The 67,579-nt window shown below is 37.9% G+C and overlaps 4 protein-coding genes across 5 annotated transcripts; all 4 read left to right on the forward strand.

The window, feature by feature from the left end:
• Positions 1–4,762: 4,762 nt before the first annotated feature.
• On the forward strand, positions 4,763–10,005 carry LOC118800287 (tripartite motif-containing protein 29-like). Its single transcript, XM_036560495.1, has 7 exons — positions 4,763–4,778; positions 5,117–5,292; positions 5,417–5,506; positions 8,990–9,223; positions 9,309–9,442; positions 9,597–9,623; positions 9,869–10,005. The coding sequence occupies exons 1-7, from the start codon at positions 4,763–4,765 to the stop codon at positions 9,888–9,890; spliced, it is 699 nt and encodes a 232-aa protein (XP_036416388.1). The 3' UTR covers positions 9,891–10,005.
• Positions 10,006–14,932: 4,927 nt separating this feature from the next.
• Positions 14,933–35,012, forward strand: LOC118800288 (zinc finger protein RFP-like). Its single transcript, XM_036560496.1, has 8 exons — positions 14,933–15,572; positions 17,309–17,397; positions 18,922–19,478; positions 19,604–19,699; positions 32,755–32,988; positions 33,085–33,229; positions 33,365–33,391; positions 33,635–35,012. The coding sequence occupies exons 2-8, from the start codon at positions 17,319–17,321 to the stop codon at positions 34,183–34,185; spliced, it is 1,689 nt and encodes a 562-aa protein (XP_036416389.1). The 5' UTR covers positions 14,933–15,572; positions 17,309–17,318; the 3' UTR covers positions 34,186–35,012.
• A 2,244-nt stretch (positions 35,013–37,256) lies between these two features.
• Positions 37,257–48,090, forward strand: LOC118800290 (E3 ubiquitin-protein ligase TRIM39-like). The gene is made up of 8 exons (XM_036560500.1): positions 37,257–37,350; positions 39,290–39,378; positions 40,237–40,793; positions 40,920–41,015; positions 46,163–46,396; positions 46,487–46,625; positions 46,776–46,802; positions 47,048–48,090. The coding sequence occupies exons 2-8, from the start codon at positions 39,312–39,314 to the stop codon at positions 47,599–47,601; spliced, it is 1,674 nt and encodes a 557-aa protein (XP_036416393.1). The 5' UTR covers positions 37,257–37,350; positions 39,290–39,311; the 3' UTR covers positions 47,602–48,090.
• On the forward strand, positions 37,272–60,737 carry LOC118800289 (E3 ubiquitin-protein ligase TRIM39-like). 2 transcript variants are annotated; one of them, XM_036560499.1, is made up of 8 exons: positions 37,272–37,350; positions 51,112–51,202; positions 54,660–55,216; positions 55,338–55,433; positions 58,031–58,264; positions 58,361–58,505; positions 58,668–58,694; positions 58,938–60,737. In XM_036560499.1, the coding sequence occupies exons 2-8, from the start codon at positions 51,136–51,138 to the stop codon at positions 59,483–59,485; spliced, it is 1,674 nt and encodes a 557-aa protein (XP_036416392.1). In that variant the 5' UTR covers positions 37,272–37,350; positions 51,112–51,135; the 3' UTR covers positions 59,486–60,737. The 2 variants fall into 2 exon arrangements, with proteins under 2 accessions (XP_036416392.1, XP_036416390.1); XM_036560497.1 differs by lacking the exon at positions 37,272–37,350 and adding an exon at positions 49,729–50,322.
• Positions 60,738–67,579: the final 6,842 nt, after the last annotated feature.

The raw sequence follows: 67,579 nt of genomic DNA on the forward strand, positions 1-67,579 counted from the left end.
ATCTACATCTCCAGTGCGACACAGCTGCAAACCTACTCACATCTGTGGCATCTTCTAACGTAGTTCTCCTTACGACCACAAATCTCAATACCCCTCCCACTGTTTCTGCTGCCATGTCGCAACATCTGTTCAACTCAACTTCATCACTCTACATGCCATGCTGAGGCACAACAGCAAATTCTGCTGCGTGCTCTGACTCTACAACAGTCGCTGCTTCTGTAAACATCAACAGCTGCGCTGTCTACCAGCACTTCTTCTGCTGACGTCAACAACAGCTGCCTCTCCACCAGCTACTGAAACAGTGTAGCAACCTCTGTTCAAACTTCACATCAGCATCTCGCAATGCAGGGTACTCAACAGCCAATTCTCGCTGCTGCCTCTGACACAACAACAGTCTGAACGTTCTACAGCTCCACCAGCTCTGCCAATGCAGCAACCTCTGTCAACTTCCGCAGCTGCTCAAGACAGAATCTACAGCAGTCGCAAGCACTAGCTGCAAATCCTACCACATCTGGGCATCTACACGAGCACTTCTCCTGCTACTGACACAACAACACAGCTGCTTCTACCAACTGCTGCAACCTCACTTCTGCTGCATGTAGCAACATCTGTCAAACTTCACTTCAGCTTCTACAAGCCAGTGCTGGTCACACAGCAAATTCTGCTGCTGCCTCTGAACTCTACAACGAGTCAGCTGCTTCTACATCACGAGCTGCTGGGGCCTCTACTAACTTAGCACCATCTGCTGACTCACAACAGCTGCCTCCACCAGCGCGACGACTGTAGCAACCTCAGTTCAACTTCACATCGAGCATCTACAGCCAGTGCAGGTACACACAGTGCATTCTCGCTGCTAGCCTCTGACTCTACAACGGCTGCTTCTACTCCCCAGCTCTGCCATGCAGCAACCTTCTGTTCAAAAACACTTCAGCAGCTGCATCAACAGAATCGAGCAGCCGTGCAGCACAGCTGCAAATCCTGCCCATCTGCCCGCTGCAAACCTCTGACCTCACGGCATCCTGCTTCACCACAACACAGCTGGTCACTGGGGCGTCTACCAGCACTTCTGCTGACACACAACAGCTACTCATGCTTCAGCCGGCAACCACTCGGAGGTACACAACTGTGGATTCTCGGCCACAACTGCAACTGTCACACCAGTTCGGTAGCTGCATCTTCCACAGCGCACTGCACACACGTCTGCTTCTACAAGCCCTGCCTGCTGTGACAGCATCATCACCCCTCACCAGGACAATCACACATCACTCAGCTGCTTCCACTGTAGCTTCATATGTGTCTGCTAGTCGTCCGACTGAGCCGTCAACCAATGGACAGTACTCACATACAGTGAGTGTGGATAGTCGGCCTCGAATTACTGTAACTACTGTATCTGCCCTTCTACCACTGACTGGCTGCTGCAGATCAACCTCGTCCAACACAGCTAACAATCAGATAGACTTCAGCTCAAACCAAGTGCTACAACACTGACCACTGCAAATCGTCTCCAGCTGTGTGTCCACCACGACCCCACCTCTTCACTACACTACAGCAGCCACTTCAGCAACTTCTGCTGCAATCTCTATCTACCGGAATGTCTACAACCACTGTGACCACAGCCAAACACAACACACCAGCACTGCTGCTACCTCACGGACACATCCGTTCCACTGCTGCTAGTACCACATCCACTGTAGCTCATGTAACCCAGCAAACTCGAGTGAATGAGCTGGCAGCATCAGGACTATTAATGGGCTGTGTGTCTCACTATCACTATTGTTTCTCACATCTACTGAGCAATAGTGCTGCAGTTATACGCACACACAAAATCAGGAACATGAGTAAAGTTATCACAGTCAGGATCCGGCAATGATGATGTCCATAGTCTGTTGTTGTAGTGATCTGATTGTTCTGCACGTTGTTTGCCCTGAAGTTCTTATGCATAGCACTGGAGTGAGTACACCTATTTCTAGCACGTCCTACAGTATAAATGTATGTATTTTATGATGTTTACTGTACACAATGTTTTAACGATGTACTTACTCTTCATAAGCGAATCTGAATATTCATATTTTATTTATTGATTGTAGCAGGCACAGCTGCTGTGTAACTCAAACTCAGCTTCATATTTTATTTATTTATCTTCAAATTCGTGTTTAATGTGTAAATACATATGTCTTTGAACTGAACAGTATTCTACAACTTTTGTTGGACATTTTAATAAATTATATAATCCCTGTACATTTTATTAAACATGTACACAGACTAGAGTTATACACTTTAAGCACATTTATAAACAACACGAATAAAATCATTAAGATATTACAGTACATGCAGAAAGTCATGTTTCATTTCTTTCTTAAATTCACTTGAACTCTTAGATGGCCGAGCTGATAGTGGCCACAAAGTGTTTATTACACACCGGTCCTCTTACCTAAGCATAGCTCTGCAAGTTTGCACTGAGCTTCCTGTAGTTACTGAATATCAGGTTACGTGTATAAGCCTGGATTTTAAGAGGTTAAACACTGAGATGTATATTTATACAAGGTATCACAATAATGCACTGACTGCAACACTGTGACGAGTGCAGTGTGTCCCACAGGGCTCTGTTTCAGGGCCCTTACTTTTATTCTCTTATTTGCAGCCCCTGGAAATAAATGGTAGCCTTTCACTTTTTGTTCATGATAGTCAGTTAGATGTGATCCGCCCAGTCAGATTGAGTGACAACAGTTACCCATATATATGACTCCTGGATGACCAACAGCTGTCTCCTCCTATCTGAACTCTAATAAGCAAAGGTTTACTTTTGAGTCCAAAGTCTGCTGGAAATATGGTTGCAGATTTGATCCGTGGACATAGTGGTTTCCTAGGTGCAGGCCCAAGCTAGAGCTAGAGGCTTTGGTGTAATACTGGGATGCTGTTTAAATAGTCATTTCAGTCTCATATCAGTAAAAACTCCAGACTGTATTTAATACGTGAGAATCATCCTTCCAAATATAGCCACCAGGTGCCATCGCCTACAAGATCCTGAGAAATCAGTTCATGGCTTTCGTAGCTACTACATTAGACTGCTGTAACGTGCTACTGCTGGTCATGCCTGCTGACTCTAATTCAGAATGCAGCACTGTGTGTGTTACCAGGAAAGAAAGTTTGAGCATATTATTCAGTCTTATTCTGCTTACACTGACTTCTGGTTCTGATTGATTACAATTGTTTGCTTATAAGGTTTAAAGCTCTCAATGGTGGAGATTGGAAAATAACACCCTTGTTGGAGCATCACAGCCCATCCACACCACTTCACTCAGCTGAGACAAGCCTACTGTAAACCTGTACAGTGAAGAAAACTGCACTGACTTACTTGATTGAAATTTGTTCAATGGATCCATGTGAATTTTTCATCATCTCAATGTTTTATTTGAGTTTTACTCACTTTGGTAAGATGATTTGTGTCATATATTTTAGCGTCACATACTGTTTACTCATATTCCTGTTTAAAGAACATGAGATTGTGTACCTAAAATGAAAAATGCTGTATAGATCAATTTATATTTATTATTATTTTGATATATTAAAACAATACAAAATAACTGAAATCATTAAATGATGTGTTCTGTATTTTTTAAACAGACAGATCATTTCCCATGAAAGATCCTGCATAATTCCTACTGTATCCAACACGCCCACTTCCAAAATGCTGAAATTCCTGCTGGCTGGATCTCAGTGTTCCAAAATCGAGAGTTGGACCTAAAAACTAAACGTCATCCAGAATTAAGTTCCAATAGAATGAAAATTCAAAATTTGTCCTATTTTAAAAGTGGAAATCAAGACAACCAACTTGACAAAATACTGTAATAAGCACTTTCAGTAGCTTATTTATCATTTAATAACTTAAATATGTTCACAGAATTTTGGAAATATTGAATAGAGCATCGAAACGAACATCATTTGGTGAATAATTTGTAAAATTTATTCCACACTGTAAATGCTATTATTGTGTATAACATAAATATTTTAATATGGCAATGAAAACATACTTTGTGACATTATACTATCAAGGGAGGTATCTTTTTTAAATTTCTAAACAAAAATAAAAGATAGCAAAGATGGGTTGAATGTCAATAGAAATAGTCAAAAATCATGTCAACATTTAGAGCTCCTCTCTATCACAACACACAGTGATTAATTAACACATGATTCAGGCCACAGATCAGTGATGCTCATTTTAATGTGACCTCAAAGAAATGGGACAAAATCACATTTATGAAGTTTTCTGCTTTTAAACATTATAAGAGGTGAAATATATATAGTTAATTTTAAGGTATAAGGTTAATTAATATATATTATATTAATATAAGTTATATACTCATAAAAATAATACAAATACTTAAAAACTCTTTGAAATTAGCCCTGAGAAATTTGTTTCTGACAAAGATATTTTAGCACAACATCAAACTGATGCTGGGACTCTTTGTGTGAAGAAATCCTGAAGAAGAATTTCATCCAGACTGCACTAAAGCTGCTCATGCACAGTGATACAGTGAGACAGAGGTTCACTATGTTCAGAAATAAACATATGAAATGAGCTGTGTTTACAAACCGACGAAGTTTATGACACACAAGACAACGAAAATAGCTGTTATGATGTCTTGGTGTGAGTGATGGAACAGCTCTTTTGTTCTGAGCTGGTCACTCCAGAACCTGAGAGATTGTGCGTAAGTGAGAGTCTCACAGCAGTTGCGCAACACTTGTTGCGCAGTGATGAGCCATGAGAGGAAAAACAGGTGAGTTCTAATCAGAGCTCTCATGTATATAAGAAGGCCATTTCAGAACCTGACAGTGATAAAATCTAGCAGGAGGTGGAACATCAGCCACTCTGACGCAGCAGGAGCTCCACACACTGACCTTCTGTCTGAAGACCAACAATCACAGACGACAGTCAGAGAGGCTCATCACATTTGATTGGAGTTTCATATTGACCTTCTCGTGGTTTAAATTCTGACGATTAACTGAAATTAATTTACATGACTCACAATAGACAATATTTTGATTTGTTTCTTTTAATAAAAGAGTGGACAAAGTTGAATCTCAGTTGTGGCAAACAACGTGTTTTTCATTTAAGAACACAAGCTGATAAGCCCATTAAAGAACCTGGAGGACTACATATGCCAGAAGCACAGGAGACCCCTGGAGTTGTTCTGTAGAGATGACCAGATGTTTGCGTGTATGATCTGCACTGTGACTGACCACAAGAAGCACAACACTGTTCCTGTAGAGGAGGGGATTGGAGAAATGAAGGTGGGAGAAATGCTGATTAGGTTCATCCTTAAACATTCATTTAAAAATGAAACAAAACATTTGATAAGAAAACCAAACTATTCACTGAAATATGAAAGTAAAAATTATTTCTTCTCATTTGCAGCTGGAGAAGACACAGACAGAGGTGCAGCAGATGATCCAAGACAGACTGAAGAAGATCAAAGACATCAAACACTCAGTAGAGCTCAGAAAAGTGAGTGAACCATGACATATTGTGATTTCCTCATTCTGCAGAATTTTTGGCCAAAACTAATAGTTTGCATTGTAGCACTAGTATAAACTATTAGTTTCAGCCATTTAACGCCCCCTAAAATACACCTTGCTGACTGGACATCTTATTAAGCACATCTCCTTCTTATCTACACTCGTCCATTTTATCAGGTCCACAACATAGGTGCACTTTATATAACAGTTACAGACTGTGGTCCATCTGTTTCTTTGCATACTTTGTTACTTCACTATGTTCATCAATGGCCAGGACCCCCACAGGACCACCACAGAGCAGGTATTATTTGGGTGATGCATCATTCTCAGCACTGCAGTGACACTGACTGGTGGTGGTGTGATGTGCTGGTATGAGTGGATCAGTTTTTTAACACCTCAGTCTCACTGCTGGACTGAGAATAGTGTAGCAAATCAAAAATAGTGTAGTAGTAGCAAATGTAGTACACTAAACCTTGTTCAAACTTAGTATATCCTTGTTAGCTATAGTAGAATAATAGTTGGAATGATGGTTATATTATGAGCTTCAATGAATATATAGGCTCAAATGTACATGCTTATGTTTGTGATGGTAACACATATTGAGGTGTGTTAAATTCCTCAAACTCAAAATAGCTTCAGACTTGGTGTAAACACCTGTCAGATGTTATAGTATTGAATAGAAATGGAATGAGGGATATGTTATGAGTATTATCACAGATATAACCCAGGTGTAAATACATGTGTTCATAATTATAATATACACTGAAGTGTCCAAAAGAATAAATTCCCACCATAAACCTGGTTTAGACTTGGTGTCTGGCTGTCTTACCAAGACCTAAAAGCATAGAATAGTTTCAAATTGACTATTTTCACATTTTGTACAATACAATCAATTTAAAATGAGAAATGTATTATGTTTTAAGGCTCAGTTTTGTATGCATTTATTTTTTAATTAGAGTATACATTGGAGTGTATTAAATTGCCAAAATTATACCTTGATCACAGTTCGTGTTGACATGTCAGACATTGTGGAATAAAATCAAGCTGGAATGAGGGATGTTTTGTGAGCTGTAACATAAACCCAAATGTGTATGGATTTGTTCTTGGTTACAGTCTCAGCATTTCCACAATAGCTCTGTTTCAAACTTGGATACCTGTCACATGTAAACAATCAACTTACTTGACTTTGTGAACACTTCTTAGATAAGTAAATTACAGTCATCATCAAAAAGTAGTTGCACCTAGAAGGAATCAGCCAACAGGAATGAAACGTGATGAGTAGGTTTGACATTGTGAGACATGCGAATAATTCAAGTTTCAGGCTCAGCCGCACATGTGACGTAAGCAAGAACAGGGCTTATCGCTGTACCTGACTGCCTATATAAGGTCGTCACACACTGGCGACATGAAGGATCAGGGAGATCTACATGAACCACGGAGAGGGCAAATCGACCCAACAGCCATGATTGTGGACACTGAGCGAGAAGTGATGCCCCATGAGTCATCCTGTTAGTACCAGTACCATTAGCGGATGGCTGCATGACGCAGGACTACATGCGTCTTAAGCGCTTGCCTTGAAGACACAGACCCCTCATTTTTCCCAACACCTGCTGCTTGTTGTGTTAGTTTGTCTCTGGTTTTACCTGTTTATTCTGAACCATGTTCTAAGTGTGCCTCGTTAGTTCTTCTGACTTTCAACTGCCATCAGGCAAATTTGGGAACAAAAAACTGAACATGCTACTAATTAAAAAAAGCCATTTAGAAGCCAACTCTTTGAGCTGAGCCTGTCACTACCCGATCTGCGCCCTTTGCCTGATTTGCACACCGCTGTCATGCATTTTGCATCAGTGCATTTGCACTGCTCAATCTGCACCATGCATGCCTATTAGTGGATTAGCTAGGATTGTTTAATGCTAAAACCACAATATAAGCAGTCTCATTCTGTTTCCTAGTTTAATACTACTTTTTATTAAGTTTCTTTCTATGGGTAAACACAGGTTAGAACACAGGGAGATGAAAGGGGTACAGACAAAACCTGCTCAATGTTCTTAATGTTCCTAACCTGCTAATGTTCTCCTCAATGTGAGGAGAACTGCAACTCTGTATGTCTTTAGGACTTGTCAAAGGCTAGAGGGCGCTCCAGAGCGAGTCTAAAATGAATGGTCTCCTATGGAGCTTTGTCAAAAATGATAGTTTGTAAAAGCTTAAACATTTTAATATAGAAAAATGCCCTCATTTTCTGAACACAGAACAACATAACATATTTTAGCACTGCTGTTATATTTTCAAACACTTTTATATTCAAGTTATAGGACTTTATAAAAGTGCTTTATGTACATTCATGACGTCAATGAGCACGAACTTCTTTACTCAGCCAGTGAGCTGATCCGCTCACCAACCAATCAGCACTCAGTATCAGTAATGCTAGCATCCTATGGCCTAAAATATGTTTGCTGTAGGAAAACAGATAGATATGGATGAATATTCCTTGTTTTTTAATGGAATACATTCTTCTACTTTCCAAAATTTAAAAAAAGGTACTGCACAAATGATTAGCTGTTTAGCTCCATTCACCTCCATTCATTGAGGACTCAGGGGCACTTTAGCATTTTGCATTCATGTTTTTGGCATAACAGGAGCAATAGGGAGTGGCCAGGCTCCCCTGAAACCTTTGATCTGACTCATTGAACCCACATCACTATGCAACCCTAATACTGTTAAAATACACTTTATGGTCCAAAGTTTGCAGACACCTGCTCATCCGATGTTTCTTCCAAAATCAAAAGTAAAAAGGAGTTTGTCCCCCTCAGCTTCAGTAACTGTCTCTACTTTTTGGGGAAGGCATTCAGCAGTGGGAGCACTAGTAAGATCAGGTATTGATTTTGGATGATTAGTTCTGGATCACAAACGCCACTCCAGGCTCTTAGGCTCATGTGTGGCTGCTCCAGAGCATTGGCTAGTCACACAAATGTTATTCACCCCTGGACAAAGGTTAATGAAAACAACTGGGAAAGGTAAACTGTAAAGGCAAGCTAGAGAAAGAGAGAGATGGAGAAAACCTTAATTAAGTGTTAAAGAGGGATGTAATAAAAATAGAAGTCTACTTGAACAAGATGCAGAGAAGTGCATGAATTATGTGATTTGCTGAATTTCAGAGGGAGGAACTGCAGGACCAAAGTACAGAAGTGGCAAGCTCAGAGACTGTGAGACCTTTGCTCAGCTAACCACCAAAGCCAGTTCATTCAGTGTACTTGTAAACTCTACAGATGGCCATCTTAATGTTAAAGTGATATCACACTCTTAAGTCTGGGTAATTAACTAGCTACCTAACTAGCAGCTACTCCAGTTCTCAACCAAGCTGCAGCTTCTTTTACATTCACGCTCATGTATTTAGGAGAGATAAAGCAGTGCTACTTGTTGTTGCTGTAATAGTGGGCATTCACTGTTATTTCTTTCATTTATCTTCCATAAGAGAAACACAGAGAAAGAGAAAGCAGACAGTGCTGAACTCTTCACTGCTCTGATCTGCTACATTGAGAGAAGCCAGGCTGAGCTGCTTGAGGTGATGGAGGAGAAGCAGAAAGCAGCAGAGAGGCTGGCTGAAGACCTCATTAAAGAGCTGGAGCAGGAAATCACTGAGCTAAAGAGGAGAGACACTGTGCTGGAGCAGCTCTCCCACACCGAGGACCACCTCCACCTCCTACAGGTCAGTGTCCCTCTATAATGACAATGCATCACACAACAACACTGCCCATGCTGAGCGATTTCTCCTCTCTCCTGCTGGACTGTAGATTTACCCATCACTGTGCAGACCTCCACACACCAAGAACTGGACTGACATCAGTATTGACACTCATCTGAGTGTAGAGACTGTGAGGAACGTCTCAACTTCAGAAGAGTCTGGAGGAAAAAATCATAGAATCAGGTGAGAAATGTTGATATTGTAGCAAAATAAATTATTTGTCAAATGTTGTATGAAAGACAAAATATCAATTGCAATTTATTAAAGTCCAAGATTAGATTTAAACTAACTTTTTAAAAAGCGTAAATGTTTATTTTCTTGTAATTAATCTCAACAGAACTGAAGATGATTCAGCAGTATGCAGGTACAGTGCAGCTTCTGGATTTTTTTGCCTCTCTTTATTTTAAATGCTTTTATATTTTATTATTTTAAAATCAGCATAACACCACTGTTTCCCAAACCATATAATATTCTATTACTCATATTTCACTGTAAAATTTAGTTTATTTTTCCACAAACCCTTTTCAAAGTTTACTCAGTGTAATTGACTGGATGATGAATTGATTTATTATCTGTATATTCATATCACACACTGTGTGTTTCTCTCAGTGGATGTGACTCTGGATGCTGATACAGCTCATCCTGATCTCCTCCTGTCTGATGATGGAAAACAAGTGAGAGACGGAGACACAGAACAGAATCTTTCTTACAATCCAAAGAGATTTAATGGATGTACCTGTGTCCTGGGAAAAGAGGGATTCTCCTCAGGGAGATTTTACTATGAGGTGCAGGTCAGGCGAAAGACTGAGTGGGATTTAGGAGTGGCCAGAGAGTCCATTAACAGGAAGGGAAAGATTAAATTGAGCCCACAGAATGGACTCTGGACTGTGATTCTGAGGAATGAGAATGAGTACTTGGCTTCTGCTGGTCCCCCAGTCCTCCTCTCCCTGAGAGAGAGGCCCCAAAAGGTGGGGGTGTTTGCTGATTATGAGGAGGGTCTGGTCTCCTTTTATGATGTGGAGTCCAGATCTCATATCTACTCTTTCACTGGTCAGTCTTTCACTGAGAAACTCTATCCATTTTTCAGTCCATGTGATAATGATGGAGGTAAAAACTCCACTGATCATCTCACCCGTATCAAAGACTGAATAAACTTTCAATCGTAACTACAAAAGGAACACTACAACAAAACAGATTTAATGTTTTCTGATGCATTATGGGAGAAAGGTGTATAATTAGGCATACCATTTATTTACAGCACTGATACTGTATAAAATAACAGTATTTTTACAATTATTATATTACTGAATACATTTAATTACTGTATTTTTCGTTACCCTGTATTTTCAGCGTACAATCTGACAACCCACAATTTTGCTACATTATCTAGTACAGTATATAATGATATATGCAAACAGCACAATTTCTGATAGCAGACGCTTGAACATTCATTCATAGTGTTACATATACTGTCACAGTGTTTGGGGTGGGTGATGTTGGACTGTATTCTGGCTCAACATAGTCTGGCTTTATATTGTCTTCCACAGGCAGGGCTGTGTGGGCCCTGTCCTTTTCTATTTTTATTTTTTATTTTTTTGCAGTTCTTTCAAAACGGCTCTCTTTTTGGTTCTGTTAGAATCTGCGCTGCTGCATTTTGTATGAGTTGTAGAGGATGAATTGTTTTCTTAGGGAGTCCAATAAAAAGAGCAACTCTGTAACAAATACATGAACAAGTTTCTCTGCGTCACTCTTTCAAATGATAAAAAGGCCAAACTTTCAAATGATAAAAAGCTACTTTTTATTTACATTCAGAACAAAACAGAGCTCATAATCTATGATTACGTCCAGGTTTAATGCTTCTCACAAAACAGCTTTCTTTGATTTTTGGTACCAAGAATCAGTATTTCAGTTTTTTCCTGATTTAGTTGTAGAAAATTTTGTGACATCCACTGAGAAATAGATACACAGCTGGTAAGCCTGTCAGTTGATTCTTGATTCTCAGATGGAACTGAAATGTATAAAGCAGGTCAAAATTTATATCATGTGTCCTAATGACATCACCTAGAGGTAACATACAAAAAGAAAAGCAACAGCCCTAAAACTAAACCTTGTGGGGCAAAAATGTCAATGCTACTATGGTTTGAATGAAGACCTGTTTAAAACTTCACAAATAATTTCTTTGATATTAGACAAGGATTTATTTGTTTGAAGACTTTTTTTCTAAAACTATTCTTTTAAAAAAGGGAGGTTTGAAACAGGTCTAAAATTATTAAGTATGGAAGGAACACTGCTACTCTTTTTAGTAGAGGCAGTTTTAAAAGCACTGCTGTTTACAGAGAACAGTTAAAAATAGTTGAAACATAATTTTGAATACAATCGAAATGCATTTTTTCCCCTTTCAACTAATAAATCCATCCACTGTGGATGGTGTTTGGACAGCAGAAGAATACATGGGAAACTGTTCCTTTAGATGACTTAATAAACATCATGAAATTGTGATGAAGTGGTGAGAGGTGGTTATAAACAGGGATGGTGCCAGCTATAGGCAGAATAAGCAGTTGCTTAGGGCCTCATCATTGGCAATCCTAGACTTCATTGCTCTGAAAACAAGTATGAATTTTCTTATTCAATAAGTTGGTTGTCTGTCACTGGTCCTACAACCAAGCAATGTTACTAATTCAAGATGGACTCTACTCTCTTATTGCATGAAGAGATCTTATAGGCCCATGTAAAGCAAGTGTACCCTAAGGCTCCGCCCCCTCCCCTTTAACAAGAGTGCAAATGTTACTGCTAGCTATGATGCCATCTACAAAGCAGTGACGAATGAAGAGTCGCATAATGATAAACAAAGCACGCTTGAACAAAAAGAGCTGCATGTGATGCAGGAATGCTGTGATTTAATTGCTGTGCAATGTTTTGCATCAGCTGCCTCAGTAATAGTGCTTTTCTTTTAATCATGTTGAATCATCACTTTACACCCTTTAATGACTTGCACTTGTAAAATATTCACACAACATACTTGTCAGTTTGTAAACATGTGTTTGTGAAATCCTGTTGATATGAGTTTTCACTTTCAACGATCCACACAAAACCTACTCAAGAACCTATTTAAGAGATAAACGCATGTGAGTGAGTTTCAGGCCAGGTCACTGAGGTGTTTAGTATCTAAAAATGAGGAAAGCTTAACATTAGCGCTGACAGTTAGTGTAAGAAATGATCAATACCTCACAGGTAGTTTGCTTTTAATAGCTTATCTTTGTGTTTTAGGCGTGTGTGATTTAACACACTGCTGTATGATGTGAACGTAAGTCTGCTTCATGTTTCTTTTCTCACCAGATTGGTTTGTCACATGGTAATCTGTTCCATGTTTTACACACAGCAAGGCAATATGCAGCACAGTTCACAGAGACACTGTGTGAGTGCTATGAGAAAAGTTACTTTAAAAAGTGTCTTCTCAGAAATATATGTGTGTTCTTGGTCTGTATGGTTGGATGTGAGTTCAGGAGAGAACATTACAATTACCAGTAACCAACCCTATTTTTTGTGATATATTTTCATATATAGCTTCACCTGGATGGCCTCCAAAGTAAATTTTTGGTTGAAGGAGAAATTACAAAATGCTTATAAATATTCTTAGTTGACTATTTCCTTCATTTATAGTGATTATCAGTAATGATTACATCACATAAAAATGTTGGAGCAAGTATTTTTGACTGCTAATGTATTTTTACATTACACAAAAGTTTATTTTCTCCCCTTGAAAACAGTTGCTCCTGACTCCAGTGGTCTCCTGTCTGAAGATCAGTTCCTGTGTTCTTTCTGTCTGGATGTGTTCACTGATCCAGTCTCCACTCCATGTGGACACAACTTCTGCATGAAATGTAATGTTAATTGACATATATTTACATGTTGGTTAACTTGAAAATGAAAAAGCAAAGTGGGAAATTAATAGTAAATCACCAGCAGATGGCAGGATATTTGTGCAGATGTTTGGAAAAAGAAATGGCCAAAAGAGGTTTGCATTTACATTTTATTGTTTTAATTATATCTTTTTTGGCTGGATTTCCTTCCATAAGAGGAGAGATACATGGAGGGTGTTTAATACACACACACACACACACACACACACACATTTTCTAAGCCGCTTATCCATCTGGGTCACAGGGTAAGGCAAAATAGAGCCCTCAAAATATTTTTTAGATTATCCAGGATCACCATGAAACCTTGAAATTACAGTATTATAGGTCTTTAAAAAAGATTTTAAAAATCAAAGGTCAGATAAAGTCTGAAAATGTCATTTTTTATTATGAGAGGTACTGAATTCTAAGACGATGCCTGTATTATAATAATATACCAACCACAAATATTCAGCTGACAGACTGACCACTGACAAACAGCCAGAGCTGAATGGATAAAATCAAACATACAGAAGAAACATAGTGTATAATATTGTGCAATAAACGTGTACACTCACCTTCATTCCAGGGACAGGAATCAAGCACAGGTGTCTCTGTCCTTATATAGGAGCTGGATGATGTCACAGCTATCCTCTAGAGGGGGAGCAAAGCTGGAGTAAGACCTGTAGAGAGAAAAGAGAGTTAAAGCTATAGCTAACGGTGAATGTGAATATACTTACTGCTATAGAAACGAGAAATTGCCATGTAAACATTGTTGATGTTACATATGCATATTGTATTGGCTGATGGTAAGTCAGTGGTGTATTGTCACCTGCCATAAACTGTATTGGTGTGTTCCAGCCTCGATTGGGGCGGGGCTTAGACTATAAAGTGAGAATATTGGGGATACTTGTGGGAGTGAAGAAGTAGGCTCAAGGAAGACATAGTGTGTAGTCTGTATGGCCTTGTGGCCTCCAGACATATTTAGACACTGCAGATTGATGTTTAAGCTGTGAGAACAAGTGACAGCCGCACATTATCTGAGGGGTTAATGGAGTCACCTTAGGAACCAGTTTTGTTCTTAAACCTTCAACACAGTTATAAATATGTAAACATCTTTTCTGGATGATTGACACTTAATAAATGACTGAGAGCTCTTGAACTTGTGTGTGCGACATTGAAGGGGAACCCAAAGCTTCTTTTCTGCTCGTAGCCTCACACTACTGGAGACACCGTGTCCCACTGCATATGGTGATGACGGCGCACCACAACGCATTAAATCATTCAGTGGTTTTTGTGATTAATGCACCTGCAGTTCAGACACTATTTTTCCTCTTTAGAGCTCCCTGTATATAAACTCCTACTGGCTATTTCAGAACACCTTAAACCACTGAAGCTCATAGTAAAATGTTCCTGTAAGTAACAGCTCACATGTTGCAGGCAGAAGCAGTGAGGTGCTGGTCTTAAACGGTGAGTTAGACCCACACTGAATGATACATTTCTAATAACCTCGACTGTGGGACCGGCTGCGGCCACCAGAGGGAGACAGAGAGCCCTTGGTTGCTCAGGGGAAGACGATGCCAAGTCCGGCTTTTAGTCTTTTACTGTCAAGCTGTTTATCCAGGGTAAGAATAAAGACTAATCAATTTGTTATTAAAAACAAACAAACAAAAATCTTTCTCCATTATCCTCTCACTGGGACCCGCAACAGCTCCCCTTCCTTAAATGGGCCCTTCCCCTTCATTTTTGTATTAACATGCATGTGATATTAGAAACAAGGACATTAATATTAACGACAACTGCTTTCCTTCCTTTCTCATTTCCTTCCTTTCCTGCTTTTGTCACTTCCTCTCCTCAGCCCTGATCGTGTGGTGTGATCGCTCCATGGAAAGTTTCATCCAAGTGGGCTGGGTTTGCGCCCCCTGACACGGCGAGTTTAAGTTTTCTCTTCTCTTTATATTTTTAGCTTCTAGTTTCTCTTCTTCGATGTTCCTACAGCCTTCTGATGTTTTTTACCTTCGTCTTCTCCTTTTTTCCTGTGCCTCTAGTTCGCTCTGCATGTGTGACTGTCCACCATCAGTTCTGGCGCAGTTGGTAATTCTTGTCATTCTTGTGTGATGAACGAGGTTTTAATCCGGATACAGAACCCGTTACAGTATAAGAAGGAGTTTTACTTCTAAACCGTCCAGCTAAACTGCCCAGTCTGTGTTACACTGAGAACGATATCGCCATCATCTCACTGCAGTCCAGAACTTCCTAAGAAAAAGTGAAACTGAAAAACTCTGGAAGTTCACATCGAATAACAGCCTTCTTCTTCACAATAAGTGCTGATCTGAACTGCTGGATATTCAGAAACTCTGAGAAGAGTTCAAACACAGACAGTTCTGACTCTTCAAGAAAAAGACAGAAAAATAAAGGTATGTACTTCAGTGAAAGATTCATAGATCAGACGTTTAGTCAGTGTGAGCTTCATCACGGTGAACTACATGAGTAAACAAAGTCAGATAAAGACGTTTAACACTGAGAAAGTGATCAGATCAACAGCTGGAATACTGATGTTGAATATAATGTGATTATTGTCTCAAACAAGAGGAATAATATTTAATGTTCTCTGATGGAGCTTGAAGCTGAGCTGTAAAACAGGTTGAAAGGTTGTTGTGTTAACTGGTTAAAGCAGAGTGGAGCAAAAACCCTCATTCAGACAGAGCAGACAGTGAGAAACTGAATGATATCACTGAGCTGAGAGCTGTGATGATGGTCAGTATAAAGAGGAAAAGAGCTTTTACAGTCTGCAGATACAGACGGGAGTGGTGCCACACCCCCAGGGGTGGGGCAAAACATATTGTTAAAAAAAGCGTCTGGCTGAGTGAAATGCAATTAGGCCACTGACTAAAACTATCTTTCAATATAAACCTATTCAGAGGTGAGTAGTAACTAGTTACATTTACTCAAGTACATATACTGAAATATTAAATACTGAAGGATATTTACTCTCCTGAATATTTTCAAATCATGTTACTTTTACTCCTACTAAAGTGAGTAAAGGGATTTTTTAGTCATTCGTAATTAGTTACTAATTCAATTTTTTGTGTTTAATTTCAGTTTGTTTTGTTGGTGGCAATATTTGTACTGCTTTGTGATTGGTTACATCTCTGACTTTGGAGCTTTAAAATTTAGACCAAAAAATTCCAAAAACAGAAGAACGAGCTGCACGATCTTCAGTTCCTCTGATGGTAAATGCTGGACATGTAGATACTAAGAAGATCCACTGCAGTACTCAGTAACTCAGTACTTAAGTAGATTTTTAACCTGCTGCTTTCGAGTATCTACTCTTGTTGTTTTGGGGAAGGTACTTCTACGTGTCATTATTTTATACAAGTATCAATACTTTTACAGCTTCAGTAGCTGCAGCCCTTGATAGCAGAATTCATTAACCAGTATCTCTGAAGAACATCAGGCTGTTTTCATACCCAGTTCATTCTCTAAAGACCCACCACAGTTTTTTGTGATATTATATCTCTTTCAGTTAGTTTGGATGGTGAACTGCAGCGGCTAAAGTGGACTAAATTACACACGTGTGTGTTTGTTTATGAAGCAGAAGCCTCTGTTTCTCTCACCACCATGATAACAGAAACAAACGCATATCATTATTTTACTGCTTCTCTCTCGTTATTTACTGCAGCTGGCAGTGCATGAACGATTTTAGCGTCTGTAAAGTGTAACATGTTAAAGTAGCGGGTTGTGCAGGCGGTACAAAGAAAACGTGCAGTGGTAAAACGTGTTGAATTCCCACATGAATTGGCGCAGTTCCGTTGTGTGGTGCTGCCTGAATGCGGGTGGAGTATTGCTCGTCAAAACTGAACTAAAGAAAAAGCTGGACAGTCTGCACCATCCAGGGCAGGTCTGAAAGCTCCTCCCAGCTGAAATGGAGATTCTGATTGAAATTTTTAGAAAGTGCCATATTTACGTTTATTACCAGCAGATGATGTGCTACCTTAGTTTCGCTTAGAAAATCAACAAAACATGTCATTTGACCAGAGGTAATCACATTTTAGCATATGACTATATAACACTGGTTTGAGTGAGTTTAAGGCAGCAGGCAGGTGTGTTGTGTTAAATGTGTGAGCTGAGTGATGTGATTTCTTACTGACAGGTGTTAAAGGATGAGGAAGAAAATGGCTGAATCTTCATCACAACAACCAAGAGAAGAAAGAAGGAGCAGCACAGAGGAATCAGTTCACTGTAAGTTAAAACTGAAATATCTCTTTTCAAATCAAGATGACCTTGACTTTGATCTTATCTGTATCAGTGCAGTAAAATAAAAGTAAAACCAGGTTATTCATTGCAGAATGAAATACTTTTCACATTCTCAGTGTCATGTTGAGGGCTAGGTGTGTCAGTCAGACAGCACAGATTATGGCTTATATAAAGTTTATATTACACTGGCAGTCCAAAATAATTACTCAGAATCACAAACACTGAGTTACAGGGTTATTAGATATTTGATCTTGTACCTTTAAGGTTCACCTACCTTATATATCCACTGTGTGTGTAATTACAGACTGCTGTCCATTCTCAACCCCGTTAATTATTAGTCAAATTATGACCACAGGACTAGTTTGACTAGATATTATTTGGGTGGTGGGCAGTTTTGAACAGAGCATTGAAATGGTGATGGTATCTGGCATAGAAACTGCTACTGTGTATTTCTACCTTGATGGAGTACAGTTAGAGACTTTAGCCCATCTGTTGATGCATCTCTATTGTCAGTCATCCCCCAGCTCTTCATCAGTGTTCAGGTTCCACAGGGCTGCTCTTGGCTAAATATTTTTGGGTGCTGGACCACTTTCACTCTAACAGTGACAGTTTGTGTGTAAACAGGCAGTATGATTTTCAAAGGCACTGCTTTTGACTGTTGAAGCAAAACTCATTTAATATGCGTTGAATTTCAGTTGTGGAGTAATGGAGAGAATCTGGTTTTAATTAGTGCTTTGCTTAAGCTGAAAGACAGAAGGGGAAACTAGAGAGGGTTCTTAGCATACAGACCAGACACCAGACCACGTTCTACCTCACCTTCACTTTCAAGTTAAACTGTCATGTTTCAGTGGTTGAGAGAACACGACACAAAACAGAATATGTTGTGTTGAATTATGAGAGAAACACAAAATTTGCATTAGAAAAAAGTTTTATTTAGACAGCTCCTTTACATCAGTTACATTCAACAATGGTATATTACAGAATTATTACAGTATGAGCTTCTTTTAGGAGCTTCAGTATATCTTTATAATCAGTCTTTTTCTCTGAAAAAGTGGGTGAGTCTTTCCCCTTTGTTGTTTTCTTCTTCTTTTTTGTTTTTGTTTTTTTTCTGGCATTATTTGAAACATAATTTGTGTTTTTTGACATCTTCTTCTGAATTACATACAAAATTAACAACTCTTCTTACAGACTGGCTGGGCTACGAAACTGGTCTGTGGTGGTCCAGTGGTGGTCCTTTCCTAACCACTGCATCCAGGCACTGTGGATGGTGTGTGGATAGCAGTGAAGAATATGTAGAAAGCTTTTTCATTAAGAGAATTAATATTACAAAAGTTAAAAAAAGTGTTGTGGGGCAAAATGTTAATAAACAGTCTCAGCGGTCTGTTTCAGTTTTAGTGTTTATCTGTATTCATTACATTACAAAAATGTTTCAGCAATTCTTTTTGACTGTATTTATACATTAAATTGTTGAATGAATATACGTTTCTCATATTTTCCACTCATCCACAGTTGCTCCTGAACCCAGTGGTCTCCTGTCTGAAGATCAGTTCCTGTGTTCTTTCTGTCTGAATGTGTTCACTGATCCAGTCTCCACTCCATGTGGACACAACTTCTGCATGAAATGTATTAAAACATGCTGGGGTGACAGTGAGCAGTGTCACTGTCCATTCTGTAAAGAGAAATTCGTCAAAAGACCAGAACTCAAGGTCAATACAGCATTCAGAGAGGTTGTAGATCACTTCAAGAAGAAATGTGATCTGGATAAACCTGAGGTTCTTTGTGATGCCTGCATTGGAGTGAAGAAGAAAGCCCTGAAATCCTGTGTGGATTGTCGTCTCACTCTTTGTAAATCTCATTTAGAATCTCATAATAATATGCTGAAACTTAAGGAACACAAGCTGATAAGCCCATTAAAGAACCTGGAGGACTACATATGCCAGAAGCACAGGAGACCCCTGGAGTTGTTCTGTAGAGATGACCAGATGTTTGCGTGTATGATCTGCACTATGACTGACCACAAGAAGCACAACATTGTTCCTGTAGAGGAGGGGATTGAAGAAATGAAGGTGGGAGAAATGCTGATTGACTTCGACCTTAGACATCCGTTTAAAAATAAAAGAAAATGTTTGTTAAGAAAACCAAACAATTCACTGAAATATGAAAGTAAAAATCACATCTTCTCTGTTTGCAGTCACAACTGAAGAAGACACAGACAGAGGTGCAGCAGATGATCCAAGACAGACTGAAGAAGATCAAAGACATCAAACACTTAGTAGAGCTCAGAAAAGTGAGTGAGACATGACATGTTGTGATTTCCTCATTCTGCAGATTTGATTTAATTTTGTAGAATCTATTAGTTTGACATAACTCAATCTCAGGGATGGACTGGCCATCAGGAGCACTGGAACAATTCTTGATGGGCCGCTATGTGTTTGGGCTGCTGATGGAGTAAGAAAAGTAACAAACTTCATTAAAGTATTCACCCATCACATGTGCTGCATTGTCGTTTCTAATGTAGCCTGCATAAAATGAATGGAAATTACCTGGGTCAAACACTCTGGCCAAGCTATCCACACTTATATCACATGTACTGAAGTTTTAAAAGTACTAGCGCATTGCAAATGCATTCTACTCCATGGCCCCAGCTTCTAGACAAATTTTGTTTACAACAAACTAATATAGCAAAAATAATACGCTTTGAGTTCCGACATGGATTTATTTTACTTAATCTAAAAAGTGTTCACATGGTGTTTTAAATATTTTGGGTTTTGTGTTAAAATACACTGCAAAATGTCTTTTTCAGAGTAAATACATTTTTCACGTGTGACAGGTGTCCACACCAAGTTTGAAGCAGATCTAACAAGGAAATGTTTTGATAGTGTAAGGTAGCCACTTGATTTGATACTGTAATTTTGAATAAATGCATACATATTTGGGTCTGTATTACAGCTTATAAATCATCCCTCATTCCAACTTGATTATTTTCTATGATATCTGACAAATATCAACACCAAGTTTGAACTAATGCTATAATGCAAATTATTAGTTTCAGCCATTTAATGCATCCTGACTGGACACCTTATTAAGCACATCTCCTTCTATCCACACTCATTGTCCATTCAGGCCCATTTACAGTATAGGTGCACTTTATATTACAGTTACAGACTGTAGTCCACCTCTTTCTCTGCATAGAGAAAGCCCCTTTTTACCCTGTTCTTCAGTGGTCTGGATCCCCACGCGACCACCACAGAACAGGTATTATTTGGTGGTGGATCATTCTCAGCACTGCAGTGACACTGACGAGGTGGTAGTGTGTTATTGTGTTTTGTACTCTGACTTTACATCTACAAGGTGGACCAACAAAGTAGCTGTATCTAATAGAGTGGACAGTAAGTGGACACAGTGTTTTAAAAATTCCAGCAGCACCACTGTGTCTAATCCACTCAAACCAGTCCAACACACACTAACGCCACTGCCATGTCAGAGTCACTGCAGTGCTGAGAATGATCCACCACTCAAATAATACCTGCTCTGTGCTGGTCCTGTGGGGGTCACACAGCAACCCACAACACACATAATTCCCTTGCTGGTGGAGGCAAAACTAAAAGTTTTCACTGTAGATTTGCTTCAAACTTGAGTGAGCACAGATATTGTATAGAATCGAGTGGGAATGAGTTATATAAGTTGAAGTACACTAAACCTTGTTGGAGTGTATCCTTGTCAGATATAGTAGAATAATAGTTTTAATGATGGTTATATTATGAGCTTTAATAAATATATACACTCTAATGTACATGCTTATGTTTGTAATTGCAACATATATTGAGCTGTGTTAACAGTTACATCCATGTTAGAAATGAAACCATATTAATATTATTACTATTTTAATTTGTTACAAATATTTTAGCAGGAAGCTGCAAAAGTTGAAAGCTCATATTTGCGAGACATGTTTTAATTAATTATTTCATTAATTATTTATTTTTTGTAAATTACAACATGTAGTTCTGACCCCTCATTTTTCCAAACACCTGCTGCTACTGAAGAAAAAAAAAACATTTCGGAGCCGACTCTGAGCTGAGCCACTACCCAATTTGCGTCCTCTGCCCGATTTGCACCATGCGTGCACACCACCAGTCTCCCACATGGACACTGCATTTTATTTTACGATGCTGCGCAATCTGCACCACACATGCCTAGCTTTTTGCAAAATTGTATTAGCGGAATAGCTAGGATTAGCTAGGATTGTTTAATGCTAAAACCACAATATAAGCAGTGTCATTCTGTTTCCTAGTTTAATACTACCTTAAGTTTCTTTCTATGGGTGAACACAGATTAGAGCACAGGGAGATTAAAGGGGTACACACAAAACCTGCTCCATGTTAGTATTATTTTTGTTTAACATGAGAGGATGTCTGCTGCTGAATGGCTTCCTACTCCCTATATTGTCCTGCATAGGTCATGAAACTATGGATTCAACACCGAAATAGTGCACTAGACATGCTAGACAGGATGTTGTCATGTTGTCATTCATGACTGAATATAAATGGATTTTAATTTAGACGTATAATGGTTAGACTTATAATGGCTTTAATTTAGACTGTTGGGGTGTAGAAGCTGTTATATAATGATCTATGCAGTGCACATTACATAAGGAGTAAGAAGCAGTTTGAGATTGAATGTATATTTTTCTCAACTTTGTACATGCTGTTGTTAAGTAGCACCCATACAGGCTAAGAATGCTATCACACACAAGGCAAAACCGCTCAGGTAGATAATCACACCTTAAAGCTCTGTTTTCACTGATAAACAAGTAGGATTGCAGGCCAACTGAGCAGAGTGCAAAATAAACATGTAATTATTACTAAAGAATATGGCCATTTTGTTAGGGCTCAATTACAATTTTAAACTACTGAAAAATGCTTACACACGTGGTACAGATCAGGTAGTGCTGGTAAAAGTGATCATCTTTATGTATGCCTGACAGTGGTGCTCATGTGTGGCAGAGGTACTTCACTGATGTACTTAAGTAAGTTTTTGAGGTACCTAGACTTTACTTCAGTATTTCTGTCACTTTATCCTTTGTGCATTTACTCACTACACTAAAAAATCTTTACTTTTTACTTACTGCATTAAAAAACTTTACTTTTTACTCACTAAATTAAAAAACTTTACTTTTTACTCACTACATTAAAAACTTTACTTTTTACTCACTGAATAAAAAAAAAAACATTACTTTTTACTCACTACATTTTAAAAAACTTTATTTTTTGCTCACTACATTTGAAAAACTTTACCTTTTACTCACTACATTTAAAAAACTCATATTTTTACTCACTACATTTAAAAAACTTAACTTTTTACTCACTACATTTAAAAAAAACTTTACTTTTTACTCACTACATTTAAAAAACTTTACTTTTTACTCACTGCATAAAAAAACTTTACTTTTTACTCACTACATTTAAAAAAAAAACTACTTTTTACTCACTACATTTAAAAAACTTCACTTTTTACTCACTACATTAAAAAAAAAACTACTTTTTACTCAATACATTTAAAAAACTTAACTTTTTACTCACTACATTTAAAAAAAACATTACTTTTTGCTCACTACATTTAAAAACTTTACTCTTTACTCACTACATTTAAAAAAAAACTTTACTTTTTACTCACCACATTTGAAAAAAAACTTTTTACTAACTACATTTAAAAAAACATTACTTTTTACTCACTACATTTAAAAACTTTACTCTTTACTCACTACATTTAAAAAAAAACTTTACTTTTTACTCACTACATTAAAAAAAACTTTTTACTCACTACATTTAAAAAAAACATTACTTTTTACTCAGTACATTTAAAAAACTTCACTTTTTACTCACTATATTAAAAAAAACTTTACTTTTTACTCACTACATTTAAAAAACTTCACTTTTTACTCACTACATTTGAAAAAACTTTACTTTTTACTCACTACATTTAAAAAAACTTTACTTTTTACTCACTACATTTAAAAAACTTCACTTTTTACTCACTACATTTAAAAAACTTCACTTTTTACTCACTACATTTAAAAAACACTTTACTTTTTACTCACTACATTTAAAACAACTTTACTTTTTACTCACTACATTTAAAAAAAAATACTTTTTAATGACTACATTTAAAAAAACATTACTTCTTACTCACTACATTTAAAAAACTCAACTTTTTACTCACTACATTTGAAAAAACTACTTTTTACTCACTACATTTAAAAAACAACTTTTTACTCACTTCATTTAAAAAAACTTCACTTTTTACTCACTACATTTAAAAAACATTACTTTTTACTCACTACATTTAAAACAACTTTACTTTTTACTCAATACATTTAAAAAACATTACTTTTTGCTCACTACATTTGAAAAACTTTACCTTTTACTCACTACATTTAAAAAACTTCACTTTTTACTCACTACATTTAAAAAAACATTACTTTTTACTCACTACATTTAAAAACTTTACTCTTTACTCACTACATTTAAAAAAAAACTTTACTTTTTACTCACTACATTTAAAAAAAACATTACTTTTTACTCACTACATTTTAAAAAACTTTACTTTTTACTCACTACATTTAAAAAAATACTTTTTAATGACTACATTTAAAAAAACATTACTTCTTACTCACTACATTTAAAAAACTCAACTTTTTACTCACTACATTTGAAAAAACTACTTTTTACTCACTACATTTAAAAAACAACTTTTTACTCACTTCATTTAAAAAACTTCACTTTTACTCACTACATTTAAAAAACATTACTTTTTACTCACTACATTTAAAACAACTTTACTTTTTACTCAATACATTTAAAAAACATTACTTTTTGCTCACTACATTTAAAAAAAACTTTACTTTTTACTCACTACATTTAAAAAAAACTTTACTTTTGACTTACTACATTTAAAAAACAACTTTTTACTCACTACATAAAAAAATTTACTTTTGACTCACTACATTTAAAAAACAACTTCACTTTTTACTCACTACATTTAAAAAAGCATTACTTCTTACTCACTACATTTAAAAAACTCAACTTTTTACTCACTACATTTAAAAAAAAACTACTTTTTACTCACTACATTTAAAAAACTACTTTTTCCTCACTACGTTTAAAAAAACTTTACTTTTTACTCAATACATTTAAAAAACATTACTTTTTACTCACTACGTTTAAAACAACTTTACTTTTTACTCAATACATTTAAAAAACATTACTTTTTGCTCACTACATTTAAAAAACTTCACTTTTTGCTCACTACATTTAAAAAAACATTACTTTTTACTCACTACATTTAAAAACTTACTCTTTACTCACTACATTTAAAAAAAACTTTACTTTTTACTCACTACATTTAAAAAAACATTACTTTTTACTCACTACATTTTAAAAAACTTCACTTTTTACTCACTACATTTAAAAAACTTTACTTTTTACTCACTGCATAAAACAACCTCACTTTTTACTCACTACATTTAAAAAACTTTACTTTTTACTCACTACATTTAAAAAAAACTACTTTTTACTCACTACATTTAAAAAAACATTACTTTTTACTCACTACATTTAAAAAAAACTTAACTTTTTACTCACTACATTTAAAAAAACATTACTTTTTGCTCACTACATTTAAAAAACTTTACTCTTTACTCACTACATTTAAAAAAAACTTTACTTTTTACTCACTACATTTGAAAAAAAACTTTTTACTAACTACATTTAAAAAAACTTTACTTTTTACTCACTGCATAAAACAACCTCACTTTTTACTCACTACATTTAAAAAACTTTACTTTTTACTCACTACATTTAAAAAAAACTACTTTTTACTCACTACATTTAAAAAACATTACTTTTTACTCAATACATTTAAAAAACTTAACTTTTTACTCACTACATTTAAAAAAAACATTACTTTTTGCTCACTACATTTAAAAACTTTACTCTTTACTCACTACATTTAAAAAAAACTTTACTTTTTACTCACTACATTGAAAAAAACTTTTACTAACTACATTTAAAAAACTTTACTTTTTACTCACTGCATAAAACAACCTCACTTTTTACTCACTACATTTAAAAAAACTTTACTTTTTACTCACTACATTAAAAAAAACTACTTTTTACTCACTACATTTAAAAAAACATTACTTTTTACTCACTACATTTAAAAAAACTTAACTTTTTACTCACTACATTTAAAAAAACATTACTTTTTGCTCACTACATTTAAAAAACTTTACTCTTTACTCACTACATTAAAAAAACTTACTTTTACTCACTACATTTAAAAAAAACTTTTTACTAACTACATTTAAAAAAACATTACTTTTTACTCACTACATTTAAAAAAAACTTTACTTTTTACTCACTACATTTGAAAAAACTTTACTTTTTACTCACTACATTTAAAAAACTTCACTTTTTACTCACTACATTTAAAAACACTTTACTTTTTACTCACTACATTTAAAACAACTTTACTTTTTACTCACTACATTTAAAAAAAATACTTTTTAATGACTATATTTAAAAAAACATTACTTTTTACTCACTACATTTAAAAAAACTACTTTACTCACTACATTTAAAAAACAACTTTTTACTCACTTCATTAAAAGAACTTCACTTTTTAACTCACTACATTTAAAAAACATTACTTTTTACTCACTACGTTTAAAACAACTTTACTTTTTACTCAATACATTTAAAAAACATTACTTTTTGCTCACTACATTTAAAAAAAAACTTTACTTTTTACTCACTACATTTAAAAAACTTTACTTTTGACCCACTACATTTAAAAAACAACTTTTTACTCACTACATAAAAAAATTTACTTTTGACTCACTACATTTAAAAAACAACTTCACTTTTTACTCACTACATTTAAAAAACTACTTTTTCCTCACTACGTTTAAAACAACTTTACTTTTTGCTCACTACATTTAAAAAAAACTTTACTTTTTACTCACTACATTTAAAAAAAACTTTACTTTTGACTCACTACATTTAAAAAACAACTTTTTACTCACTACATAAAAAAATTACTTTTTACTCACTACATTTAAAAAACAACTTCACTTTTTACTCACTACATTTAAAAAAAGCTTTACTTTTTACTCACTACATTTAAAAAAAACTTTACTTTTGACTCACTACATTTAAAAAACAACTTTTTACTCACTACATTTAAAAAAACATTACTTTTTACTCACTACATTTAAAAAAACTTTTTACTCACTACATTTTAAAAATTACTTTTTACTCACTACATTTAAAAAAAACTTTACTTCTTACTCACTATATTTAAAATACTTTACTTTTTACTCACTATATTTAAAAAAACTTTTTACTCACTACATTTTAAAAAATTACTTTTTACTCACTACATTAAAAAAAAAACTTTACTTTTTACTCACTACATTTAAAATACTTTACTTTTTACTCACTACATAATATATGGAATATGTGGTGTGATGACTGCACTGCTCTTAGGAATAGTCTATAGCCTGATGTAATGACAATGCAGAACATTAGCACGTTGTGTGTGTGTGTGTGTGTGTGTGTGTAGTGAGGGCTGGTTTTCATCATGTTACTCCCAGTCTGAAAACCACTCCAGGCCTGGCCTTATCTTAAAGGAATTACTTGATCTGGTGTTCAGTATTGACTGCTAAAATAAAAATCGACATTTTTTTTTTCTTAGTAGAGATTCCATCAATTTCCATCTCAAGTTCTTGAAAAGCAAATCAAACATACATGTGTTTGGGTGCTCTGGACGAGTGGATTTTTGTGGATGAGGCATGCAGCTCTAGTATAAACAGTTATGTACACTCACTTTAATGGATATGTACCTCCAACCCTCGATAAAAAGATATCCTGTTTAAAAAACTTGATTAGAGATGACTTTTAAAAAAATACTTGTACTTTTTTACTGTAAGTACAAAAAAAGTTGGGATGCTAAAAACAAAATGCAATGATGTGCAAAATTGTATTGTTTTTTGAAAAATAAATGCTCATTTTGAATTTGATGTCAACAACACATTCCAAAAAAGTTGGGACAGTGGCATTTTTACCACTGTGTTTCATCACCTCTTCTTTTAACAACACTCTGTAAGTGTTTGGGAACTGAGGAGACCAATTACTGTTCAGCTGCTCAACAGTTCAGGGTCTCCTTTGTTGTAATCATTCATTTAATAATGTGCCAAATGTTTTCAGTGAAGACAGATCTGGACTGCAGGCAGGCTAGTTTAGTGTCCGGACTCTTTTAATACGGAGCAATGCTGTGGTAATACATGCAGAATGTGGTTTGTCACTGTCTTGCTGAAATAATCAAGGCATTCCTTTAAAAACACATCATCTGGATGGCAGTGTATTGCCAAAACATGTATATATCGTTCAGCATTAATGGTGCCTTCACAGATGTGCATGTCACCCATGCAATGTGCACTATTGCACACCTATACTATCATGAATACTGCTTTTGAAGTGTGCATTGATAACAAGCTGAATGGTCTTTAGCCTGGAGGACACAGTGTCCATGATTTACAAAAAGTAATTCAAATGTTGATTTGTCGGACCACAGGACACTTTTCCATTTCCCCATTTTAAATGAGCTCAGGCCCAGAGAAGGCGACAGCATTCCTGGACCCTATTTTATATATATATAATATATATATATATATTATATATATATATAATTTATATATACTTTTATCTCAGGATAGATCATATTGCATATTTTTGTATATTTCTAGCTGTATATATGCCTGTGGATAGGTTGTTTGTATATATTCCTGCCTGTTTGTAATAAGCGAGATAGATTCATTTATAGTTGACAATTTTTGCTGAGCCTGTACATTCTCCTTTTTATATTGTACCACCCTTATTATAACTGTGCTGTGTTGTGTGACTGCTACTGGCTGATAAATTCCTTTGGGATCAATAAACTATCTATCTATCTATCTATCTATCTATCTACACTATATTGCCAAAAGTATTCGCTCGTCTGCCTTCACACGCATATGAACTTGAGTGACATCCCATTCTTAATCCATAGGGTTCAATACACTGTCAGCCCACCCTTTGCAGCTATAACAGCTTCAACTCTTCTGGAAAGGCTTTCCACAAGGTTTAGGAGTGTGTTTATGGGAATTTTTGACCATTCCTTCAGAAGCGCATTTATGAGGTCAGACACTGATGTTGGAACGAGAAGCCCTGGCTCGCAGTCTCCGCTCTAATTCATCCCAAAGGTGTCAAATTCTTCCACACCAGACTTGCTCATCCATGTCTTTATGGCCCTTGCTTTGTACACTGGTGCGCAGTCATGTTGGAAGGGGCCATCCCCAAACTGTTCCCACAAAGTTGGGAGCATGAAATTGTCCAAAATCTCTTGTTCTGCTGAAGCATTAAGAGTTCCTTTCACTGGAACTAAGGGGCCGCGCCCAACTCCTGAAAAGCAACCCCACACCATAATCCCTCCTCCACCAAACTTTACGCTTGGCACAATACAGTCAGACAAGTACCGTTCTCCTGGCAACCACCAAACCCAGACTTGTCCATCAGATTGCCAGATGGAGAAGCGTAATTCATCACTCCAGAGAACACGTCTCCACTGCTCTAGAGTCCAGTGGCGGCACTTTACACCACTGCATTCGAGGCTTTGCATTGTGCTTGGTGAAGTAAGGCTTGGATGCAACTGCCCGGCCATGGAAACCCATTCCATGAAGCTCTCTACGTTGTTCTTGAGCTAATCTGAAGGCCACCTGAACTTTGGAGGTCTGTAGCAATTGACTTTGCAGAAAGTTGGCGACCTCTGTGCACTATGCGCCTCAGCATCCGCTGACCCCGCTCTGTCATTTTACGTGGCCTACCACTGCGTGGCTGAGTTGCTGTCATTCCCAATCACTTCCACTTGTTTGACTGTGGAATATTTAGTAGCGAGGAAATTTCATGACTGGACTTGTTGCACAGGTGACATCCCATCAATGTACCACGCTGGAATTCACTGAGCTCCTGAGAGTGACCCATTCTTTCATAAATGTTTGTAGAAGCAGTCTGCATGCCTAGGTGCTTGGCTTTACACACCTGTGGCCATGGTAGTGATTGGAACACCTGAATTCAATGATTTGGATGGGTGAGTGAATACTTTTGGCAATATAGTGTATCTATATATGGTTTTGTCTTTGTGTGTTGGAGTTTTAACTAGCATTTGTGGATGCAGCAACAAACTGTTTTCACAGACAGTGGTTTTCAGAAGTGTTTCTGAGCCCATGCAGTGATTTCCACAACAGAGTCATGCCTGTTTTTAATGCAATGCCTTCTGAGGGCCCAAAGATCATGGCCAGCAAATACTGGTTTTCAGCCTTGTCCCTTTCATAAAGAGATTTCTCCAGATTCCGTGAATCTTTTAATGATATTATGTACCGTAGAAGATGAAAAGTAAAAGTCCTTTGCTATTTCACATTGAGAAATGTTATTCTTGAATTATTCCACTATTTGCTCGCAAAGTCTTTCACAGAGTGGTGAACACCTCGTCATCTTTAATTCTGAAAGACTCTGCCTCTCTGGAATGCTCTTTTGTACCCAATCATGTTACTGACCTGATCAACCAACAGGTGTTTTTTAGTATTACACAACTATACCAGCCTTTTGTTCCCCCCATCCCAACTTTTTTGGAATGTGTTATTGGCATCAAATTCAAAATGGACATATATTTTTCAAAAAACAATAAAATTTCTCAGTTTCAACATTTGATTTGTTGTCTTTGTACTATTTTTAATTAAATATAGGGTTTAAATGATCTGCACATCATTGTATTTTGTTTTTATTTACATTTTGCACAGTGTCCCAACTTTTTTGGAAATTGGTTTGTACATTTTTAAGCACTTTTACTTGAGTATTGTTTTACGAGATTACAGGTACTTTTACTTAAGTAAGGCATTTGTGTACTTCTGCCACCTCTGATATGTGGTTCAAATCGGGCAGGGGATGCAGATCAGGATCTAAATGAATGTGTGGTGAGGAGAATTGTCACTCAGTATGTCTTCAGGGTTTTATCAAATGCTAGAGAGCGCACCTGAGCGAGTCCAAAATAAATGGTCTTCCATGAAGTTTTTATGCAAAATCATAGTTTGTAAATGTTTAATCATTTTTACATGGAAGAATGCACTCATTTTCTAGATACAGAACAACATATTTCAGCACTGATGTTATATTTTAAAGCACTTTTGAGTGCTCCGTTCACCCCCATTAACTGAGGACTCAGTGGCACTCTTTAGCATTTTGCATTCATGTTTTTTAACACCACAGCTGCAGGAGCACTAGTGAGATCACGTATTGATGTTGGATGATTAGTTCTGGATCACAAATACCACTCCAACTCATTCCAAAGGTTTTGGTTGGTGCTCCATTACTCTACAGAATGCAGTTCCACTGCTCCACAGCCCAATGACGGGGGCGTCATACTCCTCTAGCCTACGCTTAGCATTGGACACGTTGACCTGTTTTATTGTCAGTGCTTTTCTTTGGCAACCTTGAAATATTACATGGACACTTGAAACCTTAAGCATTTAAATGTCCCCAGGTGCTTGGGCTTTTAAATCTACCCGTCTGCTTGAACTAGACACCTGGCATTCTCTTTTTGCTGCAAGTTTATTAAGACAGGCTCAATTTCCGAGCTGACGTTAAATGTTTATGTTGGTTAAACTGCAGCTGAAATAAATTTTGGTGATATGACTGGTGTGGAATTGTGCAGAATTGTGTAAAATTGAGGTGTAACCGCTGTCTTATAGACAGGTGTTGGGGTAGGAGAGTCAGAGCACATTACATTGCAGTGCATGCTGAGGACTGTAGTGCAGCACATTGTGAAATTGTGAAACGGGCTAATATCGATAGAAAATAAAAATACTTTTGCGGGCCGGATAGGATTGTGTGGCGGGCTTGATCTGGCCCGTGGGCCTTGTGTTTGACACGTGGGCTTTAAACTCTCTGATCTGACTCACTGATAAGAATGCATGTCATGCTACGCTACCGTAATACTGTTAAAATACAACTATAAGGCTCAAAGTTTGCGGAATCCTGCTCATCTATTATTTCTTCCAAAAACAAGAGTATTAAAAAGGAGTTTGTCCCCCTCAGCTGCAGCAACTGTTTCTACTTGTCGGGGGAGGCTTTACACTAAAATGTTGGAATATTGCTGTGAGGATTTGATTGCATTCAGCAGCAGGAGCACTAGTGAAATCGGGTACTAATGTTGGGTGATCAGTTCTGGATCACAAATGCCACTCCAAGTCATCTCAGAGGTATTGGTTGGTGCTCCATCACTCTAGAGAACGCAGTTCCACTGCTTCACAGCCCAGTGCTTCATACCCCTCTAGCTTACGCTTGGAATTGGACAAAGTGATCTGTTCTGTTGTCAGTGCTTTTCTATGGAGACTATACAAGCTGTGTGTGCATTTAAACTCCTGTGTTAGCAGTGAGTGCACCTTAAGGTAGCTGAATTCACTAATATGAAGGGGTGTCCACAAACTTTTGGACATATAATGTAGCACACGTGATTAAGAGACTATTATTGGTCCCATAATTGGGACATTTCACCTCCCACACCACATACACACTGATGAAAACACAGAGCACACTTGCCCGGAGCGGTGGGCAGCCCTATCCATGGCACCCAGAGAGCAGTTGGTGGTTAGGTGCCTTGCTCGAGGACACTTCAGCCATGTACTGTCTGCTCAGGAATTCGAGCCGGCGACCTTCTGGTCACAAGGCTGGTTCCCTAACCTCCAGCCCATGATTGCCCCTGATTTATGTGCTGAAAGTCTGACCACACACTATCGGCCAATCACCCCTTGACAAAGGTAAATGAAAACAATTGGGAAAGGTAATCTATCAAGCTGGAGAAAGTGAGAGATGGACAAAGTGTTATTAAGTGTTAAAGGGGGTACTTAATAAAAATAGAAGTCTACTAAGATGCATGAAATTACATGATTTGGTAAATATCAGAGGAAGGAACTGCAGGACTAAAGTGCAGAAGGGTTCAGAGACTGTAAGACCTTTGCTTAGCTAACTACGTAAGTTCCTTTAGTCTAATTATAAACTCTACACATGGCTTTCTCAGTGTTCATGTAATATAACACTGGGTAATTAGCTAGCTAGCTAACTCCAGTTCTCAACCAAGCTACAGCTTCTTTTACATTCACACTCATGTTTTTAAGAGGTATTAAACAAGGTTTATTGTCATTGCTGTAATAGTGGCCATTAAGTATTATTTGTTTCATTCTTCTTTCTTTAGAGAAACACAAAGAAAGCGAAAGCAGACATCATTATAGTCTTCACTGCTCTGATGTGCTCCATTGAGAGAAGCCAGGCTGAGCTGCTTAAGGTGATGGAGGAGAAGCAGAAAGCAGCAGAGATGCAGGCTGAAGACCTCATTGAAGAGCTGGAGCAGGAAATTACTGAGCTAAAGTGGAGAGACACTGAGCTGGAGCAGCTCTCCCACACTGAGGACCACCTCCACCTCCTACAGGTCAGTGTCCCTCTATCTGCTCAATGACAATGCAGCACATCACACAGCAACACTGCCCATGCTGAGGGATTTCTCCTCTCTCCTGCTGGACTGTAGATTTACCCATCACTGTGCCGACCTCCACACACCAAGAACTGGACTGACATGAGTATTGACCCTATTATTGATCTGAGTGTAGACATTGTGAGGAACGTTCTGTCTCAACTTCAGAAGAGTCTGAATGAGATGATCATAGAATCAGGTGAGAAATGTTGATATTGTACATGTAGCAAAAGGAATTATTTGTCAAATGTTGTATGAGAAGAAAATTATCAATTGCAATTTATTAAAGTCCAAAATGAGTAAATGTTTATTTTCTTGTAATTAATCTCAACAGAACTGAAGAGGATTCAGCAGTATGCAGGTACAGTGCAGCGTCTGAATTTTTTTCTCTCGCTTTATTATTTTAAATGCTTTTAAGTTTTATTATTTTAAAACCATCATCAAACCACTGGTTCCAAAACCATATAATGTTACTCATATTTTACTGTTAAACTTATTTTGTTGTTCCAAAAACAGTTTTCAAATTTTTCTGAGTGTGATTCACTGGATGATGAATTCATTTATTATCTGTATATTAATATCAAACACTGTGTGTTTCTCTCAGTGGATGTGACTCTGGATGCTGATACAGCTCAAATATATCTCATCCTGTCTGATGGTGGAAAACAAGTAACACACGGAGACACTAAACAGAATCTTCCTGACAATCCAAAAAGATTTGATAGATGCTCGTGTGTCCTGGGAAAGGAGGGATTCTCCTCTGGGAGATTTTACTATGAGGTGCAGGTCAGGGGGAAGACTGACTGGGATTTAGGAGTGGCCAGAAAGTCCATTAACAGGAAGGGTAAAAATGTTACACTGACCCCACAGAATGGATTCTGGACAGTGGTTCTGAGGAATGGGAATGAGTATTTGGCTTGTGCTGGTCCTTTAGTTCTCCTCTCCCTGAGGAAGAGGCCCCAGAAGGTGGGGGTGTTTGTGGATTATGAGGAGGGTCTGGTCTCCTTTTATGATGTGGAGTCCAGATCTCATATCTACTCTTTCACCAGTCAATATTTTACTGAGAAACTCTATCCATACTTCAGTCCCTGTAATAATGATGGAGGTAAAAACTCAGCTCCACTGATCATCTCACCTGTATCAAAGACTAAATAAACTTTCAGTCATAACTACAATAGGAACGCTACAACAAAACAGATTTAATGTTTTCTGATGCATTATGGGAGAAAAGTGTATAAGTGGTCATACTATTTACTTACAGCACACATACTATATTATAAAATAACAGTATTTTTACAGTTACTGTATTACTGAATATATTTAATTACTGTATTTATAATTTTTTTCTTCACCCTGTATTTTGAATATGCAATCTTGACAACCTACATCTTGCTACATTATCTAGTACAGTATATAATGATATACGCAAACAACACAATTTCAGATAGCAGAAAATTGATCATTCATTCATGCTGTTACATATACTGTCACTGAGTGTAGGATCAGGATCAAAAGTCGGCATATTTTCTTTATTGTCTGACTAAAGATTTTCTCAGATAAGGAAATTGAATAAAAGTCGCCAAATAGGGAATTTCTTCATCATGATGTACACAGTCATTCAGAGTGGTTTGGTGAAATGCTCTGTTGCAATACTCTGTTCTGGAGAATCTTATTGACTGAGAACCATTTACAATGGTGGTGATAGGAACCAGGCATCTTAAGTGTTTAAAGCCTTTAAAAGCAACATAACAGAACATTATAAATTAAAATGGTTACAAATACACTGCCTGATGCCTGAGACACTGTTTGATGATGAGAGTATAAAAAATGTTTGTATTTAAGTGTATTCAAATGTGTTGAAAGTATTTTGTAATAGCAAATGTATGTATTATGCTAAACTATATTAATTGCTACGACCCCATAGTTTGTCCAGGGCACTGTGGGGTACAGTAATATGTGGCATTAAAAGACTGAACTGGTGAGTCTGGCTCTATATTGTCTTCCACAGGCAGGGCTGTGTGGGCCCTGTTCTTTTTTATTTTTATTTATTTTTTTTTTTTGCAGTTCTTTCAAAACGGCTCTGTTTTTGTTTCTGTTAGAATCCACACTGCTGCATTTTGTGTGAGTTGTAGAGGATGAATTGTTTTCTTAGTGAGTTCAATAAAAAGAGCAACTCTGTAACAAATGCATGAACAAGTTTCTCTGCGTCACTCTGAGATAGAAAAGGACAAACTTTAGAAATATTTCTCAAATAATAAAAAGCTACTTTTTTATTTACATGCAGGATAAAACATAATAATCTAAGATAACATCCAGGTTTCATGCTTAAGCTTTAGTATGACACTGAAGGGCCAAACTTCTCTCAAAGCCACTTTCTTTGGATTTTGGTACCAAGAATCAGTATTTCACTTTTTTGTGATTTAGTTGTAGAGAATTTTGTGACATCCACTGAGAAATATCTGACACACAGCTAATGAGCCTGTCAGTTGATTCTTTACCTAGAGGTAACGTACAAAGAAAACAGCAACTTAAAACTAAATCCCTAAAACTACACCTTGTGGGACAAAAATATCAATTTTATTTTGATTTCCCAGTGAAACCAAAACTGTCTATTCATTAAATATGACTTAAACGATTCTAAATATGACCTAAACCATCTGTGCCGAAGAAGCCTAACCAGTTGTGACAATGAGTAGGGAGTAGTTGGGATGCAGGTTTTTAAGGCATTCAAAACACAAACAGCCTCGGCCAAATCCTTCAGGACGGCATCACTTCCACACAATCCAATTCTCAACACCGAAATACTAAAGCTACAGATCAAAACAAGACCTCACACTCAAAGAAGAAATAATCTGTAGCCTGGAGTCTGTTTGGCCTTGTGTCCTCCAGACATATTTAGATGATACAGACAGAGGTTTAAGCTGTGAGAACGAGCGACAGTCGCACATTAGCTGAGGGGTTAATGGAGTCACCTTATGAACCAGTTTTATTCTTAAACCTTCAACACAGTTATAAATATGTAAACATCTTTTCTGGATGATTGACACTTAATAAATGACTGAGAGCTCTTGAACTTGTGTGTGCGACATTGAAGGGGAACCCAAAGCTTCTTTTCTGCTCGTAGCCTCACACTACTGGAGACACCGTGTCCCACTGCATATGGTGATGACGGCGCACCACAACGCATTAAATCATTCAGTGGTTTTTGTGATTAATGCACCTGCAGTTCAGACACTATTTTTCCTCTTTAGAGCTCCCTGTATATAAACTCCTACTGGCTATTTCAGAACACCTTAAACCACTGAAGCTCATAGTAAAATGTTCCTGTAAGTAACAGATCACATGTTGCAGGCAGAAGCAGTGAGGTGCTGGTCTTAAACGGTGAGTTAGACTCACACTGAACTGCGACCACCAGAGGGAGACAGAGAGCCCTTGGTTGCTCAGGGGAAGACGATGCCAAGTCCGGCTTTTAGTCTTTTATTGTCAAGCTGTTTATCCAGGGTAAGAATAAAGACTAATCAGTTTGTTATTAGAAACAAACAAACAAAAATCTTTCTCCTTTATCCTCTCACTGGGACCCGCAACAGCTCCCCTTCCTTAAATGGGCCCTTCCCCTTCATTTTTGTATTAACATGCATGTAATATTAGAAACAAGGACATTAATATTAACGACAACTGCTTTCCTTCCTTTCTCATTTCCTTCCTTTCCTGCTTTTGTCACTTCCTCTCCTCAGCCCTGATCGCGTGGTGTGATCGCTCCATGGGAAGTTTGATCTGCATCCAAGTGGGCTGGGTTTGCGCCCCCTGACACGGCGAGTTTAAGTTTTCTCTTCTCTTTATATTTTTGGCTTCTAGTTTCTCTTCTTCGATGTTCCTACAGCCTTCTGATTTTCTTTCTTTCTTTTTTTACCTCTTCTTCGTCTTATTCTTTTTTCCTGTGCCTCTAGTTCGCTCTGCATGTATGACTGTCCATCATCAGTTCTGGCGCAGTTGGTAATTCTTGTCATTCTTGTGTGATGAACGAGGTTTTAATCCGGATACAGAACCCGTTACAGTATAAGAAGGAGTTTTACTTCTAAACCGTCCAGCTAAACTGCCCAGTCTGTGTTACACTGAGAACGATATCGCCATCATCTCACTGCAGTCCAGAACCTCCTAAGAGAAAGTGAAACTCAAAAACTCTGGAAGTTCACATCGAATAACAGCCTTCTTCTTCACACTAAGTGCTGATTTGAACTGCTGGATATTCAGAAACTCTGAGAATAGTTTAAACACAGACAGTTCTGACTCTTCAAGAAAAGGACAGAGAGAAAAATAAAGGTATGTACTTCAGTGAAAGATTCATAGATCAGAAGTTTAGTCAGTGTGAGCTTCATCATGGTGAACTACATGAGTAAACAAAGTCAGATGAAACGTTTAACACTGAGAAAGTGATCAGATCAACAGCTGGAATACTGATGTTGAATACAATGTGATTATTGTCTCAAACAAGAGGAATAATATTTGATGTTCTCTGATGGAGCTTGAAGCTGAGCTGTAAAACAGGTTGAAAGGTTGTTGTGTTGTGTTAACTGGTTAAAGCAGAGTGGAGCAAAAACCCTCATTCAGACAGAGCAGACAGTGAGAAACTGAATGATATTACTGAGCTGAGAGCTGTGATGATGGTCAGTATAAAGAGGAAAAGAGCTTTTACAGTCTGTAGATACAGACGGGAGTCGTGCCACACCCCCAGGGGTGGGGCAAAACATATTGTCTGGCTGAGTGAAATGCAATTAGGCCACTGACTAAAACTACCTTTCAGTATAAACCTATTCAGAGGTGAGTAGTAACTAGTTACATTTACTCAAGTACATATACTGAAATATGAAATACTGATGGATTTTTACTCTCCTGAATATTTTCAAATCATGATACTTTTACTCCTACTAAAGTGAGTAAAGGGATCTTTTTACATTTTAGTCATTTGTAATTAGTTACTAATGAATTTTTTTGTGTTTAATTTCAGTTTGTTTTGTTGGTGGCAATATTTATACTGCTCTGTGATTGGTTACAACTGACTTTAGAGCTTTATATTTTAGACCAAAAAAATCCCAAAAACAGAAGAACAGATTCGCACGATCTTCAGTTCTTCGACAGGTAAATGCTGGACATGTAGATACTAAGACGTTCCACTGCAGTACTCAGTAACTCAGTACTTAAGTAGATTTTTAACCTGCTACTATCGAGTATCTACTCTTGTTGTTTTGGGGAAGGTACTTCTACGTATCATTATTTTATACAAGTATTAATACTTTTACAGCTTCAGTAGCTGCAGCCTCAGATAGCAGAATTTGTTAACCAGTATCTCTGAAGAACATCAGGCTGTTTTCATACCCAGTTCATTCTCTAAAGACCCACCACAGTTTTTTGTGATATTGCATCTCTTTCATTTGGTTCGGATGGTGAACTGCAGCGGCTAAAGTGGACTAAATTACCCACGTGTGTGTTTGTTTATGAAGCAGAAGCCTCTGTTACTCTCACATTCACCACCATGAAAACAGACAAACAGAAAATAGAGTCGCTTATCGTCTGTGTGGCCAAAAACATGCTCCACGATTCATGCGCCAAAATCAAACGCGTATCATTATTTTACTGCTTCTCTCTCGTTATTTACTGCAGCTGGCAGTGCATGAACGATTTGAGCGTCTGTAAAGTGTAACATGTTAAAGTAGCGGGTTGTGCAGGCGGTACAGAGAAAACGTGCAGTGGTAAAACGTGTTGAATTCCCTCGAGAATCAGTGCGGTTCCGTTGTGTGGTGCTGCCTGAATGCGGGTGGAGTATTGCACGTCAAAACTGAACTAAAGAAAAAGCTGGACAGTCTGCACCATCCAGGGCAGGTCTGAAAGCTCCTCCCAGCTGAAACGGAGATTCTGATTGGCTCTGCTGAGTTTTACTCTGTCTGCTCGTGCTGGTCAGTGCTTCATGCAGTTTAGGAGGTTTCTATGTACTTCTGAACTCAAAAAGTAGTGGGGCGTCGGCACAGTACTCTGAAAAGTGGTGGTTCCAGCGGCCCTGGACACAAAGGACATGTTTTGTTGATTTTTTTTTTTTACAAATCCTCAACAGAGAACACACTCCTACACATTTTAATGCACAGTAACTGTTTATTTGTTGAATCTGACATTGAAACACAATTAAACATAAAACGTGAGTTTAAGGCAGCAGGCAGGTGTGTTGTGTTAAATGTGTGAGCTGAGTGATGTGATTTCTTACTGACAGGTGTTAAAGGAGGAGGAAGAAAATGGCTGAATCTTCATCAAAACAACCAAGAGAAGAAAGAAGGAGCAACACAGAGGAATCAGTTCACTGTAAGTTAAAACTGAAATGTCTCTTTTCAAATCAAGATGACCTTTACTTTGATCTTATCTGTATCAGTGCAGTAAAATAAAAGTAAAACCAGGTTATTGATTGCAGAATGAAATACTTTTCACATTCTCTGTGTAATGTTGAGGGCTAGCTGTGTCAGTCAGACAGCACAGATTATGGCTTATACAAAGTTTATATTACACTGGCAGTCAAAAAGAATTACTCAGAAGCACAAACACTGAGTTACAGTGACTGTTAAAATAAACTCTGTAATGAACTCATATAGGATGTAAACATTATTCAAAGCTCATTTAATATGCGTTGAATTTCAGTTGTGGAGTAATGGAGAGAATCTGGTTTTAATTAGTGCTTTGCTTAAGCTGAAAGACAGAAGGGGAAACTAGAGAGGGTTCTTAGCATACAGACCAGACACCAGACCACGTTCTACCTCACCTTCACTTTCCAGTTAAAATGTCACGTTTTAGTGGTTGCGAGAACACGACACAAAACAGAATATGTTGTGCTGCTGAATTAGGAGAGAAACACAAAAACACTCAAAATTTCCTTTAGAAGAGGTTTTTTTCAGACAGCTCCTTTACATCGTTTACATTTGGCAGTGATATGTTACAGAATTTGGATGGTGTGTGGACAGCAGTGAAGAATATGTGGAGTTTTTCTTCAGAAGAATTTATATTACAAAAGTAAAAACAACACTCTTGGCTGTCTTTAAACACTCTTTAGTGTTTATCTGTAATTATTACATCAAAAAATGTTTCAGCTATTCCTTTTGACTGGCAGTGTATTTATACATTAAATTGTTGAATGAATATCAGTTTCTCATATTTTCCACTCGTCCACAGTTGCTCCTGACTCCAGCAGTCTCCTGTCTGAAGATCTGTTCCTGTGTTCTATCTGTCTGGATGTGTTCACTGATCCAGTCTCCACTCCATGTGGACACAACTTCTGCATGCAATGTATTAACACATGCTGGGGTGACAGTGGGCAGTGTCACTGTCCATTCTGTAAAGCGAAATTCACCAAGAGACCAGAACTGAAGAACAATACAGCATTCAGAGAGTATGTAGATCACTTCAAGAACAAAAGTGATCTGAATAAACCTGAGGTTCTTTGTGATGCCTGCATTGGAGAGAAGCAGGAAGCCCTGAAATCCTGTCTGGATTGTCGTCTCACTCTTTGTAAATCTCATTTAGAATCTCATAATAATATGCCGAAAATTAAAGAACACAAGCTGATAGACCCATTAAAGAACCTGGAGGACTACATATGCCAGAAGCACAGGAGACCCCTGGAGTTGTTCTGTAGAGATGACCAGATGTCTGCATGTATGGTCTGCACTATGACTGACCACAAGAAGCACAACACTGTTCCTGTAGAGGAGGGGATTGGAGAAATGAAGGTGGGAGAAATGCTGATTGACTTCGACCTTAGACATCCATTTAAAAAATGAAACAAAACGTTTGTTAAGAAAACCAAACAATTCACTGAAATATGAAAGTAAAAATCATATCTTCTCTGTTTGCAGTCACAGCTGGAGAAGACACAGACAGAGGTACAGCAGATGATCCAAGACAGATTGAAGAAGATCAAAGACATCAGACACTCAGTAGAGCTCAGAAAAGTGAGTGAGACATGACATGTTGTGATTTCCTCATTCTGCAGATTTTATTTCATTTTGTAGAATCTATCAGTTTGACATTCAGGGTCTCAGTCTCAGGGATAGACGGGCAATCGGGAGCACTGGGGCAATTCTTGATGGGCCGCTATGTGTTTGGGCTGCTGATGGAGCAAGAAAAGTAACAAACTGCATTAAAGTATTCACCCATCACATGTGCTGCATTGTTGTTTCTAATGTAGCCTGCAGGAAATGAAGGGTCAAACACTCTGGTCAAGCTATCAAACATGGGTGAAACACTCCGGCCAAGCTCTCCACACTTATATCACATGTACTGAAGTTTTAGAAGTACTAGCGCGTTGCAAATGCGTTCTATCTTCATGGCCCCAGCTTCTAGACAAAATTTTTGCAACAAATTAATATAGCAAAAATAATACACTTTGAGTTCCGACATGGATTTATTTTACTTAATCTAAAAAGTGTTCACACGGTGTTTTAAATATTTTGGGTTTTGTGTTAAAATATGCTGCAAAATGTCTTTTTCAGAGTAAATACATTGTTCACATGTGACGGGTGTCCACACCAAGTTTGAAGCAGATCTAAGAGGGAAATGTTTAGATAGTGTAAGGTAGCCACTTGATTTGATACTGTAATTATGAATAAATGCATACATATTTCAGTCTGTATTACAGCTTATAAATCATCCCTCATTCCAACTTTTTTTTTTCTATAATATCTGATAAATATCAAAACCAAGTTTGAACTAGTGCTATAATGCAAATTATTAGTTTCAGCCATTTAATGCACCCTATAATTCACCTGGCTGACTGATCATTTCATTAAGCACATCTCCTTCTATCTACACACATTGTCCATTTTATCAGGTCCATTTACAGTATGGGTGCACTTTATATAACAGTTACAGACTGTGGGCCATCTGTTTCTTTGCATACTTTGTTAGCCCCCTTTTACCCTGTTCATCAGTGGTCAGGACCCCCACAGGACCACCACAGAATCAACATCAAAGTTTCAAATTTTAACGCTTTTTATAGGTGACAGTGGCAAGTGACAACTCCCTAAGAGCAAGAGGAAGAAACCTTGAGAGGAACCAAACTCAAAAGGGGAACCCATCCTCCTCTGGTCAACACCGGATAGCAAACAGCGTCAGTATAAGTATTATAGTACAAAATGGGGAAAACAGTCGGAGCAATGGTTGATTAGATTAGTTTTAGTTTATGCACCTTTTATCTGACAGGGAAAACTAATTACCAAAGACTTGACTAAACAAGTAAGTTTTTAGCCTAGACTTAAAGACTGTGGCTGTGTCTGAGTCCTGAACACTGACTGAAAGATTATTCCAAAGTTGGGGGGCTTTGTATGAGAAGTCTCTCCCCTCTGATGTAACTTTATTAATTCTGGGCATTACAGTAATCTAGCCTTGAAGTAATAAATGCATGAACTAGTTTTAATGCATCCTGTAGAGACAATGCATTTCTTAATTTAGCAATATTGTGGAGATGCAAGAAGGTTATTCTAGTAATATTCCTTATCTGTGCGTCGAAGGACAAATCAGGTATTATTTGGTGGTGGATCATTCTCAGCACTGCAGTGACACTGACGTGGTGGTGGTGTGTTAGTGTGTGCTGTGCTGGTATGAGTGGTTCAGACACAGCAGTGCTGCTGGAGCTTTTAAACACCTCAGTGTCACTGCTGGACTGAGAATAGTCCACCAACCAGAAATGAGCTATTTTCTCTGGCTTTACATCTACAAGGTGGACCAACAAGGTAGCTGTATCTAATAGAGTGGGCACAGTGTTTTAACAAATCAAGCAGCACTGCTGTGTCTGATCCACTTGTACCAGCGCAACACAAACTAACACACCACCATGTCAGTGTCACTGCAGTGCTGAGAATGATCCACCACCAAAATAATACCTGCTCTGTGGTGGTCCTGTGGGGGGTCACACAGCAACCCACAACACACATAATTCCCTTGCTGGCAGAGGCAAAACTTAAAGTCTTCACTGTAGATCTGCTTCAAACTTTGAGTGAGAAATGTTTTAATTAAGTAATTCATTAATAATTTATTTTTTGTAAATTACAACATGTAGTTCTGACCCCTCATTTTTCCAAACACCTGCTGCTTGTTGTGTTAGTTTGTCTCTGGTTTTATCTATTTATTCTGCCCCATGTTCCAAGTGTACCCTATCTTGGTATCTTGGCTAAATTTGAGAAAAACAAAAAAACTGAACATGCTACGGAATTAAAAAAAAATAATAAAAAATTCGGAGCCGACTCTCAGCTGAACCCCTACCTACCTGCGTACTCTGCCCCAACAACCAGCACGAAGGAAAAAAAAGAAAAATACACAGATGAGAGAGCGGAATTCGTACAACGTGACAGCGTCGAGCAGCGATTAATACTGACAATGCGTCTGAAAAAAAAAAAATCCATCCATGGCCTTACTCAATCCCGGAGGGGAAAATTGGGGAGTGGGGTGAATTACCAGTGAGCTGGTAGTGTTTTGGGCTAGTTGTGGTGAGCTAGTGAATAAGCTCACAGCAGAAGAATGCGCAAGCTGTAAATGTTACATTGAAGTGTATATCTGTAGTAATTTAGGGGTTAAACCAGCGGCCCCGTCTCAAGCTATACAGCCCCAGTTTACTGACTGTAACTGAGACTCGTACAGTGAATATAAAGACTAGATGAAGCTGAAGTTCACTTCATTTCCTGTTCCACCTTAAGTATTGAAGCGGTTACATTCAGACACCTGGACAGATGTTACTTCAGTGCTTCAAGTCATTACAGGTAAGACATAAATAAACCATAAACTTGTTTCCTGCCTGACCTGGCAATGTGCTTTAGCCTACAATGATTAGGTTTAGGTGTTGAAGATTGCTGTGTTGTTTTTCCTCGTCTTCACACATCAGCTGTTTGATTTAACTTTCATGTCGTCTTTATTTTGGTCTGCCTGCTGTGGAAGTAACCTGTGGTTTTGGCTTCGTTAATTATTAGGTTTTAAGTTTGTACATCTTTAACTTTGTAGGTTTAACACTGTAACACTCTTAGCTATATGATTTTAACTTAGTTTTGTTATCTACTCTAGCTTTCTCTAGCTTTCTCTCTAACCTATTTGTAACTAGCAAAGACACTTTCTCTAGGTAGACAAAACACTTTTTGTAAGTCGCTCTAGATAAGAGCATCTGCTAAATGCTGTTAATGTAAACGTATGTGTGTGTGTGTGTGTAGTGAAGGCTGGTCTGCATCATGTTACTCCTAGTCTGAAAACCACTCCGGCCCGGGCCCTACCTTAAAGGAATTACTTGATCTGATGTTCAGTATTGACGGCTAAAATTCCATCAATTTCCATCTAAAATTCTTGTAAAGCAAATCAATGTAAACGTGTTTGAATGCTCTAGACGAGTGGATTTTTGTGGATGACACATGCAGTTCTAGCATAAACCGTTATGTACGCTCAGTTTAATGGATGTGTACCTCCAACCCTCAATAAAAAGATATCCTGTTTGAAAAATTGATTAGAGATGATTTTTAAAGAAATACTTTTGCTTTTTTAACTGAAGTACATTTATAAACACTTTTATAAACACTTTTACTGGAGTATTGTTTTACGAGATTACTAGTACTTTTATTTAAGTAAGGGATTTGTGTACTTCTGCCACCTCTGATATCTGGTTCAAATCGGGCAGGGGATGCAGATCAGGATCTGACTGGAGAAGGTGTGGTGAAGAGAATTGCCACTCAGTATGTCTTCAGGGTTTTGTCAAATGCTCCTGAGCAAGTCCAAAATAAATGGTCTCCTATGAAGCTTTTGTGCATAATCACAGGTTGTAAATGCTTAATCATTTTTATAGAAAAGTGCACTCATTTTCTGAACACAGAACAACATATTTTAGCGCTGCTGTTGTATTTTAAAGCACTTTTGAGCTCTCCATTCACCCCCATTCACTGAGGACTCAGGGGCACAAGCTAGCGTTTTGCATTCATGTTTTTAACATCACTGGAGCAGTAGGAAGTGGCCAGGCTCTCCTTAAAACATCTCTGATCTGACTCATTGAACCCACATCACTATGCAATCCTAATACTGTTAAAATACACTTTATGGTCCAAAGTTTGCAGACACCTGCTCATCCAATGTTTCTTCCAAAATCAAGAGTATTAAAAAGGTTTTTGTCCCCCTCATCTGCAGTAACTGTCCCTACTTTTTGGGGAAGGCTTTACACTATGTTGGAACATTGCTGTGAGGGCTTGATTGCATTCAGCCGCAGGAGCACTAGTGAGATCAGGTATTGCTGTTGGACGATTAGTTCTGGATCACAAATGCCACTCCAAGTCATCTCAAAGGTATTGGTTGGTGCTCCATCCCTCTAGAGAACACAGTTCCACTGCTCCGTAGCCCAGAACTGGGGGCTTCATACGCTACTAGCCTACGCTTGGAATTAGACATAGTGATCTTAGCCTTATGTGCGGCTGCTCCAGAGCATCCTGTTCTATTGTCAGTGCATTTCTGTGGACACTATACAAGCTGTATGTGCATTTGAACTCCTGTGTTAGCAGTGAGTGCACCTTAATGCAGTTGTATTCACTAATAAGAAGGGGTGTCCACAAACTTTTGGACATATAGTGTAGCACACATGAGTACTCGTGATTTAGGTGCCGATAGTCTGACCACAAATTACCGACCATTACCTCGTCAAAGGTAAATGAAAACAACTGGGAAAGGTAATCTGTCAAGCTGAGAGATGGACAAAACCTTAATTAAGTGTTAAAGGGGGTACTTAATACAAATAGAAGTCTACTTGAACAAGATGCAGAGAAATGCATAAAATTACGTGATTTCAGAGGAAGGAACTGCAGGACAAGTGCAGAAGGAGCAAGTTCAGAGACTGTAAGACCTTTGCTTAGCTAACTATGTAAATTCCTTTAGTCTAATTACAAACTCCACACAAGGCTTTCTCAATGTTCATGTAATATAACGCTAAGTCTGGGTATTTAACTAGCGTGCTAACTCCAGTTCTCAACCAACTACAGCTTTACGCTCACACTCATGTTTTTAAGAGGTATTAAACAAGGCTTAGTGTTGTTGCTGTAATAGTGGGCATCAACTATTATTTCTTTCATTTATCTTCCATTAGAGAAACACAGAGAAAGACAAAGCAGACAGTGTTGAAGTCTTCACTTCTCTGATCTGCTCCATTGAGAGAAGCCAGGCTGAGCTGCTTGAGGTGATGGAGGAGAAGCAGAAAGCAGCAGAGAGGCAGGCTGAAGACCTCATTAAAGAGCTGGAGCAGGAAATCACTGAGCTAAAGAGGAGAGACACTGAGCTGGAGCAGCTCTCCCACACTGAGGACCACCTCCACCTCCTACAGGTCAGTGTCCCTCTATCTGCTCAATGACAATGCAGCACATCACACACTGTTGATGCTGAGAGATTTCTCCTCTCTCCTGCTGGACTGTAGATTTACCCATCACTGTGCAGACCTCCACACACCAAGAACTGGACTGACATCAGTATTGACACTCATCTGAGTGTAGAGACTGTGAGGAACACTCTGTCTCAACTTCAGAGGAGTCTGAATGAGATGATCATAGAATCAGGTGAGAAATGTTGATATTGTAGCAAAAGGAATTATTTGTCAAATGTTGCATGAAAAGGAAATGATCAATTGCAATTTATTCCAAGTTTAGATTTGAATGAACTTTTTAAAAATGAGTAAATGTTTCTTTTCTTGTAAATAATCTCAACAGAACTAAAAATGCTTCAGCAGTATGCAGGTACAGTGCAGCTTCCGGATTTTTTTCTTCCCTCTCTCTTTATTGTTTTAAATTCTTTCAAGCTTTATTATTTTAAAACCATCATCACACCACTGGTTCCCAAACCATATAATATTACTCATATTTTACTGTTAAACCTTTTTTGTTCCACAAACCCTTTTCAAAGTTTACTCTGTGTGATTCACTGGATGATGAATTCATTTATTATCTATATATTCATATCACAAACTGTGTGTTTCTCTCAGTGGATGTGACTCTGGATGCTGATACAGCTCAAACATATCTCATCCTGACTGTTGGTGGAAAACAAGTAACACACGGAGACACAAAACTTTCTGACAATCTTCCTGACAATCCAAAGAGATTTGATAGATGTCCGTGTGTCCTGGGAAAGGAGGGATTCTCATCAGGGAGATTTTACTATGAGGTCCAGGTCAAGGGGAAGACTGAGTGGGATTTAGGAGTGGTCATAGAGTCCATTAACAGGAAGGGTAAAACGATTACACTGAGCCCACTGAAAGGATTCTGGACTGTGGTTCTGAGGAATGAGAATGAGTATTTGGCTTGCGCTGGTCCCCCAGTGCTCCTCTCCCTGAGAAAGAGGCTACAGAAGGTGGGGGTGTTTGTGGATTATGAGGAGGGTCTGGTCTCCTTTTATGATGTGGAGTCCAGATCTCATATCCACTCTTTCACTGGTCAGCCTTTCACTGAGAAACTCTATCCATACTTCAGCCCCTGTAAAAATGATGGAGGTAAAAACTCAGCTCCACTGATCATCTCACCCGTATCAAAGACTTAATAAACTTTCAGTTGTAACTACAATAGGAACGCTACAACAAAACAGATTTAATGTTTTCTGATGCATTATGAGAGAAAAGTGAATAATTAGTCATACTATTTATTTACAGCACTCATACTGTATTATAAAATAACAGTATTTTTACAGTTACTGTATTACTGAATATATTTAATTACTCTATTTATACATTTTTTCTTCACCCTGTATTTTCACCAGTGTAATTTTGCTACATTATCTAGTACAATATATAATGATATATGCAAACAACACAATTTCTGATAGCAGATACTTGAACATTCATTCATACTGTTACATATACTGTCACTGAATGTAGGATCAGGATCAAAGGTCAGCATATATTCTTTACTGTCTGACTGAAGATTTTCTCAGATAAGGAAATTGAATAAGAGTTGCCAAATGGGAAATTTCTTCATCATGATGTACACAGTCATTCAGAGTGGTTTGGTGAAATGCTCTGTTGCAGTGCTTTGTTCTGGAGAAACTTACTGAGACCTGGTGGTGATAGGAAACAGGCATCTTAAATGTTTAAAACCTTTAAAAGCAACATCACAGAACATTATTAGTTGAAATGGTTACAAATACACTGCCTGAGACACTGTTTGATGATGAGAGTATAAAAAATGTTTGTATTTAAATGTATTAAAATTTGTTGAAAGTATGTTGTAATAGCAAATGTATGTATTATGCTAAACTTTATAAATTGCTATGACCCCATGGTTTGTCCAGAACACTGTGGGATCAATATATGACATTAAAAGACTGAACTGGTGATGATGCATTCAAAGCTGAAGGAACAGGCCAATAGAGCTTATAAAGCCATTTTATTGTGGTTGGTTTTAATAAAATGGCTTTAAAGACTCTACTGGCCTGTTCTAATATTTTTAGAAAGTGAGTTTTATTACTGCATTGTTAAAATATTGTTAACAGGCTCATGTAACAGTGTTTGGGGTGGGGTGATGAACTGTACTCTGGCTCAACATAGTCTGGCTCTATATTGTCTTGCACAGGCAGGGCTGTGTGGGCCCTGTCCTTTTCTATTTTTTATTTATTTTCTTTCTGCAGTTCTTTCAAAACAGCTCTCTTTTTGTTTCTGTTAGAATCTGCGCTGCTGCATTTTGTATGTGTTGTAGAGGATAAATTGTTTTCTTAGGGAGTCCAATAAAAAGAGCAACTCTGTAACAAATGCATGAACAAGTTTCTCTGCATCACTCTGAGATAGAAAAGGACAAACTTTAGTGATATTTCTCAAATGATTAAAAGCTACTTTTTTATTTACATGCAGGATAAAACAGAGCTTATAATCTAAGATTACATCCAGGTTTCATGCTTCAGGTTTGGTATATGACACTGAAGGGCCAAGCTTCCCTCAAAGCAGCTTTCTTTGAATTTTGGTACCAAGAATCAGTATTTCAGTTTTTTGTGATTTAGTTTAAGAAGATTTTGTGACATCCACTGAGAAATATCTGACACACAGCTGGTAAGCCTGTCAGTTGATTCTTGATTCTCAGAATGTCATCAGCATAGCTATGAAAATTTATAAACCTTGTGGGACAAACAATGTCAATTTGTTTTGATTTCCCAGTGAAACCAAAACTGTCTATTCATTAAATATGACTTAAACCATTCTAAAACCCTTAAACCACTGAAGCTCATAGTAAAATGTTCCTGTAAGTAACAGATCACATGTTGCAGGCAGAAGCAGTGAGGTGCTGGTCTTAAACGGTGAGTTAGACTCACACTGAATGATAAATTTCTAATAACCTCGACTGTGGGACCGGCTGCGGCCACCAGAAGGAGACAGAGAGCCCCTTTTGAGCAATCAGGGCGACACGATGCCAAGTCCGGCTTTTAGTCTTTTATTGTCAAGATGTTTATCCAGGGTAAGAATAAAGACTAATCAGTTTGTTATTAAAAACAAACAAACAAAAATCTTTCTCCTTTATCCTCTCACTGGGAACCGCAACAGCTCCCCTTCCTTAAATGGGCCCTTCCCCTTCATTTTTGTATTAACATGCATGTAATATTAGAAACAGGGACATTAATATTAACGACAACTGCTTTCCTTCCTTTCTCATTTCCTTCCTTTCCTGCTTTTGTCACTTCCACTCCTCAGCCCTGATCGTGTGGTGTGATCGCTCCATGGAAAGTTTAATCTGCATCCAAGTGGGCTGGGTTTGCGCCCCCTGACACGGCGAGTTTAAGTTTTCTCTTCTCTTTATATTTTTGGCTTCTAGTTTCTCTTCTTCGATGTTCCTACAGCCTTCTGATGTTCTTTCTTTCTTTTTTTTACCTCCTTTTCGTCTTCTCCTTTTTTCCTGTGCCTCTAGTTCGCTCTGCATGTGTGACTGTCCACCATCAGTTCTGGCGCAGTTGGTAATTCTTGTCATTCTTGTGTGATGAACGAGGTTTTAATCCGGATACAGAACCCGTTACAGTATAAGAAGGAGTTCTACTTCTAAACCGTCCAGCTAAACTGCCCAGTCTGTGTTATACTGAGAACGATATCGCCATCATCTCACTGCAGTCCAGAACTTCCTAAGAGAAAGTGAAACTGAAAAACTCTGGAAGTTCACATCGAATAACAGCCTTCTTCTTCACAATAAGTGCTGATCTGAACTGCTGGATATTCAGAAGCTCGGAGAAGAGTTTAAACACAGACACTTCTGACTCTTCAAGAAAAGGACAGAGAGAAAAATAAAGGTATGTACTTCAGGGAAAGATTCATAGATCAGAAGTTTAGTCAGTGTGAGCTTCATCACGGTGAACTACATGAGTAAACAAAGTCAGATGAAGCTGTTTAACACTGAGAAAGTGATCAGATCAACAGCTGGAATACTGATGTTGAATACAATGTATTTATTGTCTCAAACAAGAGGAATAATATTTGATGTTCTCTGATGGAGCTTGAAGCTGAGCTGTAAAACAGGTTGAAAGGTTGTTGTGTTGTGTTAACTGGTTAAAGCAGAGTGGAGCAAAAACCCTCATTCAGACAGAGCAGACAGTGAGAAACTGTGAATGATATTACTGAGCTGAGAGCTGTGATGATGGTCAGTATAAAGATGAAAAGAGCTTTTACAGTCTGCAGATACAGAACAGTGTCATCTCAGGACCTCCAGCGTCTCTGCAAAAATTTGGATGTCCCTGGTCAAAAGGCTGAATCTGAAAAATTGAAAAACAATTAAACATAAATTGTGCAAAAGACGTTTTTTTCCTCAACATGTTAAACTCAGCAAAAAATAAATAAATAAACAAACAAACAAATAAATAAATAAAATAATAATAAAAAAAATAGTAGAAAAAAGGCATAGATCCCTGTAGATGATGTGCTGACTCAGTGTCACTTAGAAAATCAACAAAACAAGTCATTTAACCAGGGGTAATCACTTTTTGGCATATCACCATGTAATACTTGTTAGAGTGAGTTTAAGGCAGCAGGCAGTTGTGTTGTGTTAAATGTGTGAGCTGAGTGATGTGATTTGTTTCTGAAAGGTGTTAAACAGGAGGAGGAAGAAAATGGCTGAATCTTCATCACAACAACGCAGAGAAGATAGAAGGAGCAGCACAGAGGAATCAGCTCACTGTAAGACTGAAATGTCTCTTTTCAAATCAGAATAATCTTAACTTTGATCTTATCTGTATCAGTGTAGTTAGATAAAAGGTTATTGACTGTACAATGAAACACTTTCTACATTCCCAGTGTCAGACATGGTCATGATATCAGGCACAGAAACTGCTACCTTGTAGTTCCCCCTTGATGGAGTTAGGACTTTAGCCCATTTGTTGATGCATCTTTTTTGTTAGTCATCCTCTAGCTCTTCATCAGTGGTCAGTTTCTTACCACAGAGCTGCTCTTAGCTGGATATTTTTGGGTGGTGGACCACTCTCAGTCTAGCAGTGACAGTGGGTGTGTAAAAATCATGCCAGCACCGCTTTGCTAATACACTTGGAGCAAGCTGTAAATATGAATATAAGCACCATGACTGCATACCAATGTATAACTGCTCGAAATTGTAATGTTTGCTTCTTTTCAAAAGCACTGCATCTTGACCACTGAAGCTGTACTCTGTAATGAACTCGTATAGAATATACACATTATTCAAAGCTCATTTAAATCTCCACAAACATACTCATTTATCTAGCAATAGGTCTTGATTTTCAATTGTGGAAAAAAGGAGAGATGCTCGTTTTAATTTATGCTTCACTTCACTAACTGAAAGACAGAAAATAGAATGGGTTCTTACAGACCGGATACCAGACCACTTTCTACCTCACCTTCATTTTTAACTTAAACTCACATTTAACATGACACAATGTGAATGGCTGTCTGTTTCAAAACGGAGTGTGTTGTGCTCTTGATTTAGAAACTCAGAAACACTCAAAATTTACATAAGAACAGGTTTTATTTAGACAGCTCCTTTACGTCATTTACATTCAACAGTGATGTATTACAGAATTATAGTATAGCGAACAATGGCCGGAATTTCAACTCTAGCTGAGTGTTTACCCAAAGTTAAGGGCCCTCTGCCTAAGGGCAGAATTTACAACCGGATCAAGAACCGCCCCTTTTTTATCTTTAAGTAACAGAAAGTACATTTCTAAGGTGTATGTCCACTGCATACTGAAACCATTCGTTAGAACTCTTTTTAACTAAACTAGACATACCAAAACGGAATCTGTACGACTTTGGACGGCAAAATTCCAATTTTCTAAATTCCCTAGGGATCTCAAGCATGGACCCACAGCACCCCCAAGGGGTGAAACCGCAAATTACTACATCACCACCATAAGGACTTGTGCTTATAAGAAGCCAGAAACTTAGTGCTTTGTTTACTTTATCGACGTTTCTATGATCTGTAAGTAATACTTCTTGTGCTATTAATCTTGTTGTTGGGTAGTACCTAAATATTACCTGTATCTTTTTCTATCGTTAAGTGCTAGAAATACGTAGGGTATAACTTTGATAACAGTCAGACCCAACCAGTTAATTGCTATGAGTTTAGACCATTGACCAAGATGTATCCTGAATGTGGTTTTCTTTTCTTTTCTTCCTTTGTTCCTTTCCTTTTATTGTTGATTTAATTTTTCATGCATTGGGTCATGTTCAGAGTTGATAGGCAAGTAGTACCTGTGTTCTTTGACATGTATTGTGTATCAGGTAACAAGGGTTAAACTCTCTCTAAGAAACATGCCTGAATATCCTAATTGTTCATTCCTTGATTTTGAAAGTTAAACCAATTGGATGATATAGAAATGTTCTTTTTCTTTGAAAAACTAGCTGAAACAAAGGAGGCAGTGATTTTGGGGAAGGCATTCCTCAAATTATGCACAACCAATCAGAGTGGGAAACAAGCTAGTCAACCTATCAGCACTCTGGCACCACCTCCAAAGGGTAGGGCCTCCAGCCGAGCAAAACCAGAGTGCACCGCAAATTTGGGAGTTCCTGCGTTCGCAACAAAAGTTTCTAAGTTTGTGCGGGCCTAGGTCAGAAAGACAGGTCAGAAGTATTAGGACGCTAAAATTTCAGATCTGAAACCTTTGTTTGTTTTGTAACTTGCCTGTTCGTCTACACACCTTAAGTTTGAACCACCCTCAAAGAAGGAAGGTGGATATTTCTTGTCTGGCCCGGGAGGATATATCCATAACTTTCGATTCTGCTAAAGAGAGGTAGTTAGTTAAATTGGTACCACCAGCCTCAGAACCCTGATTGCAACCTGAACCTCGCCAGCGGAGTGGGAGCGGTTCTGACGCCACGGAGACCCAGCATCACACCCAGAGCCACGCACTGATCTGTGAACAGATCGACCCTCGAAAGGCCGCCCAAGCTCCACCGTCAGACGGCCACGAGACGCCTCCGCCCAATCACTGACGGAAAGGCGCGTGCCCGCACAGAGATGCAGCATCCACGGCCAGCTAGGAGAGGAACCACCGCGTGAGCTCCAGCCTTCGATCGAGTCTGTCCTGAGACGACCCCTCCTGAAATCAGCCCCCGACTCCCACGTAAGCTGGAACCATCAATTTGCAGTCAGGGCCCTGACGCCAATTTATTTAATAAGAGAACTTTTATAGGTACATCCAGCCATATAGTTACTCCCGTCCAGGCTTAGGTTAATTCTCTAGAGGCTCTCCTAAGCGGCTCCCCAAACCACACTGCCTCATACCATTTAGCCGTGAATCATTCTTAACTTACTCGAGCTATTTTGTCTTTCATTACTATCACTTTGTTTTGTTTTCTGGTTTTATTTTCTATTGTTTATCATTGAATGTAGTCCAAAAGTAGTTTGATATTTAGCCAATAAATTGCCTTTTCTGAAGCATCCTTGGTGCGAGCGTTTCTCTCTCTTGCCCTGGTCAGTAGACTTCAAATAAATCCGGGTTACCACACACCCTCACATAAGGTTCTAGCAATAATAATATTAAAAATTGCAAAACCTGTGACAATAGCACGAGGTTATGTTCTCTTAAGAGTTCCAGTATATCTTTATAATCAGTCTTTACCTCTGAAAAAGTGTGTGACACTATCTTTCCCCTTTGTTGTGTTTTTCTTTTTTGTTTTTATTTTGTTTTTTTCTTCTGGCCTTTTTGAAAACCTGATTTGTGTTTTTTTAAAATATCTTCATCTGAATTGACAGTTCTTCTTACAGACTGGCTGGGCTATGAATAGTCCACCAACCTCATAATAACGGTAATAACTGGTCAGTGGTGGTCCGATGGTGGTCCATTCCTAACCACTGCATCCAACCACTGTGGATAGTATGTGGACATGGAATAGATGGAATACATGGAAATTCTTTTTTTTGGAAGAATTAATATTACAAAAGAAAAAAAAAATGTGAGGCAAAATATTGATAAACACTCTTGGCTGTCTGTTTCAGTTTTAGTGTTTATCTGTCATTATTACAGCTTAATAATAATAATAATAATAATAATAATAATAATAAATTATTGTTAGAAAAAATGTTTCAGCAATTCTTTTTGACTGGCAGTGTATTTATACATTAAGTTTCTCATATTTTCTCATATTTTCCATTCATCCACAGTTGCTCCTGACTCCAGCTGTCTCCTGTTTGAAGATCGCTTTCTGTGTTCTGTCTGTCAGAATGTCTTCACTGATCCAGTCTCCACTCCATGTGGACACAACTTCTGCATGAAATGTATTAAAACATGCTGGGGTGACAGTGAGCAGTGTCACTGTCCATTCTGTAAAGAGAAATTCACCAAAAGACCAGAACTCAAGGTCAATACAGCATTCAGAGAGGTTGTAGATCACTTCAAGAAGAAAAGTGGTCTGGATAAACCTGAGGTTCTTTGTGATGCCTGCATTGGAGAGAAGCAGGAAGCCCTGAAATCCTGTGTGGATTGTCGTCTCACTCTTTGTAAATCTCATTTAGAATCTCATAATAATATGCTGAAACTTAAGGAACACAAGCTAATAAGCCCATTAAAGAACCTGGAGGACTATATATGCCAGAAGCACAGGAGACCCCTGGAGCTGTTCTGTAGAGATGACCAGATGTCTGCGTGTATGGTCTGCACTGTGACTGACCACAAGAAGCACAACACTGTTCCTGTAGAGGAGGGGATTGGAGAAATGAAGGTGGGAGAAATGCTGATAAACTAATCAACCATCCATTTAAAAATAGAACAAAACGTTTGTTAAGAAAACCAAACAATTCACTGAAATATGAAAGTAAAAATCATATCTTCTCTGTTTGCAGTCACAGCTGGAGAAGACACAGACAGAGGTGCAGCAGATGATCCAAGACAGATTGAAGAAGATCAAAGACATCAAACACTCAGTAGATCTCAGTCAAGTGAGTGAGACATGACATGTTGTGATTTCCTCATTCTGCAGATTTTATTTCATTTTGTAGAATCTATCAGTTTGACATAACTCAGTCTCAGGGATGGACTGGCCATCAGGAGCACTGGGGCAATTTCTGATGGGCTGCTATGTGTTTGGGCTGCTGATGGAGCAAGAAAATAACTTCATTAAAGTATTTGCCCGGCACATATGCCACATTGTCATTTCTAATGGAGACCCTCTGGGTCAAACACTCCCGCCAAGCATCTAAACCATGTGTCCTTAAATTTTAGAAGGACTAGTGCAAATGTGCTCTATGTTTATGGCCACGGCTTCTGAGAAAATTTTTGCAAAAAACTAATAGCAAAAATAACACACTTTAATGTCTGAGATGGATATAATTTACTTAATCTAAAAAGTGTTCACACAGTGTTTTAACTAGGTTTTTTTGGGTTTTGTGTTAAAAGTACAATGTTCACATGTGACAGGTGTCCACACCAAGTAGATCTAAGACAGAAATGTTCAGACAGTGTAAGGTAACCTCTCAATTATATACTGTAATTATGAACAAAGGCATATACATTTGGGTCAGTATTACAGCTTATAAAATATCCCTCATTCCAACTTGGTTTTATTCAACAATATCAGACACGCCTCAACACCAAGTGTGATTCAGATAAAATGTAAATAAATAGTTTTGGCAATTTAATACTCTCCAATGTATATTGTAATGTAACAAAGTTGGTGTGCATGTGCGATGCAAATCAGGCAGGGGATGCAGATCAGGATCTGACCAGAGAATGTGTGGTGAGAAGAATTGCCACTCAGTATGTATTCATATGAGTCTAAAATGAATGGTCTGTTACAGAGCTTTTGTGCAAAATCACAGTTTGTAAATGCTTAAACTGTTTAATATAGAAAATTCTCCCATTTTCTGAACACATAACAACATATGTTAGCACTGCTGTTATATTTTTAAGCATTTTTATATTCAAGTTGTAGTACTCATGTATATTCATGACATCAGTGAGCACGAACCTCTTTACTCAGCCAATGAGCTGATCCGCTCACCAGCTAATCAGCACTCAGTATCAGTAATGCTTGCATCCTATGGCCCAGAATATGTTTGGTGTAGGAAAGCAGAAAGACAGGAATAAATATTCTTTGTTTTTTTTAATGGAATACATTCTTCTTCTTTGCAAAATTAAAAAAGGTAATGCACAAATGGTTAGAAACAAATGTAATGTTTCCCTTTTAGCTATTTAGCTCCATTTACCATCATTCATTGAGGACTCAGGGGCACTTTAGCATTTTGCAATTTATGTTTTTGGCATAACAGTAGCAATAGGAAGTGGCCAGGCTCCCTTTAAACAAGAGTTGTCAAACGTAACCAGTAAAAGGGCCATATTAAAAAAATCTCATCAAATCTGTAGGCCGGAGAAAAAAATGTTTTTATTTCATTTTTAATTGTTGTTTGCTATAACCCCAACTGCCCATTGTTTATTCAAAATATGCAAAAAACTTCAACAGTAAAATACAGACACTCATAGTGGAAATTGAAATATTACATGGACACTTGAAACATTCAAAATTATGTAGGTAGGTGCTCTGTCTTTTAAACCTACCTATCTGCTTGAACTAGACACCTGGCATCCTCTTTTTGCTGCAAGTTTATTAAGACTTGGGCTCAATTTAAGTGTTTATATTAATTCAACTGCAGCTGAAATGCAGTTTGGTGATATGACTGGAATTGCGCAGAATTGTGTAGAATGGATGTGTAACCGATGTCTTATAGACTGCTGTTGGGGTAGGAGAGTTTGAGCATATTACATTGCAGTGCATGCTGGGGACTGTAGTGCAGGGCATTGTGGAATGGGCTAATATTAATAGAAAATTTAAATACTTTTGCGGGCCGGATAGAGTGGTGTGGCGGGCCTAACCTGGCCCACGGGCCTCGTGTTTGACACTTGGGCCTTAAACCATCTCTGATCTGACTCACTGATAAAAATGCATGTCATGCTATGCTGCCATAATACTGTCAAAATACACTATAAGTCTCAAAATTTGCGTACTCCTGCTCATCTATTATTTCTTCCAAAAGCAAGAGTATTAAAAAGGAGTTTGTCCCCCTCAGCTGCAGCAACAGTCTCTACTTTTCGGGCGAGACTTTATACTGAAATGTTGGAACATTGCTGTGAGGATTGTGCTTGACTGCATTCAGCAGCAGCTGCACTAGTGACATTAGGTACTGATGTTGGATGACCAGTTCTAGATCAGAAACGCCACTCCAACTCATCTCAGATGTTTTGGTTGGTGCTCCATCACTCTAGAGAACGCAGTTCCAATGCTCCACAGCCCATTGCTAGGGGCTTCATACCCCTCTAGCCTATGCTTGGCATTGGACATGGTGACATGTTCTATTATCAGTGCCTTTCTGAGGAGACTATACAAGCTGTGTGTGCTAACTAACAGTTACTCTAGTTCTCATCCAAGCTACAGCTTCTTTTATATTCACGCTGCTGTTTTTAAGAGGTATTAAACAGGGCTTATTGTTGTTGCTGTGATAGTGGGAATTCATTGTTATTTGTTTCATTCTTCTTTCATTAGAAAAACATGGAGAAAGAGATTGCATACAGTGTGGAAGTCCTCACTGCTCTGATGCGCTCCATTGAGAGAAGCCAGGCTGAGCTGCTTAAGGTGATGGAGGAGAAGCAGAAAGCAGCAGAGAGGCAGGCTGAAGACCTCATTAAAGAGCTGGAGCAGGAAATCACTGAGCTAAAGAGGAGAGACACTGAGCTGGAGCAGCTCTCCCACACTGAGGACCACCTCCACCTCCTACAGGTCAGTGTCCCTCTATCTGCACAATGACAATGCAACACATCACACAGCAACACTGCCCATGCTGAGGGATTTCTCCTCTCTCCTGCTGGACTGTAGATTTACCCATCACTGTGCCGACCTCCACACACCAACAACTGGACTGGCATCAGTATTGACCCTATTATTGATCTGAGTGTAGACATTGTGAGGAACGTTCTGTCTCAACTTCAGAAGAGTCTGGATGAGATGATCATAGAATCAGGTGAGGAATGTTGATATTTTACATGTAGCAAAAGGAATTATTTGTCAGATGTTACATGAAAAGGAAAGTATCAGTTGCAATTTATTAAAGTCCAAGATGGGATTTGATTTCACTTTTCAAAAATGAGTAAATATTTCTTTTTCTTGTAAATAATCTCAACAGAACTGAAGAGGATTCAGCAGTATGCAGGTACAGTGCAGCTTCTGGATTTTTCTTCTCTTTATTATTTTAAATTCTTTCAAGCTTTATTATTTTAAAACCATCATCACACCACTGTTTCCCAAATGATATAACATTCTATTACTCATATTTCACTGTACAATTTATTTTATTGTTCCACAAACTGTTTTCAAAGTTTACTCTGTGTGATTCACTGCACGATGAATATTTATTGTCTGTATATTCATATCACACATTGTGTGTTTCTCTCAGTGGATGTGACTCTGGATGCTGATACAGCTCATCCTAAACTCATCCTGTCTGATGATGGAAAACAAGTGACACATGGAGACACAAAACAGAATCTTCCTGACAACCCAAAGAGATTTGATAGATGTTCGTGTGTTCTGGGAAAGGAGGGATTCTCATCAGGGAGATTTTACTATGAGGTGCAGGTCAGGGAAAAGACTGAGTGGGATGTAGGAGTTGTCAGAGAGTCCATTAACAGGAAGGGTAAAACAATTACACTGACCCCACAGAATGGATTCTGGATTGTGATTCTGAGGAATGGGAATAAGTATTTTGCTTGTGCTGGTCCCCCAGTTCTCCTCTCCCTGAGAAAGAGGCCCCAGAAGGTGGGAGTGTTTGTGGATTATGAGGAGGGTCTAGTCTCTGTTTATGATGTGGAGTCCAGATCTCATATCTACTCTTTCACCGGTCAGTCTTTCACTGAAAAACTCTATCCATTCTTCAGTCCCTGTAAAAATGATGGAGCTAAAAACTCAGCTCCACTGATCATCTCACCCGTATCAAAGACTTAATAAACTTTCAGTTGTAACTACAATAGGAAAACTACAACAAAATGGATTTAATGCTTTCTGATGCATTGTGGGAGAAAACCGTATAATTAGTCATACTATTTATTTACAGCACTCATACTGTATTATAAAATAACAGAATTGTTTCACAATTATTAGATTGCTGAATATATTTAATTACTGTATTTGTAATTTTTTTTTCTGCACCCTGTATTTTCAATGTACAATCTGACAACCCACAATTTTGCTACATTACCTAGTACAGTATATAATGATATATGCAAACAACACCATTTCTGATAGCAGATGTTTGATCATTCATTCATATCTCCCAAATGATAACTTTACAGGAAAAGGAAAAAACCTACTTTACTTTTAATGTAAGATGATGTAACCAGAAATTTTCCCAAGTCATTTTGGGCCATTTCTTTTGGTCCATTCTTCTTGAAATTTGCACACAATGTAAAGAACATCAGACATTTTCAAACTATGTCAAAAACTAAAAAACAACAAAAATAGAGATACAAGGTTTTCTTGCAAAGGCAGTGATATGCTGTCACTGAATGTAGGATCAGGATCAAAGGTCAGCATATATTCTTTACTGTCCGACTTAAGTTTTTCTCAGATGAGGAAATTGGATAAGAGTTGCCAAATGGGAAATTTCTTCATTATTATACACAGTCATTCAGAGTGGTTTGGTGAAATGCTCTGTTGCAATGCTCTGTTCTGGAGAAACTTACTGACTGAGACCTGGTTACAATAGTGGTGATAGGAATCAGGCATCTAAAGTGTTTAGAGCCTTTAAAAGCAAAATCACAGAACATTATTCGTTAAAATGGTTGCAAATACACTGCCTGGTGCCTGAGACACTGTTTGATGATGAGGGTATAAAAACCATTTGTATTTAAATGTATTCAAATTTGTTGAAAGTATGTTTAGCAAACGTATGTACTATGCTAAACTATATTAATTGCTATGACCCCATGGTTTGTCCAGAGCGCTGTGGGATCAGCATCATGTGGCATTAAAAGACTGAACTGGTGATGATGCATTAAAAGCTGGAGGAACAGACCAATAGAGGTTATGAAGTCATTTTATTTGGTTTTAATAAAATGGCTTTTTAAGCTCTACTGACTGTTAAGTGTTGATCGCCAAGCAAAGAAGATGTTTACATATTTATAACTGTGTTGAAGGTTTACGAACAAAACTGGCTCCTAAGGTGACTCCATTAACTCCTCCGGCTGTCACTCGTTCTCACAGCTTAAACGTCAGTCTGCATTGTTAAAATATTTTTAACAGGCTCATGCAACAGTGTTTGGGGCTAGACAGAGTGCTGGGTGGGTAATGATGGGCTGTACTCTGGCTCAACATAGTCTGGCTCTATATTGTCTTGCACAGGAAGGACTGTGTGGGCCCTGTCCTTTTCTATATTTTTTAAAACGGCTCTTTTTTTGTTTCTGTTAGAATCCACGCTACTGCATTTTGTGTGGGTTGTAGAGGATGAATTGTTTTCTTAGGGAGTCCAATAAAAAGAGCAACTCTATAACAAATGCATGAACAAGTTTCTCTGTGTTGCTCAGAGATAGAAAAGGACAAACTTTCAAATAATAAAAAGCTACTTTTTATTTACATTCAGGATAAAACAGAGCTCATAATCTAAGATTACATCCAGGTTTCATGCTTCAGCTTTGGTATACAGCACTAAAGGGCTGAGCTTCTCACAAAGCAGCTTTCTTTGATTTTTGGAACCAAAGATCAGTATTTCAGTTTTTTTTCCCTTGATATAGTTGTAGAAAATTTTGTGACATTCACTGACAAACATCTGATACACATTTGGTAAGCCTGTCCGTTGATTCCTGATTCTCAGATGGAACTGAAATGTATAAAGCATGTCAAAATTTATATCATGTGTCCTTATGATATCACCTAGAGGTAACATACAAAAAGAAAAGCAACAGCCCTAAAACTAAACCTTGTGGGACTCCACCGAAAATGCCAATTCATTTTGATTTAAAATGAAATCGAAAGTATATTCATTAAACATCATTTAAACCATTGTAAAGCTGTGCCTAGAAGACCTAACCAGTATTCAAGACAGTGGATTATAATGTTGTGATAAACAGTATTGAAAGTCACACTAACATTCAATAAGACCAGAACAGGAGGATTTTGTGCCTCAGCTCTAAGCCTGAGGTCATTGACACAAACCAATACTGTCTGTTTGAATGAAGACCTGTTTAAAACTTCACAAATAATTTCTTTGATATTAGACAAGGATTTATTTGTTTGAATACTTTTTTGTAAAACTTTTCTTTTAAAAAAGGGAGGTTTGAAACAGGTCTAAAATTATTGAGTATGGAAGGAACACTGCTACTCTTTTTAGTAGAGGCAGTTTTAAAAGCATTGCTGTTAATAGAGAACAGTTAAAAATAGTTGAAACATAATTTTGGATGCAATCGAAATGCATTTATTCCCCTTTCAACTAATAAATGCAACCACTGTGGATGGTGTTTGGACAGCAGCAAAGAATACATGGGAAACTGTTCCTTTAGATGACTTAATAAACATCATGAAATTGTGATGAAGTGGTGAGAGGTGGTCATAAACAGGGATGGTGCCAGCTATAGGCAGAATAAGCAGTAGCTTAGGGCCTCATCATCGGCAATCCTAGACTTCATTGCTCTGAAAACAAGTATGAATTTTCTTATTCAATAAGTTGGTTCTCTGTCACTGGTCCTACAACCAAGCAATGTTACTAATTCAAGATGGACTCTCGTATTGCATGAAGAGAACTTATAGGCCCATGTAAATCAAGTGTACCCTAAGGCTCCGCCCCCTCCCCTTCAACAAGAGTGCAAATGTTACTGCTAGCTATGATGCCATCTACAAAGCAGTGACGAATGAAGAGTCGCATAATGATAAATGAAGCACGCTTGAACAAAAAGAGCTGTATGTGATGCAGGAATGCTGTGAAAGTCAAATTACTCACTGTGATTTAATTGCTGTGCAATGTTTTGCATCAGCTGCCTCAGTAACACTGCAGTTTTTCTAATCATGTCGAATCATCACTTCACTCCCTTCAATGACCTGCACTTTTTTCCTTAAGAAAAAAAATCAACTGCAGCTTAAACCATTAACTGACAGAGTGTAGATTAAAAACAGACTCACTTGTAAAATATTCAGGCAACATACTTTTCAGTTTGTATGCAACAGTATGAAAGTTAACTAACTGTAAACATGTGTTTGTGAAATCCTGTTGATATGAGTTTTCACTTTCAACGATCCACACAAAACATACTCAAGAGCCTATTTAAGAGATAAACATATGTGTGCGAGTTACAGGCCAGGTCACTGAGGTGATTGATATCTAAAAATGAGGAAAGCTTAACATTAGTGCTGACAGTTAGTGTAAGAAATGATCAATACCTCACAGGTAGTTTGCTTTTAATAGCTTATCTTTGTGTTTTAGGCGTGTGTGATTTAACACACTGCTGTATGATGTGAACGTAAGTCTGCTTCATGTTTCTTTTCTCACCAGATTGGTTTGTCACATGGTAATCTGTTCCATGTTTTACACACAGCAAGGCAATATGCAGCACAGTTCACAGAGACACTGTGTGAGTGCTATGAGAAAAGTTAAAAAGTGTCTTCTCAGAAATGTATATGTGTTCTTGGTCCACATGATTGGATGTGAGTTCAGGAGAGAACATTACAATTACCAGTAACCAACCCTATTTCTTGTGATATATTTTCATATATAGCTTCACCTGGATGGCCTCCAAAGTAATTTTTTGGTTGAAGGAGAAATTACAAAATGCTTATAAACATTCTTAGTTGACTATTTCCTTTAAAGTGATTATCAGTAATGATTACATTAAATAAAAATGTTGAAGCAAGTATTTTTTCTAAGCCGCTTATCCTTCTGGGTCACAGCGTAAGGCAAAATAGAGCCCTCAAAATATTTTTTTAGACTATCCAGGGTCACCATGAAAATTTAAAATGTCTTACAATTACAGTATTATAGGTCTTTAAAGAAGATTTTAAAAATCAAAGGTCAGATAAAGTCCGAAAATGTCTTTTTTTTTATGAGAGGTACTGAATTCTAAGCCTGTATTATAATAATACACCAACCACAAACATTCAGTTGACAGACTGACCACTGACAAACGGCCAGAGCTGAACAGATAGAATCAAACATGCCGAAGAAACATAGTGTATAATATTAATATCTCATGTTTAATTTTCAGCTGATCTGTTTTGAATATCTTGGACATGAATTGTGTAATATTAGAGTTTGTGTACTGTATGTTGAGTGGTGGAAATTATTCTTTATTCTTCCTGGAATGTGTGGTCATAATTTAAAATGGTTCTCCTTGATACATTATGTGATGACGTCAGGGGCCAGGACACCTCACTAAGACTGTCTAAGACATTACACCTCATTAAAGAGATACATTAGAAGAGATTAATAAACGTGTACACTCACCGTGATTCCAGGGACAGGAATCAAGCACAGGTGTCTCTGTCCTTATATAGGAGCTGGATGATGTCACAGCTATCCTCTAGAGGGGGAGCAAAGCTGGAGTAAGACCTGCAGAGAGAAAAGAGAGTTAAAGCTATAGCTAATGGTGAATGTGAATATACTTACTGCTATAGAAACGAGAAATTGCCATGTAAACATTGTTGATGTTGCATATGCATATTGTATTGGCTGATGGTAAGTCAGTGGTGTATTGTCACCTGCCATAAACTGTATTGGTGTGTTCCAGCCTCGACTGGAGTGAAGAAGTAGGCTCAAGGAAGACATAGTGTGTAGTCTGTATGGCCTTGTGGCCTCCAGACATATTTAGACACTGCAGACTGAAGTTTAAGCTGTGAGAACGAGTGACAGCCGGACATTAGCTGAGGGGTTAATGGAGTCACCTTAGGAACCAGTTTTGGTCTTAAACCTTCAACACAGTTATAAATATGTAAACATCTTCTTTTCTGGACGATTGACACTTAATAAATGACTGAGAGCTTTTGAACTTGTGTGTGCAACATCACTTGAAGGGGAACCCAAAGCTTCTTTCCTGCTCCTAGCCTCACACTACTGGAGACACCGTGTCCCACTACATATGGTGATGACGGCGCACCACAACACATTAAATCATTCAGTGTTTTTAGTGATTAATGCACCTGCAGTTCAGACACTATATTTCCTCTTTAGAGCTCCCTGTATATAAACTCCTACTGGCTATTTCAGAACACCTTAAACCACTGAAGCTCATAGTAAAATGTTCCTGTAAGTAATAGATCACATGTTGCAGGCAGAAAGCAGTGAGGTGCTGGTCTTAAACGGTGAGTTAGACTTAGGTCCAATCCCATTTCACCCCTTGCCCCTACCATTTAGCCCTTAGCCGTGTGTTTTGCGCGTTCACGTCTAGGGTAAGGGTGTCCCAATTTTAGTTGAGATAGAGGGGTAGGGCGAAGGGTTAGGGCTACATGGCCCTCCAAACGGAGATTTTTCAGAGGCTCACTCCAAACAGAGTGTTATGAAAAAAAAGAATAACCGCCAAGATGGCTGCACGAGCGACCGAATAAACCCACAAATGTGAGAATTGTCTCCGTTAAAAAATTGCAATAACTATTGTATTATCTTAGTTTCATGTCGTTTCAATGTATTATGGTCATTTTCTTCATAACAAGCACAAAAAAAATGCTAACAGCATGCTAATTTCTCAGTAGCTAGCTAACTTTCCCATTCCACCTTAAATAGTCCGGCAGTATTGACGCCTAAAGCACCAGAATGTAACTGCTGCACCATTTAAGGTGGAACAGGAAGCTAGCGAACAGATGACTTCAGCTTCGTATCACCAAATAATTGGAGTGGGTGATAATAAATAATTGCCTTAAACCCCCTCTTTGAAAGCATTTGATGCGCTAAATGTATCTAAAGCCCAGCAGTGTGGTTGCTGAACTTCTCCCTTCTCTGCTATCACTGAAGACGCGCTGAGTCGCGTGCAGAGCAGCGCTAGTAGCTGTTAATGAAGCGATGTTTTAATTTGAGGGTTGTCCCATTTCGTAGGCCAAGTTTTTAACCACTACCCCTTGTAACTCAGTTCCAAGGGGTTAGGGTGACACTCGAAAACAACGGGTAGGGGTAAAAAGAAAAAATGGGATTGGACCTTACACTGCTTGCTTACAAATGATACATTTCTAATAACCTCGACTGTGGGACCGGCTGCGGCCACCAGAGGGAGACAGAGAGCCCTTGGTTGCTCAGGGAAACACGATGCCAAGTCCGGCTTTTAGTCTTTTACTGTCAAGCTGTTTATCCAGGGTAAAAATAAAGACTAATCAGTTTGTTATTAAAAACAAACAAACAAAAATCTTTCTCCTTTATCCTCTCACTGGGACCCGCAACAGCTCCCCTTCCTTAAATGGGCCCTTCCCCTTCATTTTTGTATTAACATGCATGTAATATTGGAAACAAGGACATTAATATTAACGACAACTGCTTTCCTTCCTTTCTCATTTCCTTCCTTTCCTGCTTTTGTCACTTCCTCTCCTCAGCCCAGATCGCGTGGTGTGATCGCTCCGTGGGAAGTTTGATCTGCATCCAAGTGGGCTGGGTTTGCGCCCCCTGACACGGCGAGTTTAAGTTTCCTCTTCTCTTTATATTTTTGGCTTCTAGTTTCTCTTCTTCGATGTTCCTACAGCCTTCTGATTTTCTTTCTTTCTTTTTTTACCTCTTCTTCGTCTTATTCTTTTTTCCTGTGCCTCTAGTTCGCTCTGCATGTGTGACTGTCCATCATCAGTTCTGGCGCAGTTGGTAATTCTTGTCATTCCTGTGTGATGAACGAGGTTTTAATCCGGATACAGAACCCATTACAGTATAAGAAGGACTTTTACTTCTAAACGTCCAGCTAAACTGCCCAGTCTGTGTTACACTGAGAACGATATCGCCATCATCTCACTGCAGTCCAGAACTTCCTAAGAGAAAGTGAAACTGAAAAACTCTGGAAGTTCACATCGAATAACAGCCTTCTTCTTCACAATAAGTGCTGATCTGAACTGCTGGATATTCAGAAACTCTGAGAAGAGTTTAAACACAGACACTTCTGACTCTTCAAGAAAAGGACAGAGAGAAAAATAAAGGTATGTACTTCAGTGAAAGATTCATAGATCAGAGGTTTAGTCAGTGTGAGCTTCATCACGGTGAACTACATGAGTAAACAAAGTCACATGAAGCTGTTTAACACTGAGAAAGTGATCAGATCAACAGCTGGAATATTGATGTTGAATACAATGTGATTATTGTCTCAAACAAGAGGAATAATATTTGATGTTGTCTGATGGAGCTTGAAGCTGAGCTGTAAAACAGGTTGAAAGGTTGTTGTGTTGTGTTAACTGGTTAAAGCAGAGTGGAGCAAAAACCCTCATTCAGACAGAGCAGACAGTGAGAAACTGTGAATGATATTACTGAGCTGAGAGCTGTGATGATGGTCAGTATAAAGAGGAAAAGAGCTTTTACAGTCTGCAGATACAGAACGGTGTCATCTCAGGACCTCCAGCGTCTCTGCAAAAATTTGGATGCCCCTGGTCAAATTGCTGAATCTGACAAATTGAAAAACAGTTCAACATAAAATGTGCAAAAAATGTTTTTTTTCTCAACACATTAAACTCAGCAAAAATAAATAAATAAATAAAATAATACAAAATAAATAAATAAATACATACATAAATAAAATAAAAATAAAAAAAACAAAAACTTATTAGAAAAAAGGCATAGTCACCTTTGATGATGTGCTGACTCAGTGTCACTTAGAAAATCAACAAAACAAGTCATTTAACCAGGGGTAATCACTTTTTGGCATATCACCATGTAATACTTGTTAGAGTGAGTTTAAGGCAGCAGGCAGGTGTGTTGTGTTAAATGTGTGAGCTGAGTGATGTGATTTGTTTCTGAAAGGTGTTAAACAGGAGGAGGAAGAAAATGGCTGCATCTTCACCACAACAGCCAAGAGAAGATAGAAGGAGCAGCACAGAGGAATCAGCTCACTGTAAGACTGAAATATCTCTTTTCAAATCAGAATAATCTTAACTTTGATCTTA

The sequence above is a fragment of the Colossoma macropomum genome, unplaced genomic scaffold (assembly GCF_904425465.1).
Source record: "Colossoma macropomum unplaced genomic scaffold, Colossoma_macropomum, whole genome shotgun sequence".
NCBI classification, from domain to species: Eukaryota; Metazoa; Chordata; class Actinopteri; order Characiformes; family Serrasalmidae; genus Colossoma; species Colossoma macropomum.

What these genes read in the sequence shown, in the direction of transcription:
- LOC118800287 (XM_036560495.1), top strand. An exon ending in ACTCAGTAGAGCTCAGAAAA is followed by an intron (nt 5,507 to 8,989) that starts GTGAGTGAACCA and finishes ATCTTCCATAAG; the next exon opens with AGAAACACAGAGAAAGAGAA. An exon ending in GGAAAAAATCATAGAATCAG is followed by an intron (nt 9,443 to 9,596) that starts GTGAGAAATGTT and finishes TAATCTCAACAG; the next exon opens with AACTGAAGATGATTCAGCAG.
- LOC118800288 (XM_036560496.1), top strand. Translation starts at nt 17,319, where the DNA reads ATGAGGAAGAAAATGGCTGAATCTTCATCACAACAACCAAGAGAAGAA. An exon ending in CACAGAGGAATCAGTTCACT is followed by an intron (nt 17,398 to 18,921) that starts GTAAGTTAAAAC and finishes ACTCATCCACAG; the next exon opens with TTGCTCCTGAACCCAGTGGT. An exon ending in GAGGATTCAGCAGTATGCAG is followed by an intron (nt 33,392 to 33,634) that starts GTACAGTGCAGC and finishes TGTTTCTCTCAG; the next exon opens with TGGATGTGACTCTGGATGCT.
- LOC118800290 (XM_036560500.1), top strand. Translation starts at nt 39,312, where the DNA reads ATGGCTGAATCTTCATCAAAACAACCAAGAGAAGAAAGAAGGAGCAAC. An exon ending in AGGGGATTGGAGAAATGAAG is followed by an intron (nt 40,794 to 40,919) that starts GTGGGAGAAATG and finishes CTCTGTTTGCAG; the next exon opens with TCACAGCTGGAGAAGACACA. An exon ending in TGAGATGATCATAGAATCAG is followed by an intron (nt 46,626 to 46,775) that starts GTGAGAAATGTT and finishes TAATCTCAACAG; the next exon opens with AACTAAAAATGCTTCAGCAG.
- LOC118800289 (XM_036560499.1), top strand. Translation starts at nt 51,136, where the DNA reads ATGGCTGAATCTTCATCACAACAACGCAGAGAAGATAGAAGGAGCAGC. An exon ending in ACTCAGTAGATCTCAGTCAA is followed by an intron (nt 55,434 to 58,030) that starts GTGAGTGAGACA and finishes TTCTTTCATTAG; the next exon opens with AAAAACATGGAGAAAGAGAT. An exon ending in GAGGATTCAGCAGTATGCAG is followed by an intron (nt 58,695 to 58,937) that starts GTACAGTGCAGC and finishes TGTTTCTCTCAG; the next exon opens with TGGATGTGACTCTGGATGCT.